Here is a 60,948-nt window from a genome sequence, read left to right on the forward strand (position 1 = left end):
CATGTACTCCAATACATATTATGGCTAAAATGTCATTTTCCCAAAAAGTTTTATTTCAAATTATATTTTTCTTTCATGAGGACATAAAACAATATACTACATGGGTTATATTTAGATTACTGCCCCAGGGGAATGGGTACTTAGGAGAAAACCACAAATCCCTGATAATAAAGAACATGGCCTATGGGAAAGTTGTCCTTGCCCCTTGTCATAATTTACTTACCCAGTTGCCAATTTGAAATCTACATAGTATTAGTGATCTCAATTTTAAAGCAGCTATAACTTTCTTATTGCTTGTCCAATTTCTTTCAAACTTTCACCATTCTGTTTAATTTATTTTTCTCCTTCCCAACACAACATTTATGGCCAAGGCTGGATTCCCCTTTAAGGCAAGGAGGTCCTAATCGCCAAATTCGTAAAAAAAGAAATATTGTTTAATTCAAACAATAAAACAATAGAAATAGTGAGTGACATCATCGACGCTCTCATTTGGATGTTACTGGCTTGTTCATATAACTAATTTGTTAAAAATAAGCGAAACTTTAAAATGTCATAACTATCTTATTTTACATCCGATTTTGATGAAATTTTCAGCATTGTGCTTGTTTGATTTTTCTCTATTGATTCAAATCATCATTTTCTGAGGTGGACTTGACCTTTAAATGTACAAAGGTAACTTTAATATTATGTCTGAATCAATCATGATTTTTTTTTTATTTACATGTACAAGGGGCAAGATTTTGCCCGCTCAGGTCGCTCGCTCACACCTTTTATACAGTTTGCCCTATATGTTCCCCGTCTGCCGCCTTTGAAATGCCTTGGCCTTGGGTTTCCATGCCTTGGCCTCGGCCTTGGAGTCTTGACTACAACTCTTCTTAAAACCAATGAATAGAATTCAAATTAAAGGCACTTAAAGATGAATTGTGAATTTGTAACCCATGGCGGCGCCATATCTTGGATTTTTCAGGTACCCTATGTTACGATATCAGTATGGATATCTCAGCACTCCATACACCTCCCGCAACATGGATACCAAGCCTATTGATCGACCTGCCTAGCTGGCCTGTATAATAAACCTGTATATACGTTCATACCAAAGTCTCCACCAGAGTCCTTTGTATTGGATCATGGTGGCAGCGGAAACCAGTGATCGCTTTTGAAATGACAAGGATCAAGTAACCAGCTACTGTATTGTTGGGAAGTAAACTGCATGTCTTTTTACCGAAATTCGCATGCTACATACTGTAACCTACTAACCCAACGGGCGCCCGCGAGTCGCCGCCCGCTCGCCCCGGCTATCGCATCGCTACTGTGCCGTACCGTACTGTGCATACCCAATGCACTGTCACAGCAAATCACACAGTGTTGTGAGAAGGAGCGAGATGCTAACGGTAACTGTAAACAATCAAATATAGCCTGAATAAGTTATAACTGTGTTCAATCACTGGCACAGAGGTCTGCATCATAAGATCAACATACACTAAAAGTTGATAAAACCTAAATTACTTAATTTTCTGGACTAGAGTGTGAACAATGAATTAATATTTTCCTAATATTAATTGTAAATCTGGAGTGTGAGAAGTGAGTGGGAGTGACCAGCATTTTCACTGCATGAAACACCTAATGACATTCACACAGGGCTGTGAGTGCGTTACAGGTATCATCACCAGTCGACCTGTGAGTCTGTGACTGTAAGGAGCGTTCACACGTGGATATAATCAGACATTAATATCTACACTCATTCATTTAAATACCTAATACGTACAGCGAACATACACAATGAGTAGTGGAAAATATCCAGAAATGAACTGGGAGGCAACAGACCTACCCGAAGAGTTCCAGCTTTTCAGACAAAGAATGGAGCTGATTCTAGCAGACCAAGACATAACTGATCAGAGAAAAGTGGCTATAAAAATCAAGATTGCTGTAGGCAATGAAGGCTTGCGTCGAATCAATGCATCGGGCTATCAGAGACCGATAAAGAAAAACCGCAAGAGCTATGGAGACTACTAGAGGCACAGTTAAAGGTCAATATCAATTTTCGCATACACCGCTTAGAGCTAATGCGGTACAGGCAGAAACCAGATGAAACGATCGATGAATTCGTAACCAGGTGTAGGGACAAAGCCAAAAATTGCGATTTCGAGGAAGCTGAGTTAAATGAGCGAATCATGGAGCTAGTGATTGCGTCAACTCCAAGTCTCGAATTCCAAAGTCATTGCTAGATCAACCGAAAGGTTACAAGGTCGAACAAATTTTGGTAGAAGGTCGTAAATACGAGGCAGTCACTGCGAGCCGACAATGTCTTGAGACACTGCGAGCCGACAATGTCTTGAGACACTAGACCCTAAACAGAATATCGATTCGTTCAAGCGTAACCAGGGACGAAAAGCATGCGGTAACTGCAGACGTTTCCACAAACCTCGTCAGTGCCCTGCGTATGACGATGAGTGCCGTGCCTGTGGCACCAAGGGCCATTGGGCCAAATTCTGTCGTAAATCGAAAAATGATCGTAGTCGTAAACAGAATCGTAGATCAGATGACCGAAGATCCGACACGGTATCTGATGATCGTAAACCAAGACAAAACAAATCACGATCAAAGTCGAAATGTCGAAAGAGTAAACCAATAAGCGAAATGGACATAGCACATGATACTACCACAGATCATGATCATTATCAATCTACAGATAGTCCATTCAACGTAGCACAATTCGACACCATACACACTAGTGGACCACACACAGTTGTAAATCCAGAAGGTACTGTAGCATTTGCTAACATTGACATAATATGCCCACAGAGAGTAGGTCAACATAAGCTTTACCTAAAAGTGGACTCGGGGGCAAGTGCTAACACTATCACAGTACGTACCGCCAAAGCAATTTACGGTCCAAAGTGGGAATCAGTAGTGAAACAAACAACAATAAAACTTATAGCTTACGGAGAGACACAAATTCCATGTAAGGGTACACTAGACATAAAGTGTAGATACAAGAGTACAAAATGGTCAAACATACATTCTATGTAGCAGATGTCAAGGGTCCAGCGATCCTAGGGTTGTTAGGTTGCACTGACCTTGGAATTATCACAATTCACTCAATGGACAACAAAACACCTACAACCAATCCTAAACCTAAACAAACACCTATCACAAGTGTAAGGGATCTCAAACAAGCATATCCGAATCAGTTTGACGCTATTGGTAGTTTCCGAGGGAAGGCAATGCTTCATGTCAAGGATGATGCTAAACCTACCATAGACGCCCGCAAGTGCAGCGTACACTTGAAAGACAAAATCAAGGCGGAACTGGACAATATGGAGCAGCAAGGAGTCATCAGAAAAATTGAGTACCACACCGATTGGTGCAGCTCCATGACCACTGTTGTGAAGAAAGATGGATCCATCAGGATTTGTCTTGACCCAGGAGGTTAAATGATGCCTTGAAGAGATGCCCGCACAAGGTACCAACCTTGGAAGAGGTCCAACCTGTCTTCGCAGGAGCTCAGTACTTCTCTAAGTTAGACGCGAAGGCTGGTTACTGGTCGGTTCACCTAGCAGAGGAGTGCCAGGATCTCACCACATTTCGTACACCATTTGGAAGGTACTGCTTCCAAAGACTACCATTTGGGTTATGTACTAGTCAGGATATCTTCCAGCAGCATATGGATAGGATTGTCCAAAATGTGCCAGGCTGCATATGCATCGCAGATGACATAGCGATCATAGGAAGAACGGAGGAGGAACACGATAGGAATCTCTACTTATGGAGACAGCAAAGCAAGAAGGCTTAGTGTTCAACAGCTCCAAATGTACTATCAAGAAGGAAGCCATCAACTTCTTTGGTTCCAAGTACACTAGATCAGGTATCTACCCAGATCCGAGCAAGGTAGAAGCTATCACATCAATGCCATCACCCAAGGACAAAGAAGATGTTCAGAGATGCCTAGGATTATTCACATACCTAGCAGCATACATTCCTAACTTCTCAGAGAAGTCAGCGCCACTTCGAGAACTTCTACACAAGGAAGTACCATTCATCTGGGACGATGATCATGAACATTCCTTGAACAGCCTGAAAAGTGCAGTATCATCAGGTGCATGTCTACAATTCTATGACCCAAAGAAAGAGACAACTCTTGAGGTAGATGCATCGATGAAAGGGCTAGGAGCATGCCTGCTCCAGCAAGGCAAACCAGTTGCATTTGCATCCAAAAGTCTTTCCACTGCACAATCCAACTATTCCAACATAGAGAGGGAAACCTTAGCCCTAGTGTTTTGTATCAACCGCTTCCATACATATCTGTTCGGGAAGGAATTCACCGTCATAACAGATCACAGACCATTGAAAATGATATGGAAGAAACCTCTTAGAAGTGCACCACCACGTCTACAGAGATTGCTTATCAAAGTCCAAGGATACCGATTTCAAGTCAAGTATCGACCAGGAAAAGACATGATTCTTTCTGATACCTTGAGCCGACTTCCTAATCCCAAGGAAGCACGCGATGTTCCGCTAGATGTCAGAGTGGAATCCATCTGCTCTGAAGCCGAAGATTCGCACCAGATTGACTTGATATACTTCGGACAACACAAGAAAACAGAGCTTCAGAGAGAAACGGCTAATGATCCTGTTCTCAGATCACTATGGCAAATAGTCACTCAGGGATGGCCTGAGACCATCCAAGAATTGCCGACATCCCTTCGTCAATTTTGGTCTTACAGAGATGAAATTGGAGTATCACACGGAGTACTCTTCAAGGGAAGTCAAGTCATCATACCGAAGACACTAAGGAATGACATCCTGAGACAGCTTCATCTAGGACACATGGGAATCGAAAGCACGAGACGACTTGCTCGTGAGACAGTGTTCTGGCCAAACATCAACAAGGACATTGATCAGTTGATAAAGCAGTGTGAAACATGCCCAGAAACACCAAGCAAGACAGCAGAAAGAGCCACTGCATCCCCATGATGTACCACCAGCACCATGGACTAGACTGGGTACCGACTTGTTCATGCACAATAGACAAAGAGTATCTACTCGTTACTGATTACTATTCCAAGTATCCGATCATTGCTAAGCTAACCGATACATCTAGTGCAGCTATAGCAAGACAGATGACGGGAATCTTCAGTCTGTTCGGTCCACCAGAAGAGATTGTGTCCGACAACGGTCCACAATTTGTCGGGAAACCATTCCAAGACATGTGCAAGAAGTGGAATATCAAGCACATCACTTCTTCACCACACTATCCAAGATCCAACGGATTAGCTGAGAGAATGGTCCGTACAATCAAGAATCTGTTGACAAAGTGTTCTCAACTAGCCAAGACAGTCAACTAGCCATGATGCACCTGAGAGCAACACAGTTGACAATAACTTGAGATCACCAGCAGAGATGTTGTTTGGAAGACCCATCCGAACCACATTGCCAAGTCACTATCTTTCGAGAGCTTCTGCTGCCACCGAGTTTCTCTTGAATAGGCAAGGCAAAATGAAGGAAGTGCATGATCGACATGCAAGTTCTGATCTGCCACCACTGCATGTAGGACAGCCTGTGAGAGTTCTGCATCCAAGAGACAACACTTGGATACCAGCCAAAGTATCCAAAATCTGTGAAGAACCTCGATCCTACGAAGTTTCAACGCCGAATGGAGGAATCTTGAGGAGAAATAGATCTCACTTGAGGGAAGTTCCATCCACCAACCCAACTCCAAAGCGTGTGAGGTTCGACGAAGACCACTCCACAGAAACTCAACCGGAGGAAGACAACGTCCAACGAACACCAATGTCCAACTCTAATCAATCTCAACAGACACACTCACAAACCACGAGGTCTGGACGCACTATTCGCAAACCAGAGAGATTCATGTTTGAAGATTGAACATTATGAACACTCTAAACTCTCAAACAAAGAAGAGACAGAGAAGAAAGAAGACAACACTGAAGACATTAGTGTAGTTTTAAGTTTATTATATGCATGTATAATCATTGTACATTATTTTTGGTATGTCAAGATAGTGTTCACGAAATTATCAAAAAGACACTATAACCAAAACTTATTGTTTGGAAATATTGATTTCAGGATCAATCCGGTTATCCAAATTATTTTCAGTTTTGCACAAGATTGAAGTTGTGTAAAATTGAAGATGCATACAGTTGATCACAAATTGATATTCTCACAAACCAAACAATTTCTATATTATTATATGATAAATCATAACTAAGCCAAATTACCAAAATTTGCAGACCACCAAAATATTGTTTGAAAACAATATCATTGAAATTTGAAATTCTCAATCTTATCAGAAGAAGGGGGATGTTACGATATCAGTATGGATATCTAAGCACTCCATACACCTCCCGCAACATGGATACCATGCCTGTTGATTGACCTGCCTAGCTGGCCTGTATAATAAACCTGTATATACGTTCATACCAAAGTCTCCACCAGAGTCCTTTGTATTGGTTTCCTTTCTATTCACTCTAACTTGTATCGACAAATTCATTTAGCACCCGGACCATGGAATATGAACCAAAATAGGATTGTAGGTGGATGATCACCCCCCCCCCCCCCGGTGTACAGGGTCATCAAAAGTCTGCATTACAATATGGAATTTTAATGCATCCGGTAAAAGAAAAAAAAAACATGCGTCCAGTGAATTCACTATACTGGATGCATGAAATTATCATGCATCGGTAAATCATAAATGTTTGTGGTTTATTTGATAATATTTCTCCATTATTAACCCTAAAAAGACTGGGGGGCTGATTCAGCCCCCCCCTCGACATTTTTCGCGATAAATCCGCTGCGCAAAATTTGTTGACCGCAACTTTTGAGACCAAATTGTGACCCCGGGTACGCGGTTTTAAAATTACGCAACATTTTGTAAGTGCATGCAGACCCAAAATTACTCAAACAACATGAATTTGTGTACAAATCCAATGCAAATAGTGTTCTTAGCCAAAATTCATAAATGTTTCATTATTTTTCCTTTTACTGCTTAAAATCAATTAATTTTATCTTGTTTATGGTCAAAATAAAGTCCCCGACAATTTCCATTGAAAAAACAATAAAAAACAAAAAGTCGAAAAACAAAGAAATACATAAGAAATTTAGAAAACAATAGAATACATAAGAAAATAAATTTGATTTTGAATTTTTTTTAAAATCAATTTGATCAGATGCCTATCTAGAGTATGTGAAACAAAAATTAGCATTTCAGGGGCATTATTTTATTAATTAGAGCAAACTTATGATTTTACGCATAAGTTAGCATAATTAATGAGACATGAGATTTTTGGCCGAATTTTATGTTATAGTTTTGTAGATAATGCCATGGGTAATGCGTGTGCCAATTTTCGTCACGATCGCGCGATCAACGGCCGAGATCATAAGGGGGGGCTGAATGGGCTGAATCCCCCCCCCAGTCTTTTTAGGCGTCGAAATAGCCCAGTCTATTTAGGGTTAAACCGACATGACCGATGGTGCATGATTTTCTTTCGTGGGTCAGTGGAACTGTGCGCGCGGTAACTTTGGTATTACGGTTTAAGCGCACTCGGCTACGCCTCGTGGGTTACCCATGCCAAAGTTACCTTGCGCACACTATTCTACCGACCCATTCTAACTCAAGTACCGATTGATCAGTTAGTATTTGGGTCCATTATGTGCAAACAAGATACTTTCACGACATATTTTCTCAATATTTTCTTCCATTTGTCATCTTACCTAAAGTGATCAATGTTAGCAAGGAAAAACGACTCCGCGGTCGGAACGCCATTCTGTGGACAGAAATAAAAAAAGTTCAAAAGTCGTATCAAACTGTAAATCATCTACAAATTAAGAGAGGTGTCCTTTCAAGATGATTTTAGACTCGTGGTCAGATGGAGTGCAGAAAACCATCAGTCTCGGGGTGTGCAGCTGAAATATCAAAACCGCACACACACCACCCAGAAACACACCCATACATACCACACACGTATAGGCCTATATATATTTATATATATAATATATTATATATATATATATATATATATTATATATATATATATGTGTGTGTGTGTGTGTGTGTGAGGGTGCGAGTGTACGTGTGTGTAAAGCTTTACATGTACAACAGCTTTTTGGCAAATCTTTTTTTATTTAACCTTATCTAGGCCGGGGTATTTTGGGAGTTCATATGGCCGGCCCCCCCCCCCCCCCCAAGATCTCTGCCGTCGACCGCGTGATCGTGCTAAAAATTGGTACGCGGGTTGCCTTTGACATAATCTACAAGATCGTATAGTAATTTATTTAATGCGAATTGTGATTATGCTAATTTATGCGAAATAATACTTTTCCTCTAACTCCCTAAATAAAGCTCCAAATGTACTAATTCTTGGTAGAGAAACTTTTTGTGGTGTTCTTAGCAAGTGTACATAAAAAATTGCGATATCAAATAATTTTCTTATGTATTATAATTGTTTTTTGCAATTTCCTATGTATTCTCTGTTTTTTGACCTTTTGTTTTTCATTGTTTTTTCAATGAAATTTGTTGGGGACTCTTCCGTGATCATAAAAAGCATAAAATAAATACATTTAGATCAGCAAAACTAAAAATAATCATGCATTTATGAATTTTGGTTGATAACACAATTTGCATTGACTCTGTACACGAAATCAAGTTTTTGAACGATTTTTGGTCTGACATGCACTACATAATGTTGCGTAATTTCGGAACCACGTACCCGGATGACGAAAAATGGTCTCAAAAGTTGCGCAAGACTTGAAAATAAAAGTCAGCGAGCGGCGAGGTCAAAAAATTTCGCGCGGTGAAAATATGGCGCGATTTGTTGAGGGGGGGCGAGGCCCCCCGGCCTAGATAGGGTTAAATATTGTAAAGAAACGGATGAAGAGAACAATAGTAGGCGTAGCTTAAATCAAGGTTCCCCAGAGCTATCTACCCTTTGGAAAAATTGGTGATGCCGAAAAATATCTCTGCCGGGAATCGAATCCGGGCTCCCAGCTTTGAACACCGGTGCCTAAACCACTAGACCACAGAGACGGGTTAGTGTCTAGGGTGAGCCCGATCCGACTGACCGTCAGATAGACAGATTTTCGACACTGTACCAATTATATTTTCCTTTGTCGGGTGGAGGTGAGTTTTGAACAATGACAAGCCGCCATGCCTCAGCTGGATCAAAGCTATTGCTTTGATACAGTACACGTATGAGAGAAGAAATACAAAAAAATGTGTGAAGCTTTACATGTGCAACAGCTTTTTGGCAACTCTTTTTTTATTTAAATATTGTAAAGAAATGGATGAAGAGAACAATGGTATGCGTAGCTTAAATCAAGGTTCCCCAGAGCTATCTACCTTTTGGAAAAATGGTGATGCCGAAAAAATGTCTCTGCCGGGAATCGAGCCCTGGCCCCCAGCTTTGAACGCCAGTGCCTTATCCACTAGACCACAGAGATGGGTTAGTGGCTAGGGTGAGCTCGATCCGATTGACCGTCAGATAGACAAAAAGAGTTGCCAAAAAGCTTTTGTACATGTAAAGCTTTACACATTTTTATTTCTTCTCTCAAAAGTATACTGTATCAAAGCAATAGCTTTGATCCAGCTGAGGCATGGCGGCTTGTCATTGTTCAAAACTCACCTCCAACCGACAAAGGAAAATATAACATGTATAATTGGTATAGTGTCGAAAATCTGTCTATCTGACGGCCAATCGGATCGGGCTCACCGTAGCCACTACCCGCCTCTGTGATATATTGGTTAAGGCACCGGCATTCAAAGCTGGGGGCCGGGTTCGATTCCCGCAGAGACATTTTTTCGGCATCAACAATTTTCCAAACGGTAGATAGCTCTGGTTAAGCTACGCCTCTACCATTGTTCTCTTCATACATTTCATTACAATATATATATATATATATATATATATATTTATACATGTATTTCATGTGAAATTTATAATTATATACATCCAAGTTTAATTTTGGCTAAAAATCAATCCCATTATACAGTGCAGGATTTTCTTCCAAAAGAGACACCTATGTATTTTACAAGCAAATAAAACAAGAAAGAAATGTCCTCAATTAAAAATGAGGCACATAAAATTGGCAGGCCAAAAAAAAGGTCATCTCTCAAGATATTAGAGCGTCCTATACCTGATGCCAACTGCATGCCCCCCCCCCCCCCCCCTTTGATGATGTATTACTTTTCGCACAGCGAAGTCGAACATGTCGAATTAATAAAACACAATTCCTTTGAAAATGCAAGTCAAACCAAAATTGTCTTTCTCAAATGCCGGTTAACCGAAACGGTAGTTTCGTCCGTGATTCTTTTTTTTCTATTTTTCTATTCCTCTACAGTGTAAAACATCGGACGAAACTTTTGTACTGATTCACCGACCCTCGATTCTCCTCAAAGGAATGGCTGAGTTAATTCATTTCGCGTCCAGTCACCCCGCAACGCCGCACATAATGAGCTGTTTTGGCACAATTTATCGTACGGTCTCGCGACAATCTCGTTGCATTTTTGTTTAAAATTACTCTGAAGAAGAAGACTGTAGTCTGTGCAATTCGTCGTCCCCTTTATTATTTTCATTTCTATTTTAGGCCTAGCCAATGACCAAGCCCTAACATTAGGTCCAATTGTTAGAAGGCGATGTTGTTTTAATACCTCGACATTATTTTTAGCGCAGTCGTTTTGTATTGTCCTGGGACTGGGTCATCTCCCTGGATTATGCACGGTAATTTAGCAACTTCCAGCAGTCTTTTTTTTTTTTGCTGTCCATGATACAGATGAGAACTTGTAGCACACCGTCTACTTGATCGCCGACGTTCATTACATAATTTCCACTTTTCGCTGTGCAACGCGGACGGACTTTTCGACGGTATATTGATTTTGGAAAAAAAATTGGGCCCGTCGCAAAAACACTGTCCTGCAATGCAAGTTTGGGACATGTGATTTTGTTTCTTACGTTTCGCATCCATCCGCGACGGAAACAGTCAATCTGCGTTTCGTGTGAAAAATTCTGATTGCTATGGTAACAGCGATATATCCAACTAAGGACGAGCTTCCAGAGCCCCATTAGGTTCCTCCCAGAGCTCGAGGGGCCGCCCGGGGGGGGGGGCACTTCCATTGACGAGTGGGCTCTATATCAAAATACTGAAAAAGGGATATATTTCGTTAGGAAAGCTACGTATTTTGCTTCCCTTGTTTAGGGTGGTTTTCGAAAGCCCATGGTCACGCCTGGTATCCACTCGTGAATGGAAGTGGTTCCCATCACAGGAATTTAAATCTAATTCCCTTTTTTCGCGGTAAAGAAAGAAAATAATGCCCGTCACATTGTGTGCTAGATTGCTTATCGTTTGTGTATAGGAGGAGAGAGCAAAAGAACAAAACTCCGCAAATTCGGATGGTTTTCAGACGGATATAGTCCAGTCAATCTAGCCAGAATAGGGGGTGACCCGCCACTAATTGCAACACTTGATTTTCCACTGCAATGCTTTCCAGGAAGGTCCCCTGAACAACATACTAAAAGTCCCAAAAAATCCAAGGTGTGGAAATTTATGAAATTTGCATATTATGCAAATTAGCCATAAAAAGTGAGAAAAATAAGGAAAATAGTCCAAAAATTACAAATTAAGTGTCCAAAACAATTTAATTTGAGCGAAAAGTAATGATATATAACTGTATTCAATGTTTTTATTCAAAAGCGCCAGCGAATCTAACTATTTGCATATTATGCAAATAAGCATCCTTATATGGAAACAAATGTTAAGATATTGTGATTGTTCTCATATAGACTGCTTGAAAACATTTCATTTATGTAGACATTTTTGCTACTATCACTAAGCATGGGAATTCATCACAATGCCTGAAAATTAATTTGCATATTATGCAAATTAGCCATTAAAAATAGAAAATAAGGAAAATAACACAAATATTATAAATTAAATGAATTCAATGTCAAAAGCAAGCAATTTGAACAAAATTTCACGATGAATAAATAAGTACAATGTTTTTATTTTAAAAAGCTAGCCAATCTGCCTCATTTGCATATTATGGCAATAAGTATCCATATATGGAAAATGTCAAGAAATTTTGATTTTCTACATTAACTGTTGTTCAAATCAATATGCTGCTATCACTAAGCATGCATATTTATCATTATATAATTTGTATTTAAGGTATAATACTGGAAATGTGTTCTTCACGTCCTAAAGCCATGTTGTTAGTTGACAAGATGATAGGATTGGCAAGAATAAAGCACAGTATTTGAAATTGGTGAGTAGTTTGTTAGAGCTGACGTCCGTTTCTTATATGGATGGGAACGACAGAAGGAAGGCCAAGAAAAGCAAACTTATGGCAGGTGAGATCTGATGAGCAGTCTCATTAAGAAGTGTAGCAGAGATTCCATCTGGCCTAGTAGCTTCATGCAGGTTGTTTCTTTAACAATTTCTTCAGTAGTTTGGGCTCCACCGCTTGACTAAAAAATATGTTTCCTGGCCATGTCTGGGTCAGAACAGGGTTCCAGGACTTGCAGAGCAGCGTCATCATCATCATGATCAGTTATATCTCCAGCTTTCTTTCCTTTTGTTCTCGTTAATGTGGCCATTAAAACCCTTTTTCTCCTATACTTATAATTTTATCTTTTTGTTCCCATTATTCATTATTATCACCAAAGGAACACTAGGAGATACGTCTGAAAGAAGTCAAAGGCCAGAGTGGTTTGTGGTATCTAAGTTTATTCTAAGAAAACCAGCAACAGAAACAGCCTCGGTGGGAAACACAAATCATAAAGATACGTTGAAAATACATATTGATGAAAAATCAAATGTACTGCATTAATTCCAATTTCCAAATCGTTTCAATTGTTTACATATACAGGTTATACAAATATAATACAATATGTGTTATAAGTTACAAAATGCCACATATTATTCTTTACACATGAGGGTTGAGAAAATTTATATACATTTGAAATATAACCATGATCAAATTATAGTATAAATATAACAATTAAAAATGTTCCCTGGAGACATTGCATAATAACAAGACATCTTTTATTGCAATGAATAAAATTCCGATTAGAATAAACTCACAGCCCACACTTCTCAATTCCTGTATTGCTGTCCCTTATGCCTACAAGCGTTAATAGCCTTGCAAGCCATGTGTTGGGCTCAATAGGAGGGAAAAAAGCAATATATTTAAATGAATATCATGGGCCATATCTCACGGTATTACCGGAAATATGTTAAATAAAACAATTACAAAAGTCTTTACATCAACATCAATCAGTAAATGCTTCACTTGTGTTCATGATAACCTATTAGATAATGCTCTGTGAAGTTATAACAGTTGCATAGTCTGAACTTCAGAGGCACAATTGTCAGTTTACATAATAAAATTTCACAAAAATTCCATGGGCATTGTCACTGCAGCAGTGTGCAGTGAAATTAATATAATTTTTGCTGTATATATATGTTCAATATATGTTACTTAAATTCAAATTCTACTTGCTGTTTCCTTTTACACTCTGGGATTTCTTAATCCTTTTCTACACAAACTCCCATAGGGCTGGTTATGTGCTAAAGCTATAAGGAGAGAAAAGCCAAGTAAACTTAATGTCTTGTGTCAATCCTTATTGTTCTGAATTGTACAGTGCGTCCCAGAATAAACGAAACCGAGATTTAGCGATCATTTATCATAACTTAATCATAAATAGAATAGACAAATGACCTACCAACTTAAAGCTTAGAATCTCCTCTTTCATCTGATATTACTTAGGTTATTTCTTATTCACGCATGAGTGAGCAAAAACAATTTGAAGAAAGGATACCAAAAACTCATTTGGCGGGGGGTATCTGGGTTTCAAAAAGAAAACCACATTTCTGAAAGGTTCATTATCTGCTCTTTAATTTGGTACCAAAATTACAAAAAAATGGTCAAGAAATAAAAAAATTCTGGTCATTTGAAATAAGGCTTGTATTTCCATAATTTCATGAGATAAACGTGTTTTCACCGGTTTCCCACAGAAGCTTTCGCATGGTGAACAAAAGATTTAATGCATGGCTGATCATCAACAAAACAGAGTGTCGAGAGAGTTAGAAAGCCAGCCTGGAGAACCTCTTCATTTTATGAAATTATTGAAATTCAAGCCTTATTTCAAATGACCAGAACTTTGTTATTTCGTGACCATTTTCTGTAATTTAGGTATCAAATTAAAGAGGAGATATTGAACTTTTCATAAATGTGGTTTTCTTTTTGAAACCCAGATACCCCCTGCCAAATGAGTTTTTGATATCCTTTCTTCAAATTGCATTTGCTCACTCATGCGTGAATGAGAAATAATCTAAGTAATATCAGATGAAAGAAGAGATTCTAAGCTTTAAATTGGTAGGTCATTTGTCTATTTTATTTATGTTTAAGTAATGATAAAAGATCGCTAAATCTCGGTTTCGTTTTTTCTGGGACGCACTGTATAGTCGGTAGGTCAAGTTCTTTCTCTGTGAGGTGTTGAGTGCTGGGTGGTACCAGTTTCTTTTAAGTTTCTAATTATTCCGTCTAGAGCAATCTGGCTTGGTCAGAGTGCTTATAAAGATAGGTAGAAAGCCAAAAAGTTCAGTTCGTGATAAGTTTTCAGTAAGTGAACTCCTCTCAGTATATAGAGTATTGTCAACGTTACTTGTCAAAGTTACGTAGTCATATAGTTTGGATCAATGTACAAACCTGCAGTCTGATTAAAGCCTCCAATTGGTAAGTTCTTAAACAATTTCTCAAATTTCTCTTTATATATCAATAACTTGTAAATACTAGAGGCCTACTTATATGCGAATTATATTCTTACAGTCATATACATTTACCCAATAACCTGGAAATCTGTAATTTCATGATTGCAACAATTTATCCTTGGTAGTATAGTGGTTTATAATGTCAAATATTATGTCATTGGTAGTGGGAAGTTTGGTTATTACAGTTATTTTCTTGTTATAGTGGTATAGTCTTATATCATAAGTGAATTTTCTATTCAGTCATAGATTTTGATGTCAGTGTCATTTTTTTAATGCTGTAATGATACACTATAAATTATATGTATATTCTTAGTCTATCAACCATATATCTTTCTTGGTAATTTACTGAATCTCCAGCATGATCATGATTAGAATCTTATTCCTAAGTTCTTCTAGCTACATGTATTTAGTTAGCATCCATTATCAATTGGTTTCTCAGCTTATATTTTCATGTGAACATGTAACTCAAAATATGTTTTCTATTTTTGTTTACAGTATATTATCTTGGGATTCGGATGATGGAATGTTGGAAATAAAGATTTTCTCAATTAAACATCGATTCCACGAATAAATTTCTTTTGGAGTGTTGTATTTGGAAACTCCTCACTGCAAACCAAGAGGCGTAGTGAGGCAGTCACAATAATATACAACCGGCTTGGACAGCAGCAGTTATGGCTACAACAAAGGCGATGTCTGAATCGGCTACAAAACCCAATGCAACGAGTGGACTGGCTAGGAGGAAGGCTATGAGTCTCACTAACAGAAGTACAACCAGTTCCCGTAAGACAATTAAGCAAGAAGCAGCCTTCAGAGCAGAGTTAGCTGCGATGGACCAAGAGGACGCCATCGAGCTCAAAGAGGCTGCCCATCAATTAGAACTTAAAGAGGCGGCCCACCAGCTTGCCCTGAAGAAGGAGCGATTACGCTTGAAGAGACTGCAAAGGGTAGCAGAGTTTGCCAATAAAATGCAAGAAGCAGAGGATGCAGAGGAAGAATATGCAGAATCGTGTGCATCAGAATTAGACAGTATTCCTATGGCTACCGAAGGTGAGAAAATGACCCGATTCTTTACATCACAACAGAGGGAAGAGAGTTATTCCAAAGATGAAAGCGGTTGTTGGGATAAAGTTGCCAACTCATTGGCCCAAATGGCTCAATTTAGCATAAAACAGAGCGAGATATCAGAAAAATTGGCAGTAACGAGCCAGTTACCCAAGCTCGAGGTTCCCATCTTTCGAGGAGACCCTATTGACTATACACGGTGGAGAAATGCCTTTGATGGCATGATAGACGCCAAACCATTGGATTCAGCGACAAAGCTGAATTACCTGAATAATTATGTCGCAGGTGAACCAAAGGAAGTTGTTGAACATTATCTACTGCTTGGCACCAGTGATGCGTATGAGAAAGCCCGGGATCTACTTTCACAGAGGTACGGTAATGCAAGTGTGGTTAGCATGGCTTTTACTTCCAAGCTCAAGTCATGGCCTTGCATAAGTGATCGGGATTCCATTGGACTGAGAGCATTCTCTGATTTTCTGGAGAAGGTGGTAGCGGCAAAGATGACAGTTGCAAGTCTAGGAATCCTTGATTTCCCACAGGAGAACTTCCGCTTGGTTGCTAAACTTCCGCCTTATTTGGAAAGCAAATGGAGAGGCGTCATTGACAAGTGGCAAGGTGCATATGGACAAGAAACTTACCCTCCTTTTGCGAAATTCTCTGAGTTTGTGAAGAAGGCAGCTAGACAGGCAAACATCCCAGAACTAGAAGGTGTTGAAAGAGAGAGAAAAAGTCATCACTCACTCAAAACTCCACGAGGTCACACCCTATCCACCAGTGGTAATGCGGATCGCCAACGTTCTAGACCAGTCAAGCATGGAGTATACACATCTTGTCCATATTGTAATGGGGATCACCATCTTGATGACTGCAGTGAGTTCATGAATATGAGCATTTCGGAAAGGAAGAAGTTCTTCATTTCAAAGACTATCTGCTATGGATGTGCCACAACCGATGATCATCGTATAAAGGATTGCAGTGACCGAAGAGATTGCAAGATTTGTGGTGGTAGACATTTGACCTGTCTTCACTTTGGATCTAAGCTGAAGCACCAACAAGCTGAAGGATTATCCAACTGCACAAATATATGCAACCTGCTGGATCAAGATGGACCAGATCACTGCATGATTGTACCAGTATGGGTTAGGCATTCAGATAACCCTTCCCATGAAGTCCTTCAATATGCAATTCTGGACGACCAATCTAATGTCGGATTTATATCCAATAACTTATGCAATAAACTAAGCATAGATGGACCGGAAACAGACCTGATGCTTACTACAATGCATAACAAATCTAACATCAGAAGCAAGAAGATAAAAGGCGTTGAAGTACTAGATTTTCATAAGAAGCAAATCATCTCCCTTCCTGCATGCTACTCTAGAAGCAGCATTCCCGCAAACCGGTCACAAATACCGAAGACAGAAGTGGTAAGACAGTGGCCCCACCTTAAAAGGGTTGCAGACCAGTTAGTACCGTACAACCAAGAGATAGAGGTGTCACTTCTTATAGGAAACAACTGTCCGAGAGCTATCAGACCCCGGGACGTCATTGCAGGAGGAGAAGATCACCCATATGCTGTAAAGTCTGCTCTTGGATGGGGTGTCATTGGCAGAGTGTGCAAGACCCCAGAAAGTAGAGAACAGGGAGTCTGCCACAAAATCACCAACGAGGGCACTAGAAACCACTCCATGTTCATCCTTCCACGAACAGCCAAAGAAATTATCACACCTGAACGGGTTCTCAAGGCACTGGAGTCAGATTTTCAGAATGAGGATAGTAGGGAGCAGTCTCTTTCTGTTGAAGATCAGCGGTTCCTAAACATCCTGAACACCGGCATAAAGAAGAGAAATGATGGCCACTACGAGATGCCTCTTCCTTTCAAAAAAGATAAGCCATCTCTTCCATACAACCGCCAGCTAGCTGAAAAGAGGTGGAATCAGCTTAATGCCCGATTTAGAAAGAACCCTCGTTTCTTGAAAGACTATCAGGAATTCATGGTTGATGTTATCTCGACTTGTGCAGAACGAGCTCCCGAGTGTTATACACCAGGAAAGGTCAACTATGTTCCACACACAGGAGTTTACCATCCCAAGAAGCCGGAAAAGATACGAGTAGTCTTTGACTGCTCTGCCAAATTTCAAGGAGTCTCCCTCAACGATCACCTTCTGCAGGGTCCAGATCTGACAAATGGGCTTCTTGGTGTTCTGTGCAGATTTAGACAAGAAGAGGTTGCTTTTATGGCAGACATTAAAAGCATGTTTCATCAGTTCCATGTTGCCGAGGAGGATCGTGATATGCTGAGATTTCTATGGTGGGAAGACGGAGATGCTAGCAAGCGTGTCGTGGAATACAGGATGACGGTACATTTGTTTGGCGCAGCCAGCTCTCCAGGTTGTGCCAACTTCGGGCTAAAGAGGGCAGCAGACGATGGCGAAGAATCCCTTGGTAAGGAGGCTGCAGATTTCATCAGAAATGAATTCTATGTTGACGATGGACTTAAGTCGGTGTCTACTCAACAAGAAGCAGTGGGCCTTCTGAAGGCAAGCCAGGCTATCTGTGCCCGAGCGGGATTAAAGTCGCACAAAATCCTGTCTAACAAGAAGGCAGTTCTGAAAGCTTTCCCTGTCGAAGAGTGGTCAAAGGGAATTGCTGACCTCAACCTTGATGTTGATCCACTTCCTCTAGAACGAGCCTTAGGAGTTGTTTGGTGTGTGGAGAACGACACGTTACAGTTTAGAATAGAGCTGCGAGACCAACCTCTCACGCGACGTGGAATTCTCTCCACCATTTGTTCAATATATGACCCTATTGGATTTGTCAGTCCAGTTACACTCTGTGGGAAGCAAATACTTCAAGAGCTATGCAGGCTCAAGATTGACTGGGATGATATCATCCCAGATGAAATCAGATCGCGATGGGTGAAATGGAGAAGTGAAGTTCGGAAGCTGGAGCAGATGCAAGTTCAAAGATGTTACAAGCCGGCCAACTTCGGCAAGGTTGAGTCCGCAGAACTACACCACTTCTCTGACGCAAGCTATGATGGATACGGACAATGTTCTTACCTCCGCCTGGTAAATGAGAAGGGTGACAGCTCCTGCTCCTTGGTTATTGCTAAATCAAGAGTAACTCCTCTCAGACCATTCACCATCCCTAGGCTCGAGCTAACTGCAGCAACCATCTCAGCTAAGATGAGCTCCTTTCTCCGCAAGGAATTGGCATATCCTTGTATACAAGAGTACTTCTGGACCGACAGCAAGGTAGTTCTTGGCTACATAAGTAACGAAGCAAGGAGGTTCCATGTATTCGTCGCCAACAGGGTGCAACTAATACGGGACAATACCAATCCAAATGCATGGTTCTATATCGATACCAAGATGAATCCCGCCGATGATGCTTCACGTGGAATGACAGCCGGAGAGCTTGTTCAAAATGACCGCTGGTTAACTGGTCCAGACTTTCTTCGAGGAAATGGATCATTCAGCCCCCCAGAGCATGAAGATAAGCCTCCCTTGAGTACCACTGACCCAGAATTGAAGAAGGTTACCACTCTTGCAACAAGGTCTGAAGAAGTGCACTATATTCAGTCAAGCCGTCTGCAACACATATCAAGCTGGCAGCGAGCAGTAAGAGTAATCGCTCTGTGTCGTAAGTTCATCAACCGAATCAACAAGAGAGGTTGCACATCCAACAAAGGACTTCATGTGAACCGCCCTATACAGAGGGTGAACTTTACAGTTGATGAACTACAAGCATCTGAAAGAGTGATCATTCAGAACTTGCAGAAGGAGTACTTGCAGGATGAATGGAGGCTCCTCAAATCCCATCGTCTAGATAGGCTAAACAACAGAGTCAACTCAGAGAAAGTGAAGGTTCTGAAACAGTCGAGTAACCTTCAGAAACTTGATCCATTCCTCGACGACCAAGACATAATGCGAGTAGGAGGGAGAATCAGCAGAGCTGACGTTTCCATCGAAACAAAGCACCCGGTTATCTTACCAAGGCACTCCCATTTGTCTGTACTCCTGATTCGTCATCATCATGAAAAGGTTAACCACATGGGCAGAGGGATGACACACAATCAACTTAGGCAATCTGGATACTGGGTGATCGGAGGATCTTCAGCCGTATCGAATATCATCTCCAGGTGCGTCACCTGCCGAAAGCTCAGAGGAAGTCTGCAACAACAAAAGATGGCAGAATTGCCGAAAGATCGACTTGACCCAGCTCCTCCATTCACATATTGTGGCGTGGATTATTTCGGTCCTTTCAACATTCGAGAACGGAGAAGCGACCTGAAGAGATATGGTGTTATATTTACATGTATGTCATCAAGAGCAGTGCATCTAGAGTCTGCCAATAGCCTGAGTAGCAGTTGTTTCATTAACTGTCTGAGACGTTTCTTGAGTCGCAGAGGCCCTGTTCGACAAATTCGCTCTGATCAAGGCACAACGTTCATTGGCGCAAGAAATGAACTTCGTGGGGCCTTTCAAGAGATGAACCAAGAGAGAGTCCAGGAGTACCTAGGTGAAAATGGAGTTGATTGGATTCCATTTAAGCTAAATACGCCACATTCCTCACACATGGGAGGAGTATGGGAACGCCAGATCTCTACTGTGCGAAGGGCCTTGGAACCACTGCTGATGTCTAGTGGAAACCAACTGGATGACGAGTCTTTTAGGACATTTCTGACAGAAGTAGAATCTATTGTAAACAGTCGACCTCTTACTACTTCAAATCTCTGCTCCTCTGATGCTCCTGAACCATTAACTCCAAATCATCTTCTTACAATGAAGCCTAAAGTCATATTACCTCCTCCTGGAAAATTCCAACGAGCAGACTCTTACTCTCGAAGATGGTGGCGTCGAGTTCAATATTTATCCAACGAATTTTGGCTGAGATGGAGAAAGGAGTTCCTTCCAACGCTCCAAACCAGAGAGAAATGGGTCAAGCCACGGAAAAATGTTGAAGTAGGCGATATCGTCATCCTGAAGGAAGGTGATGATAACCGATGCAATTGGCCGCTAGGACGGGTGGTCGAGACTATTCCAAGCAATGATGGCTGCATCCGGAAGGTTAAGCTTCTCATGGCAGATGGCACGCTAGATAACAACGGGAAACGACTCGGAAAACCAACACATCTAGAAAGACCAATTCATAAGCTGGTAGTCCTCGTGCACGCAAAAGAATCAGCTACAGATGACTCGAAAGAAATCTAGGACCGGGAATTCCCCCTCAAGGAGCCAAACACTGGTATCAAATGGAGGGAGAGTACTTAATTATCTGTTATCATGTATTTTGTTCTCTATTCTATTTTTTTGCTCCTTCTTTGCTTTTCTTTCATTATTCTGTCTATATTTTCATTCTTCGAACTTTCCCAAAGTGCTCTTGAGTTATGAACTATTAATTTTACTTATGTCGGATTCCTGAATATTGAATTATTCCTATGCTACATTTCGCTTTTATTTTGATTTCTTCCTTCTATTATCCTCATACAATGCTATCTTTCTTTTTAACTATTTTGATGTGATTGATTTTTTGTTTGCATCTGACAGCAAACTTTTTTAGCGTCATGATAAAGACGAACGTAATTATTTCTTTATTGAGTAATCCTGTTATTTCCTTTTGAAATATTGTTTGGTGGTTACATTTTATGTATGCATTTTATTATTACATAATGAGATCGGAATATTATGATTCACCTTTGTTTTGAATATGCTTGGTTCAGTGAACGATTCAAAATATCCAGATTTAAGTGATACCTGGTTAGGTAACTGATAGCAATCAGTTAAAGGAGCCATGTCACTGCAGCAGTGTGCAGTGAAATTAATATAATTTTTGCTATATATATATGTTCAATATATGTTACTTAAATTCAAATTCTACTTGCTGTTTCCTTTTACACTTTGGGATTTCTTAATCCTTTTCTACACAAACTCCCATAGGGCTGGTTATGTGCTAAAGCTATAGGGAGAGAAAAGCCAAGTAAACTTAATGTCTTGTGTCAATCCTTATTGTTCTGAATTGTATAGTCGGTAGGTCAAGTTCTTTGTCTGTGGGGTGTTGAGTGCTGGGTGGTACCAGTTTCTTTTAAATTTCTAATTAGTCCGTCTAGAGCAATCTGGCTTGGTCAGAGTGCTTATAAAGATAGGTAGAAAGCCAAAAAGTTCAGTTCGTGATAAGTTTTCAGTAAGTGAACTCCTCTCAGTATATAGAGTATTGTCAACGTTACTTGTCAAAGTTACGTAGTCATATAGTTTGGATCAATGTACAAACCTGCAGTCTGATTAAAGCCTCCAATTGGTAAGTTCTTAAACAATTTCTCAAATTTCTCTTTATATATCAATAACTTGTAAATACTAGAGGCCTACTTGTATGCGAATTATATTCTTACAGTCATATACATTTACCCAATAACCTGGAAATCTGTAATTTCATGATTGCAACAATTTATCCTTGGTAGTATAGTGGTTTATAATGTCAAATATTATGTCATTGGTAGTGGGAAGTTTGGTTTTTACAGTTATTTTCTTGTTATAGTAGTATAGTCTTATCTCATAAGTGAATTTTCTATTTAGTCATAGATTTTGATGTCGGTGTCATTTTTTTATGCTGTAATGATACACTATAAATTATATGTATATTCTTAGTCTATCAACCATATATCTTTCTTGGTAATTTACTGAATCTCCAGCATGATCATGATTAGAATCTTATTCCTAAGTTCTTCTAGCTACATGTATTTAGTTAGCATCCATTATCAATTGGTTTCTCAGCTTATTTTCATGTGAACATGTAACTCAAAAAATGTTTTCTATTTTTGTTTACAGTATAATTATCTTGGGATTCGGATGATGGAATGTTGGAAATAAAGATTTTCTCAATTAAACATCGATTCCACGAATAAATTTCTTTTGGAGTGTTGTATTTTGAAACTCCTCACTGCAAACCAAGAGGCGTAGTGAGGCAGTCACAGGCATCAATAATTATTGAGCAATAATAGAAGACATAATCATACAAAGTTAACAAATAACCCATTAATATTCAGTGGCGTAGCTAGGATTGTTTTCCCGGGGGGCACTGGGGGTCCCTTGCTTTTTCAGGGGGGGCACCGGCCATTTTTCCGTTGTGTGTGTGTATGTGTCCACAAGGGCGGATCCGACTTTCACCAATAGGGACGGGGCCCGAAATTATCTTCACCTATATCAGTCACCTCTTAGTTTTATTCTTATAAAACAACATAAACATAAAATAATCTCATAAGCCTTATAAAAATGCGAGCGCGAAGCGCGAGCGATTTTTTTTTTACTTGAATGTATTTTTTCCTGAAATTTAATTTTCTGGGCAATGTTATGTGTGATCCTGAACAAGATTCATATGTAGCCCCAAGCGCGAACAGAATTTTTTTATCAACTGTTCTAGCATTATCGAAAAGGGACCTGTTAAGGACTGCTTACAGTTACCCGCGAAGACGGTATAAATTTCAATAGTGCGAGCGCGAAGCGCGAGCAAATTTTTTGGAATTCCGACCTAAAAAAAAATGGTCATTCTAAGCACTTTTTGTATTACTTAATGGGATAGGTATGTAACTAAACAATTGATGCGAGCGCGAGAGGAAGAAAATTGAGATTTTAGACCTAAAAGTGGGACACTACGTACAACACTGTTAATATCATAAAAACAACCATCAACTCACTTTATTGACAAGACACTGGTGAGACAACCTGCTCCGTCAAATTTAATTTGCTTCTGTTCTTTTCCAGTTAAAATTTTGCCCTGACTGGCTTCAGAATTAAGCCTCCTATTGGGGGGTATATTATTGAAACTCCTAACTGACTCTCTATTGGTCAATTACACTGGCCAGTCCAGTCAAGTAGAGAGGCATTTTGAATGCATCCATGTAGGAATTATGAAGAAAAGCCATTGTTAACTAAGTCAGTATACAAGTCTGTCTGCACAATCAATAAGCTGCACAGTGCGTATCAAAAAAAGTCTACATTTAGAAAAAAATCCTGTAAAATTATACATTTGTCATATCCTGAACATTTTTACACATTTTTAACATTATTACAGATCCATTTAAGCAAATGTCGATATAACTGTCGAAAAATATTTCCACTTGAATGAGCACCACTTACTTTTGATAAGTTAGTGAAAAATGATTTGCGCAGAACTTTAAAATATACATGCGAATAAATGTAGACCTTAAAATTGAAGAACACGTGGAACTTAGCCAGAATATATATTGAACATTCTATTTTACATTAATATGTCTTATTTATTGAAGGAAACCTTCAAAAACAAGCTTTGCTTCTCAGAAGGTTTATATTTCATTTCATAACGTTATATTTTATTTGGCTTTACTTTGTAACCTTGTTGAAATTTTGGAATGAAATAAATTCGTTATCAATCAATCAATCAAATAAAAGGAGTGTTGAAATTTCAATTGTGGTGGCGAAATTGTTACAAAATGCTAGAATGTATCGGTTAGGGACTAAAAGTGCAAGTGAAATGTACGAGAAATGTCTCTCAGGGTAAGTTCGATTTCGCCCTTTCTCCTCGACGCAGCGTAGAAACGAGCATTTCTGCGCAAACAGATTTCTGCAAGCTTTACAAAAATCTACAGTGCTCACTCAAGTGTAACATTCTGTCAAAAATTTTACTTTCATTGGATAGATGAGAGCCAAATCCAAGATTATATATGAAAGAATTACCCACATATTGTATATTTTTTAATTCCCATGGGTTTTTTCAAAGTGTAAACTTTTTTTGATACGCACTGTATAGCCAATTTCACATCACGAAAGTTCCTTTATTATATCAGCTCCACAACTATGGAACAAACTTCCCCTCGACATTAAAAATTCTACAATTTTACATAACTTCAAACTAAACTTTAAAACCTATATACTGTATTCTTGTAGCTTTATACAGCATCTGGGGGGGGGGGGCTCTTGCAGCACAGCAAAACAGTTTTGTGCTATATGAATGCATACACTTTTTATTTTAATGGCATCCAATCTTGGAATGCTCTTCCTAAGTAAGTAAAAGCAGTTAAAATATTTTCTCAATTTAAGAGTGCATTAAAGAAACAACTAAAACTGGAAGCTACTCGAGAGCAATATTACCATTAAAAATCACACATTTTGTACAGTTGGTTTCTACTATTGTAGATAATGTATACATTAGGGTATGTTAAAATATAATCTTGTTTCACATATTGAGATTGTTGTTTGCTTCAGATATTTGCATATTTGACTGATGGATATGTATGTATTTTTTTTTACCATATTCTAATTTTGTTACAATCTGTTAATGTACTATACTAACTATACATGTAGGACCCCATTTGAAATAAGCCTTTCGGCTTTCATGAGCCATCTGAGCCATTCTGTCAAGGTATTCTTCAATTTCATTGTAATCTCTTGTGATATTCTTGACGAATAAAATCAATCAATCATTCTATTATTATCATTATTACTATTATCATCATCATCATCATTATTATCATCATCATCACCATCATCATCATCAAATTAAGACTATTGCATCTTACAGGTTACCCGGATCATGTTTCTTCTTACGACACCGTCTAGACATCCGGTGCCGAAAGGGAGGCATCCTTTGTGACACTCTGATACTCCTAAAACTCGGAAAGGAAAGAGCATAAGAATCAAAATGTTGAGGAATCTTTTCCCGTGGAAATGATTTCCGCATGATCTCGCATTCATCAGTTTTGTTTGGCGAAATAAATGTGATGAACTTTGATATCGGGAACGTACCTAATTAACACGTACTCTAAATTGAGCCATATTCATTTCATTTTGATTTTCATTCGTTTATTGATAAGCACAATTATTCTAGAGGAACTGACCACTATAACAATTCGGAAAGCTTTATAGTGTCCATCGTGAATAATATAAGAAGTCAACTTCGATCATTTTCGACTTTTAACTGATTCATCTCCACAAACGAATTTGTCTATAATCGCGTTAACTGACACATGGTTATCTAAGGAATCCAATAGTTTATCATGTTTATACTCACTTCCTGGTTATACATTTGTAGGAAATAATAGAGATAATAGAAGAGGAAGAGATGTAGGTCTCTACATCTATCAAAAGTTAGAATATTTCATACATAGTGATCTAAACTGTATGAATGAATTTACTGAATCTATCGTTATTGAAATTCAAATCCAAAAATTTAGAAACATTATTATCGCGGTATTTTATAGACCTCCCAACTCCAATACACATAACTGTTTGTAGAATACTTTCAAGATTTTCGACAAATCCAGTTGTTATCAATAAAGATTGTTATATAGCAGGAGATTTCAATATAGATATAGAATTTTTGGACATTATGATATCCTCATCTTTTTTACCGTTGAATAAAAAAACCAACCCGGGTTACTAACCAATCTGCAACCCGTATTGATAATATTTTTTTTTAATAATTAAAATGATTTTTAAATCTGATATCTCAGACCATTTTACGATATTTTCAAGAGTTCCGCTTAGGTTAACCAAAAATTATTCCTAGCAGCAAAAGTTCCGACAAGTAACGCCAAATAATATAGCGAGGTTGAAAGGAGGTCTAGAAGACACTGACTAGTCTGAGGTGTTCAGTTCGCAAGATACCAATACTGCATATAATATATTCATTAAAATTTTTACCACACACTTATACACGTACCATAAGTCAATGACTGTTATAATTATAAAAAGAGTCCAAGACTTCTTTGGATATCGAAATCAATATAACGGTCTATAAATCGTAAAAACAATTTTTACTATGCCGACAAAATAAATCGTTCAGAGAAGTCGCATCGCTACTACACTGTGTATAAAAATACCATCAACAAAATTTGCGCAGCGAAAAACGAATACCATTAACACAAAAGAAATTTACCGATATTATTCACCGACCAAATCCTAATTCCTTTTTCTAGCACTAGTACATACTGATGAAATAATAGATAAGTGAATAACTTGAAAAAGAAAGAGTTGTGGGCATGATGGTATTGATAATATTTTATCAAAGAATGTCATAGAATGTATTTGTTGATCCATTAGTACACAAATTTAATCTTTCCTTAATTAATGGCGTCGTGCCAGACAATAATGTATGTAACTATAGACGATATCTTTATTGCCTACTCTATGAATGGTTCTAGAAAGGCTAATATATGCAAGATTATTAGATTTTTTAAATAAATATGTTATTTCTGACTTTCAAGCATAGTTTATCTCACATGTCTCATGCTACTCTTTCATTTGTTGAAAAAAATCACAAAAGCTATTGATAACTTTGAACATAACAGTAAGTGTTTTTCTGGACCTCTCCAAGGCCTTTGACGCTATAAATCATGAAATACTTCTATACAAACTTGAAAATTATGGAGTACTTGGAGTGGTTCTGGAATTGCCTAACAAACCGTAAACAGTTTAACATATAATGAACGAAGTTCTTCTCTACTAAAGGTCACTTGGGGTGTTCCTCAAGGCAGCATACTGGGCCCACTTTCATTTTCGATCTATATAAATGACATCCACAACTTTTCGACAATGTTAACTTATATTCCTTTTGCAGATGATTCAAATGTACTTTATTCTCATCCTAATCCCGATATTTTAGTCAATATATTGAACATTGAACTGGAGAAGCTAGTTCAATGGATACGATCTCATAAATTGTCCATCAATGTACAAAGAACGAAATTAAACGGTATCAAATTGGACAATACTGACCTTGAAGTGGTTGCTTTAACACAATTTTTAGGTCTTATAGTAGACAACAATTTTTCTTGGAAAACACACATTGATATGTGCAGTAAAAATTCGTAATCTTGGTGTTATTATTAAGGTCAAGTTTTTTCTTCTAACTTCCTCCCTAAAAATGCTTTATTCAACATTAATTTTACCCTATCTTAACTACAGGATAATTGTCTGGGGAAATACACATACATCATATCTAGAAAGAATATTACTTTTACAGAAAAGGGCATTGCGTGTTATTTTTAATATGTCTTGGAAATCCCATACAGACCATTGTTTATTGACAATAAAATTTTAAAAGTAACAACATTATATCAATATAACTTGGGTCAATTCATGTATCAATTAAACAATAATACGCTACCATCAATCTGTGATTTTTCATTAAAAAAAACAAAGCTATCCATATAACCTAGACGTCAATCCGATGAATTTAATTTACCTCTATCCCGGACAATTCTTGCAAAATCAATCTTTATTTTCGAAGGCCCTCGACTTTGGGGCACTCTTAATAATACTATCAAAGATTCCCCAAGCCTTAATTATTTTAAATTTCAGTAAAAAAAGTTTCTTCAAGATACTCGTTAGTTTATTTAACTCCTTATCACTCATACATTATATTTTTCCGTATATACTCAGCATTACGAACCGTGACATATTTTTCGTTTTCCTCTTGATCCGTAATATTGTGCCGGGGAAAGAATCTGGAGACTATTAATCTCGCTTGTTTGTCATTTTCTATTTCTTTCTTTCTTTTTGAAACTATACATTCAAATGGATTTATGCTCAAATTTCTACCACGTTGTATTTGTGTTTTGTTTATATTGTTCACACAAATATGCAATCGGAGGCTGCATTCTACAAGCTTCGCTCTTTAGCAGATTCTTCCGTTTTCGACCTGATACATGGATGTCTTGATTATTATACATAATAAGATTCCTTGTTTTATTGATTATAATTATATCAAGATGTATGTAACAAAACTGTGATTGTTGGAAATGGAAAAGAAATTAAATGAAACTGAGAAAATTTTACAGCTCTCGATAGCTGTGTCTTACAGTGGTCTCACAACTCTTACAATTATTCATTCATTCAATTCTTATTTCTTTATTCATTTTTCATTTCTTTGATTATTTCCTAAACATGCTTTATGGAGGATAGTCCTCAACGGTGTGCTGTGTTATTGGGGCCTTGTATAACATTAATCAAGACGAAAAGACAAAATGCAAGAAAATATACCGGTATTAAGGAAAATTATCTTTAACAAACAACATTTTTTGAGGTATAACCGATTTAGGAATTAATAACACAAATATATATATATATACATACATATATATATATATATATATATATATATATATATATAAAGAGAGAGATAAAGTTGATATTCTTCTGCTCGGAGTCAGTCAAATAGAATAAACCCAAGATGAAATATAAACTCCCTAGCGAAGTTTTTTTTACGGAGTTTTTATTATTCTTGAGTTTATGTATACATATATATATTTATTTATATATATTCTCCACATTTTTGTCAATGCTCATTATATTAGTAATGCACTACATAACTACAGATAAGTTAGAATGAGAAATACATACAAGTATATGTAATAGCGCAAAAGGTGAAGGAAATGAAAGGAGGGGGGCAGGAAGGAAGCGAGAAACAGAGAGCCAAGCGGAAAGAAATTATTAAGACAGTGTAATGTAATTTACAACCAACATTACGCACAATCGGGGGTATCCTTTAAAAAACTGTACAAAATATAGTAAAATTCAACGCGCTAAAATGCTAAAATATGATCAATGTTTTTTAAAGAAGATTATTAAAGAATGTCCCCACTTTCCTTTATCTTGTTATCAAATAAAAATCATTATTGTTATTGTTACTTTTTTATATGTCTTAACATGTAATGAATTAAGTTCCAGCAATAAATATCTTAAGCATTAAATCAGTAGTTTTTTCATACTCCAGGTACAATATTTTAGTGAATATAATTTCATACGATAAATAACAACAGTATACATGGGGATATAATATCTGCTTATACCATGTTTTGTTATCTGATGACACTGTTTACATGAAATTAATTTTAGCTATACCACACTTTTTTATGATTGTATACATAAGTTCAATCTTCTTTTCATCTTTTTCTCTAAGTTTATTGGATCTTTACACTTCCACTATATCAATAATCTGGTCTACATTCCAGTATAGGCCTGTACAGTACGTCCCACAAAAAAAAACGAAACCGAGATTTAGCGATGATTTATCATAACTTAATCATAAATACAATAGACAAATGACCTACTAACGTAAAGCTTAGGATCTCCTCTTTCATATGATAATGCTAAGATTATTCCCAATCACGCATGAGTGAGCAAAAACGATTCAAAGAAAGGATGCCAAAAACTCATTTGGCGGGGGTATCTGAATTTCAAAAAGAAAGTCACATGACTAAAATGTTCAATATCTGCTCTTTTATTTGATACCTTAATCACAGAAAATGGTCAAGAAGTTATGATCCCTCGAAATAATGCTTGTATATCCATAATTTAATTGAATAAACGTGTTTTCACCTGTTTCCCACAAAAACTATCGCACGGTAACAAAAGACTTAATGCATGGCTGATTGTCAACAAAACAGAGTGTCGAGTGAGTTTGAACGCTGCCTATCATCTCTTCAGTTTATGAACTTATTGAAAAATCAAGCTTTGATTCAAATAACCAGAACTTTCTTATTTCTTGACTATTTTCTGTAATTGAGGTTCAAATCGTCGCACGCACCACGAACCGTCCTCTCTGCGCACTTCGATGCGAAAGTTACTTTTGCAGTAAACGCATTTAAAGATTTTTTTTAAACCAGCAATAAGTGCACCTACAAGGAGAGCAAATTATTTACCAGTGTTTTCGTTAAAAAGTTCAGGTTCCAAAGTTTCATCCCGTATCTTTATATTTTCTTGAAGTTAATTACTTACGCCACAGTTGGCAACGTAACAGAGAGGACAGTTCGTGGAATAGATACAGTGCGCTTAACTTTCGCATCGGAGTGCGCAGAGAGGACGGTTCGTGGTAAGTGCGACAAAATTAAAGAGCAGATATTGAACTTTTTTCAAATATTTTTTTTTTTCTTTATACCCAGATACAACCCGCCAAATGACTTTTCTGTATCCCCTTTTCATATTGTTTTCGCTCACTCTTGCGTGAATGACAAAAAATAATCTAAGTAATTATAGATGAAAGAGGAGATTCTAAGCTTTACAATGGTAGGTCATTTGTCTATTGTATTTGTGATTAAATCATGATAAATCATCGATAAATCTCGGTTTTGTTTTTTGTGGGACGTACTGTATAGAATCTGATTATGCATCTGATTACTTAAATATCTGTGTGACTTTTATTCATCTGTAATCGAAAAGGTTCCATAATTATATGCATGTGGGTTTCAACACTTAGTTCTACTAATACTACAAAACTTGGAAAGATTGGATGTATCTTATACAGTATAAACAGGTGCGAGTGTTGAAGTGGATGTGATTGGATGTGTGCCCGTGATGGAAAGAAAGAAAGAATGAAAGAAAGAAAATATGCGTGTGCGAATGTTGAAGTGTGCTTGGATGTGCACGTGATGGAAAGAAAGACAAAGAATAAAAGAAAGAGAGAAATTAGGGAAAAAAGAAAGAATTAAAGAAAGAAAAGAAAAAATATATTAATAATTTATCCATCCATGTATGTTATTTTTTAATGTACAGCAGACCAGGATATCATAACGGTGATTATACTATTTACTACATGTTCTGTAGGTATGCTGATTTCACAGCATAATTTGATTCAAATGTAACCATTTGATATTCATCGTCCTCATTTAGAACCTCAGGGTTTTCGTAGATATCTTCTCCTGCTTGCTGTCCAGAACGTTGGTTGTATCGGGTATAATCCCCTGCTGTTTGCTCACTCTGCTTTGGCTGGGGTTCGTTGGCTGATGACTCAGGGGCCACATTGGCTTCATCAGGTCTGAAACCGAATGAAAAAAACCCAAAAATAGAAGTCTAAGAATATCGAAACAAAATTTTACCATGAAAAGAAAATAATTGTGAAACCAAAACGTTATAATATAAGAAATACGTTCATTTTTGTATTTTGAAAATTAGTTAGATAATAACATTAAAATAATCCAAATACAATGTTTTGAAGTTTTGAGCAGATCAAAAGTTAAACAAAGTTCCTTTTTGAACAAGAGAGAATTCCGTTTTATCGATTCTACATAAGAATTGCCACTGTCGCTCAGTTATGTACGGAATATCATGGATCCGTGGAGCGTTGTGGCCCAGTGGATTAGTCTCCGGACTCTGGAACAGAGGGTCGTGGGTTAAAATCCCAACCATGGCGTAATTTCCTTCAGCAAGAAAATGATCCACAATGTGCTGCACTCAACCCAGGTGGGGTAAATGGGTACCTGGCAGGAATTTATTACTTGAAACACAGCGCGCGTAACAGCTGCACTGCTAAAGCCAGGGTAATTATGCTGCATATACTGTAGAGCGCTTAGATACTTCTGACAAAGTAAGTATTAAGCGCTATATAGGCAAGTATAATTATTATCCTACTAGATCCATGGGAAGGAGAATATAAAGGACGGAATTGATACAGGTGCCAGAGATGGCTAAATATTTGGATCAATAATCCCTGTTAAAACATGACAGCATGATCCCCATGTAGTTTTATGATTTCCAAATGCATGTGCATGCAATTTTGATGTAATTTGCATGAATTAAAACTTAAAGTTGAGTCCCAGTCAGCAGTTTCATCGAATCCCATAAAAAAATAATGCTCTATGCGAAAGTGACAGATATGAAAAGACGTTGTCCTGAATTTGTGTTTGAGAACAGTTGCATTTTATTTGCATAAAATTCTCACTTTCAATTATCAACAATTCAACATTCATATATTTCATTGACATTGATTATCTAACTATAAATTGCCTGCATGCAAGAGTTGGGCTTTACCATTTCTCTGCGTTGAGATAAGGCGAATTTTGTGTTTCCTGTTTACAATTTTGCATATATTAGCACTTTAAATAAGGTCCCATTCATCACATTTTTACGTATATTGTATTAAAGCTCCATATGAAGGAGGAAACACAAGGAAGACAAAAGGATTTTAGATATAGAATTCTGTTACAATTTTGTGCCTTTCTTGCATGTACATGTAAATGTAATTTTTACTTAATTTTGACTTAATTTAAAGTTTACACTTTAATAGATTCTCAGTAACCAGTAACCAGTTTCATGGGATGCTGTATTATATCTAACATTTTTTCAAGCATCTGATCACTTGAATGGCTTTGCGACCGTTTTATTTTGTAATTGAAAATTTTACATAATTATATATTATAGGTTCAAAATTATATTCTTGTAAAATAATGAGAGAATGGTGGGAATATCTGACTAGGTTATACAGTGCGTATCAAAAAAAAGTTTACACTTTGAAAAAGTCATGGGAATTAACAAATATACAACATGTGGGTAATTTTTTCACATATAATTATGGGTTTGGGTCTCATCTATCCAATGACAGTAAAAATTTTGACGGAATGTTATACTTGATTGAGCACTGTCCATTTTTGTAAAGCTGGCAGAAATCTGTTTGCGCAGAAATGCTTGTTTTCACGCTGTGTCAAGGGGAAAGGGCGAAATCAAACTTAGCCTGCGAAGCATTTCTCATAAATTTCCCTAGCACTTTTAGCCAATTGACATTAAACAGATACATTCAAGAATTTTGTAACAATTTTGCCGCCCAAATTTGAAATTTCAACATTTAATAAGCACAACCTTTACCCTTTTTGTGCCAGCTGGATCTGAGGACATAACTGAATCTGAACAAAAGTTTATATCAGACATCTCCAGCATTTTTCACTAAGTTTTTATCATTTAAAGTTGGTTTACATTTGATTTTTCATTTAATACTTGTTTCTCCACACTTTTCCCAAACTTGGCAATGATCAACAAAATGAAAATCAAGCCTAAGCCATTTCATGTAAATCACAGCTCAGTGCAAAGCAAATATCGTCACGATGGACTCGGTGTGTGGGGGAGTGGGGTGGGGCGCAATGCACTCTTCGAAGTGTTTGGGCAAGGAAACAAGTTTAAAAAGGTAAAAGATATCTTCGAATCAATTTTACTAACTAATTTCCACGTTTTCTTCATGAATAAGGTCTACTTTTATTCGCATAACTATTTCAAAGTTCTGCGCAAATGATTTTTCACCAACTTTTCAAAAGTAAGTGGTGCTCACTCAAGCGGAAATATTTTTCGACAGTTATATCGTCATTTGCTTAAATGGATCTGTACCAATGCTAAAATGTGGAAAAATCGTCAGGATATTACAAATATATAATTTTACAGGATTTTTTCTAAGTGTAAACTTTTTTTTGATACGCACTGTAGAGGGTTGGAGGGTTGAAACACTTGCAAACAGAGAAAAGTAAAAAGAAGAAGAGATACACAGCATGAAGGAAAGAAAGGAAGAAAGAAACAATAATAAAAGATAGAAAGAAAGAAAGAAAGTAAGAAAGGAAAAAAGAAAGGGGAAAAAGAAAAAAAAAATAATGTATGCATCCCTTTCTTTTATTTCTATATAGGGCGGACCAGCGTCCTGTAACACGAAGGTTACCGATTAATTGTATGCTTGACTTTTACGATTGATTGTACATTGTAGTCAATGTGATCAATCGTAGAAAAGAGTTCTACGATTGATTGCTTAGATTTGTGTCATGGGGCCCCTTGATATCATATCTATGTTTATGGTTGTTCAATATTCTTACCCCATATTCTGTAGGTATGCTGATTTCACAGCATAGTTCGATTCAAATGTAACGTTCTGATATTCATCATCCTCATGTAGAGCCTCGGTGTTTTCATAGATATCTTCTGCTGCTGCTTGTTGTCCAGAAAATTGGTTGTATCGGGTATAATCCTCTGTAGTTCGCTCATTCAGCTTTGTCTGGGATTCATCGGCTGATGACTCAGGGGCCACATTGGTTTCATTAGATCTGTAACTGAATGAAAAATTAATGTATTTTGAAACAAAATACAGTTTATGAATTAAATCATATCATGCCTACAGTTACAAATTACAATAATCCAAATACAAAATTTGGGAATTAAGGTGATCAAGAGTTAAAGAAAGTTCCAATTTAAACAACATGAACAAGGGAGAATAACATAATCGAATTCCATTTTTATTCTGAACAAAGGGAATAGCGCATTTTCGCTCAGTCATCATGGTCATGTAAGAATTATCATGGATCCTCAGGTTTATTTCCAATTCGTCTAATGCCAATTCGTCCAACTGCCAACTCGTCTACTATCATTTGGTCTACCATCAGTTCATCCACTATTGGTCTAATTGCAAATTCGTCCACTCACTATTTCGTCTATTAACCAGTTGGTCCAATAGCCATTTGGTCCATATACCATTTGGTCTACTTGGACTAGGTGTTAGTTGTGCAAAATGAATGAAAAGGAAATAAATTTTAGACCAACTGGTTATGGGACGAAATGGTCATTGACAAAATGGTAATTAGACGAAGCGGTGATTGGAATAAGTGGTTATTGGACCAAATGGTTGTTAGACGAAATGTTGATGGACTGAATGGCATAAGAATAAATGAAAGTAGACCATGTGACAGTGTGATAAGTGGACGAGTTGGCAGTAGCCGAATCGGCAATCTACCGATCCTAATAGATCCATGAGAATTTAAAGGACACGTATGATAAAGATGGCGGAGATCATACATCCACCATTATTGAGTAACCATTGCTAAAGAGTTTTGGCAGCTTCAAACTTTCCGCACTTGTGCCACATCACGGACGGGGATTGGACCAAAATCCGTCGCAGATTCAACAGGAGAAAAGGCAACCTTTTACACTCACATACTTGCACACGCCTATTTGAATCTACCTTAAAAAATTAATCAGTATTGTGCCAGAATGTTTCTTCCTTTTCTTTCCCAAACTTTGTGTTCTTAAATGGGCACATAATTACGGACGCGATAGACACGTTGATATATTACCTTTTACGTCTGTAGATGACGAGTCCAATGATTATCATGATGAGGAGAAGGATGCAAGAGACTGGTGTGACTATTGCACTATAATTCATTCCACTCTGGGCATCTTCTAAAATGGCTAATGATGAAAAAATAAAGATCACGACATTGTTTTGTTATTAAGATGTAAAAGAAAAAAAATCACCTATATAGTAATTGTTAAAATCTAATTTACTCACATTTGAGATGTCTGAGCTGAATTGGTTTCATTGCAGGTCCATTGACGTAGTAAAATTTCTGTAATATAAAAGAGAGAGAAAATATTTTATTCATGTGATAAAGATTTTTAGGTTCTGGGGAGAAGAAAGGCAAAAGTGACGTCAAAACGTAACCAAGCACCCATCCACGCGCACAGTTCCTTTATCACACAAAGGCACGCACCCGCACATCACACTCGCACACAACCATCATAATCGTAAGAAAACGATGATGTCCGCGAAAAAGGATTACCCCTTTAATACACAATTATGAACTTACATACGTAAACTTCAAGGCCAATGTCAAATACTATACTTCTTTCAAAACATTAAAAGAAATACATAAAACTTCAGCAGAGATGAGGTCGAGGAGAAAAGAATGAGAATACTAACCCCGCCTTTGCCGGTTGGTGAGTAAACTCGAAGAAAACAGGTGTAATATCCACCTGGATTAAGCGGACCATTTGTAGCTCTGAGAATAGTACTATTCACAATACGTGCATCTCGTTTTGTTCTTTCATCATCTTCACTATGTCCATCCGCCATGTTGCATTCTGATTGTCTCTCTATCACCGATCCGATCGTGATGACGTTATCGATCGGGAGGCTGAACATAGTTAAAATTAAAAATACTAAAAATTACTTTGATGCCATCAACATGATTAAGTTTGAAGGTAAGATGTGCTGTCCGCCTTCTTTTTTTTTAGTATATAACAGTGCATCCCGATTATTTTTTCTTTTCTTTCATTTCTTTTTTTTTCGAAATCTTGAAACACCGTCTACGGAAATTGTTAAGAAGATACGAGTGCCTAAAAAGGGCCCAAAAATATAACTATGTCATGTAATCTCAATCAGTGATATGACACGACAACGCTTTTGCGTTAAATAAGAAAGAAAAATACATACTGATTGTAATATTATACGTTAATTACCCAGTCATATTTGATGGTTGAAAATCTTATTAGGATCACGATACAAAGATCTAGCCCATTTGGGTAAAAGGATGTGCGGGTTTTAACGATGTACAACATGGTCCATGTAGTGACCCACCATATTTTAGCTGTTTATTCTGCACAAAACTTTTTCGAAACAAGACTGTGTTTATACTTTGTTTCGAATTTCTTTTGATCTTGTTCGTTCTGACTACGTTTCTTCATTTACGTGTATGCAGACATTCTTCGTTTCTTGTTTCAAACATTTCTCGCACTGAAATGTATCATATACAGGAAGTTTCATCTTAAGCGCACCACATCCATGACATCATAATCACATACCAATACTTTATAGTTCGCTGAACATTATATAAACCAATCAGAGCTCATCCTCAATATTTAACCATTCAGTTTTCAGCATAACTCTACGTCATTAATTAAATCAGCCAATGAACATCATTTCAGAATTTGGCCTCCACTCCACCTAGGTTAGCCCTTTTGACATGATCGATTAATCAGACCCTTGCTCCAAAAGCACTATAGTATAGAAATTATTTTCATTTGTTTATGTAATGAGTTAGTCATTTTTTCTTCATATTAACTGGAATATTTTCTCCACTTCTTGAGATTTCTACTACTGGATTTATCTATACTTGCAATTGGATATTACTTATTGTTGGATTAACATTTCTTGGATTAGATGCATCTTTTATTGTTTTCACCATGGTTGTTCAATATCTGAACTTAACTTTCGCGGTTTTGCAGTTAGAAAAGAGTCGCGACTCACGGGTTTCTCCAAACTCTAGCGGTAGTTTATCGCCAGTTACCGTTCACCATTATTCAGTGGGCTTAATCAATTTAAGCCAAGCACTGCTACAATTGGTCTTCCCCTACCTTACATTTGGAGGTTTGGGTACATTCCTTCGGCTGAGTATAAGATTATTCTATTTTCCTGTAAATTGCTATATTGTTCATGTAGCTGAAAAGCTATATTCTACAGGGGCGGATCCAGCTTTCGCCAATAGAGGGGGCCGAAAATATTTTCATCAAAATTTTTCTCGATTAGCCGCTATAATCTGATTTTTTGTTGGTTTTTCAGGGGGTAGTCCTAACTAAAGACTGAAGTTTTAAATATATGTTAGTTTTTATTGTTATAAACAAGATAAGGTATCTCATGTGGTCTTAATATATAATGCGAGCGCGAAGCGCGAGCTAAAATTCTTTGATATTGTATGTCCTTAGAACTGAAGATTCTGAGCAATTTCTATAATCATGAAAAACAGATAAGTATCCAACTAAACAATGCGAGCGCGAAGCGCAAGCCGAAATTTGATTATAGTATTGTGAAAAGGGACTCAATTAGGACTGTTTTTAGTGATTAATGAAGAGGATATCAGCAATAAATAATGAGAGTGCGAAGCTCGAGCTCAAAATTTTTGATATTCCGACCTGAAAACTGGACTGTCTAAGCGCGTTTTTATTTAAATAAAGAACAAGCTGTGTGTCTCAAGCAATTAAATGCGAGCGCGAGCATATGAGCTTAATTTTTTTGATATACTGACATGATAAAAGAGCATTTTGACAAATTTTGGAAAGAATTTCCAAAGAAGATAGGTATCTCACAAATCAAACAATGCGAGCGCGCAGCGCGAGCTGAGAATTTTTATATAACAATTTGTTTAAATCAAACAAAATAATGAAAGCTTGATGTGCGAATATTGTGTGCAAATTGATTTCAGAAGTGGATATAATAGGAAGTGTCATTTAATCCTCTTGAATGGGATTCATTACACAGGCAATGCGAGCGCGAAGCGCGAGCGAAATTTTTCATATTAAGTTTATTTTACAATTGTTTCCCTAACCTTTTTCTTGTTTCCTTTCGGGGTTGGGCCGGCCGTTACGAGACTGTAAGTTAAACATCATATGTATAAACCTCTTTCTGACTTTTCTTTCTTTTTTTCCTAGTTTCTATCTAGATAAATTGTACATTTTTTCTGCAGGTTGTCAAAAATTGGGGGTCTGGGGCCGGCTCGGCCCCCTCCTGGATCCGCGCCTGTTCTAAGTGAATAATAAACCACCATATGAAATATGTATTCAGGTTTTATCTCTCTGCACACACTCATACACACACAAATATCTAAAGATAAATGAGAAGAATTTTTTTTAATTCGCCAATTGGACCAACTTCAAATGTGGAAATGATTCATTTTTTTCAAATGTTGAGTCTCATAATCCTTCCCCTCATTTCTTGAAGCGCAAATATTCAGATTTTCTGATAAAGAGAGCATACATGGATCTCAATTTACAATCAATGACGTTTAAGAGACCATTTGCAAATATTCCTGTACTTACGATTTGAGCACCATCACTCTGAAGGGAATTCCTATCTGGTTATTGGTGATCTTGTAATCACTGACATCATAGTAAGCATCGTCATCGGAATCAATGTTTCCCGAAGAATTGTGCAGTTGGACAACGATGAATTCATAGCAGCTGTGAATAAATTTGCCATAAAAGAAGAACAAATGCAAAAAGTCTAACAAATATGATGTCCACATCTACTTGCAAATAAAAGACGATGTGATTAAAACATTTCATGTTTGGTAACGTTCTTTTTTTACGATAAACTGGTTTTATGTATTAAACTGAGTACTCGAATTTCCTCATTTTATTCCCATTTAACGTCGTTTTTAGGATGCCACATTCAACTGGGCTTGATTGATTTTGAATCTCCTAGTCTTTAAAATGCCTATGCATGATTAACAAATAACATCATGTGACCATTGCAAACAATTTAGAAAATTCTGAATGAATCCTACCTGATCTGTCCAGTTGATGTTGTATATGACACGTTGACTTGAAAGCTGTAACTGTCAATTCCACCAACAGTCTCGTATAGAACAGAAGGTCTATCAGGAACTGCAACGAGATATCGTCACTTCAATTGTAAGCGTGTAGGTATATATAGAATCCAACAATTGGGACATAATTATGTATATGTCATATAAATAAACAAATTTTGTAGTGGTGTAAAAATGCACACATTTATAATGAATATAAGAAAGTACATGTACAACAGCTTTTGCAACGCTTTTTTATTATTCAATTACGCATGCAAGACACCCGAGACGTAGGTTGGCACCACTTTATTGTTGCAAAAGCCTTTATCAGGTAGGTGTGTTTTTGATTCACAGAGGACAAGTAGGGGTCCACAGTGCCTGATTAAGGCATGTGACGAAAGCTCGTAAGAAATAATGTGGTGATGAGCTCCTTCAGGAGTCTTACATTCTTATCTTTTCTCCATACAAGTATTCCCAAAACATCGAATCACTATGTTTGAAAGTTGTAGCTTCCCAGTTCCCACTTACCATTAGATAATTGTAGTTATATATAGTAAGTATAATTTGTCTTTTACAAATCACTGACTCAACAAATTTTGCATCCCTTTTCCAGCTGTTATGGTAATCATTAATTATTTGATGTTAATTGTGGAAATTCAACATTTTCAAATGTAGTGGTATTCCAAACACCTACAGATCAGGCTTCAATTGACCATCGAAATACACAAAAACGCCACATCGGGACATGACCTGGAGCCACTCGAATCAACAGCCAAACCAAATTTAAAAACAACTTTATCCTCACAGATAAATTTTACTATTGTTTTTTTTTTCTTTCATTTCATTTTACTTTTTTTTCAACACGGTAAACGAAGTTCAGCCAATGGCTGTTCTTCTGAACGGCCGTGCATACATATTAAAATCACATTACATATATATGCAATTAAGATACATAATACAAAATAAATATAAAATTAAAATATCAATATTACAAAGAAAAAACAAACAAACAGAACAAACATGTTAGAACAAACATTTCTTAGCATAATATAATGTAGTACTAACATACATGTACTGTATAGACAAGGCTGCGGGAAGCGGGTGTACTTTTTTTTTCTTGTCAAATTGACATCAGCACCCCCAGCCAAAAAAATCGTTCCCAGGGCCCTGTGTATAGACATACCAGCGTTGAGAGTGGTCTCGGGTGGAAAGTCAATCCAGTCATGGATTCCGAAGTTGTTGGAGCAGTTGATCCTGATGGAGTACTTGGTTCCTGGAAGAAGTCCTGAAAGGCTTACAGGTGGCTCGGTGTTGATAAGGACAGATCGGGCTATGGTGTCTCCTGTAATAAATGCAGTGCACCTATCAAAGAGACCAACCCCATCCTCTGTTATCACCCAGGATACGACGAGTGCAGTGGCCTCTACGATGACGAAATGAGGGTTGATCAAAACTAAGGAGAGGGCAGACACACGGGGACCAGAGAAATCAATAAAATGTAAAGATTTGCCCACCAGGGTAAAAGAACCTACGAATGTATATGTGGTTATTACTATCATATAAATAATGGAAACATCAATGCATAAAACATTTTGGACTTACTAATTTGACAGATTCGAGAAATCTATGTCTATAACGGGCTTTTTTAATAATTTTCCCCACAAAATATTGAACTTGAATTTTTTTTGTACACCGTGCAAAATGCAAAATGCATGCAGTCTGCTTTCAGGACATGATGGACAGAAACCGATGAACCGGCTGACAGTTAACTTCATTGATTTTGCATTTACGGTTGCATATGAACCAGCCTATACAACTGCCAACTGGTCTAGGTAAAAATACTGTTAAATGAGAAGTCCCCGAAGAAAACGGACTGGACCATCCTGAGAAAATTTCTATCACAAGCAAAATGAAAGTTACTATCCAAGAAAGCATCAATACTGTTAAGTAGATCCAAAACCCTAAAAAAAAAAACGCTAATCACGCAATATCAACGGTAGGTAATGTTGATTTTTGGAAATTAGGCCACAAAGTCAACTAAATTAAATCTACGTCAAATAGGTTTCAAAAACAACATACACGTACAACTAAATAAACATACAAGGTAAAAAGATTAATTGCCTTTCAAGATTATGCTTGACGTTCAACAATGCCAAAATAAATTCAAATTACTCCATTCATTTACTCATACCAAAACATATATTTACATTTAAAGCATGTTTCCAATTCAAAACACTTTTTATTATATACACATTAGAGAAAACATCTCGATGTTAAGGCTTGGTCCCACTGCACTTACGGATGCAGAGCGGATGTAAAACGGAAAAGGATCTTGCCATCCGTTGGAAAACATTATGTATCCGTAGGTCTCACTACACTTACGAACGCAGAGAGATGTAAAATGGAAAAGAATCTTGCTATCTGTGAGTTTTCAATAACATCGTTGAAATTGCTAGTTGTAACAATTCTAGAAAGCCTTGTAATGACCACCGAAAAGCAAGTCATGCAAGCGTTAGCAATCAGTTCGTGCATTTCACAATCCTTGTGCGCAAGTTCCCCCTTTGTAAATCGGGCCACGTCGAGGTTCTCTTTTGGGAGATAGGTCTACGTTTGGTCCATTTTGCTTGGGCTGAATATGGCGTATGCAGTAAAATTGCTACTTAAAAAAAATCCGCTGGCGAAAATATTGAACATTCTAAAACTTAAACTTTGTGATATATTTTGGCATAATATCATACTTCAGAAAAATTTCTTTGAAATAGAAGAAATCCGCCTCCGCCCCTCCCGTTTGGTTGTGGAACTTTCTTTAGTCATTCGGAAAGACAAAACTGAAAAACACATGCTTATTTATAATAGTGTTAGTCCCATATAACAGACCAGTAATAGACCCCTGACAGACTTTGTGAAATTAAATTCTACCCCTTCAGGCCGAGTCTCCGTCAGTTGTACGATCAAGGTCCTCCTGATTTCCTGAATTATCCGTCTTTTTAATAAATGGTGGAGGTGCCTTGGCCGAGTGGTGTTAGGCGCCTGGCTATAATTGAAAAGTCCGGCGTTCGATTCCCGGCCGCGGCACCTATGCCCGTGAGTAAGGTATTTAATCTACAATGCTCTTTTACCCTGCTTTTAAATAAATGAAAATGCTATATTCATTACTTGTTACTAGGTGTAGGCTACACCTGTTTTTTATGTATAATTGTGTATATCTTCGGATAGAAAAGGTATGACTTCATATTTTTCATTCAACAAGTTGAGAAAAAAAATATATTTCTATACCTTGGAGGTGACCTGTATTCGTAGTACTCTCTGATTCCGAAATATCATTCAATGTTCTATCGCTTGATCCTGCTTGGTATATGTATGATTCATCTTTACCTATAGCATATACGACTGCACGAAACCTGGGGTAGATCGTCTGTCCGTCGTCAGTGATGACACGATCACTTTCTACGGAGTATCTGCCATCTGTAACGACACACCATCTTGAGCACATTTCAGTTCCGTTGAGTATCTTTAGAGAATATTCCTCTATCCATTCTCTCTGCAACATCAATAATAATAATGTTAACAATGATAATGATGATAATGACGATAATAATGTTGATAATTACGATAACAATATAGTACTGATATTAACAATAATAATGGTAAATATAACAATAATACAAATAATGTTAATTATTATTTTTAAAACATCAATCGATTGGTATATCAAAAGGTTTCCACTCGTTAGGTTCGACATTCGACTCATCCTTATTCTTTAAATCGTAGTACATTTGTTTCTCAATCTAAGATATCCATAGATAAATATTAAATATCCCGTGTCGTCCAGAAAAATATAAGTGATATTGTTGGTCAACCTTATATTAATTGCAATAAAAAAATAAACTGTAATGTATTTCCATGACCTCCCCAAAATGACATACGAATTGTCCAAAAATGTCCAAGTGGTCGAAAGATGGAAAGATGTCTAATTTGCCTCAATCCAAAATGGCTGTTATCGAGAGAATTTTCATTATTAATAGCAGTACAAAGATTGTTCTGTCCATAACACTTTCGAAAATTATGATTAAACATGAAACTTTCACCATAGTATCTTATCATGTGCTTCAATTTTTAATTAGGATGTAGGTCAGATTGGACCTCAGCTGATCTCGAGATCAATGACCTTATAGTCAACGACCACAAAATATAAAGATATCGATGTTTTGCATCATTAGCTCATGATGATAATAGTTATAACACGAAAAGTTAATTGGTATTGACTTTTAAGGTATCCTGATAATCTAGAGAGAATTTTGTGTATTATAAACTTTTGACCTTTGAGCCTGGATAGTTGGCAAAGGAATTATTAGATTTAGAGGTTAGCAGAGGTCAAATCTGACTTACATCGCAACTTTAAAATGGAATAACAATATATAACACTGGCGAATGTTTAATGCTTTAAAGTATTATGATCATACCAGTGTTTGTACTTCTACCATTAATAAGAAAAATTTCTCAAGATGGCAGCCATTTTTTATGTCTTTTTGGTGACTTCATGGAAATGCATTGTGCTGAAATAAATCGTATAGCAATTTTCAAACGAGAGGCCTGTTATCATAAACCTGTAATGCTAAGTGTCAATACTGTAAGATATCTAGATCAATGACATTTCTCAGCTGTCCAGGGTCAAAGGTGAGAACTCATAATACACAAAATTCTCTCTAGAATGTCAGGATACGTTAAGCATGTTAAGAGTCAACATCAAATGACATTTTTTGCATTTTAATCTTATTTATCATGAACTAATGATGCAAAACATCGATTTTGTGATATTTCGAGGTCTTTGACAATTACGTCATTGACCTCTAAAGGTTAGTTGAGGTCAAATCTGACCTAAATCCTACTTTTAAAATAAAGCTTAAGGTAAGATATAACATTGGTGAAAGTTTAAATGTTTTAATCATATTTAAGTCCTGCAACAATTAATATGAGCGCGAAGCGCGAGATGGAAAATGAGATTTAGACCTAAAAATGAGACACTTGTTCATGTTTTTGTAAATCATGACAAGGATGGGTAATTGGGTATTTTTCTACATTAATAATGGGAGCGCGAAAGAGGATAATTCAAGCGTGTTTTAAACAAGCTGTGTATTTAATGCGTGCGGGTGTTTTAGACTTAGACCTACAATCTGGGCATTCTAAATGCATTTCTCTTATTTTGAAAATCAATAATACTGGTGCGATCTGAAGAAGGGTCAGTTTAAGGATTATTTCAAGCACTGGGTAGGTAAACGAGCGCGAAGCGCAAGCTTAATTTTTTGTAGATATTATTTTTGACCTCCGATCGGGACATTTTAAGGAAATTTTGTCATAACAAATAATGACTACCTTCCTATTCCTCTTCCTAAACTTTAGATTAACTCGTTGATATTCTACTCTGAAAAAGAACAATTTACTGATTAGGAATTTATGGATATGTTATTATCTTATTTATATATCCAATAAGCCTTATGAGAGCGTGGAATTTGTTGATAATTAGACCTGAAAACTTTAAGCACTTTTTTTAATCAAAACTGTCAGGAAAAGGGGAATTTTAGGTATTTATTTAAAATCAACTTATACATAACCCACCTGGATCCGCATATAAAAAAGTGTTTGCCATTTTCTTGTTTATTCGTTTGCAAAAAAATGTTTGTATATATTGAAACTCTTGCGTAAATGTACCTTTAAAAAATTCCAATAATCGATGGAATAATTTCCAGCGCGAAGCGCGCGGAAAATGATAATTTTTTATTGTGCTATAAATATTTAATAAAAACAAATTTTATACTATATTTGGTTAATTTGCTAATTTCTGTATGTCACTTTATTGTTTTACTTTCTTTTTGCACTTACGGAAGTTATTGGGGGGGGGGGGAAGCATAGGCGGCGAAAACGTGTCCCCCCCCTTCTTAAATTTGTTGTTGATAATCCTTTTTTTCCTTGTCAGTTTAGTTTCCTGAGTCTACCCTAAAAGTTTGGGTTGATAACCTTTTTTTTTTGCTTGTCAAATAATTTTGGTGGTCCCCCAAAAATTTTTGGCTTCCGCCGCCAATGGGGGCAGAACGCTATGCTTGCCCCCTAATATTTTCGTTGGTGGAACCCCCCCCCCCCCTCCCCGGATCAAAGCCTCTGCTAATGTTTGGGCAATATCATGATTTTCTTAGGTAATTTGGATATTTTGGCGGCCTTATTGGATTTTGCCAATTTTCTGAAAATGTTCAAAGTTACACGAGTGGCATCATTTAGACTCGGAATCAGCACCCTGATGCACCCACAAATGTAATAACGCCCACAAATGTAGTAACATTTTACCCACAAATGTAATAATTTTTGATCGCCCACAAATGTAGTAACGACTTTACCCACAAATGTAATAAATTTGAAGGGATTTTTGGCGAATCCGTTCTAAACTAAAATCCTATAGTAATGCGTTCATATAGCACAAAAGTGCAAAGCCTTTTTTTTCAGACCGGGTTAATAAAATATCAAAGTACAAGTCCCAAGTCTTTTTTCCAGACCCGGTTGTTTCAAAAACTACAATATAAATCCAAAGTCTTTTTTCCAGACCCGGTTGTTTAAAAAATATAATAAAAGTCCAAAGTCTTTTTTTCCAGACCCGGTTGTTTCAAAAATTGTGATATAAGTCCAAAGTCTTTTTTCCAGACCCGGTTGTTTCAAGAATTTTAATAAGTCCAAAGTCTTTTTCCAGACCCAGTTATTTCAAACTAAGATACGATAATGATATTCCTGTGGAAAAAATGGGAACCGAGCTTAGTCTTTTCTCCAGACCCAGTTAATCAAAACTGGTGGAATTAATGTCTTTGTTGTTGTTTCAACTTATACGGTGTATATTGTGAATATGTGCACTAAGAGTAACTTGAGAATCAAGCGTAGTCTTTTCTCCAGACCCGGTTACCTGTTATTTAAACATTATGAATAACAGTTTAAAAACAGTTGAAAGACCCCATAAACATAATGCTGGATATAGCGTAGTCTTTCAGCCCGACCATTTTTTTTCTTTAAAAAATGGTAATAGTAAGAATTAAGAAAAATCAAAGTCTAAGACCAAACAAACCTTCAACCTAAGAACCTGTTTTAAAAGAGGTTTAGAGTGTTGTCTTTATTCCAGACCTAAAACAGTTACGAAAAAAATCTTCTAACATAAGACCTTATATTCTTCTTCTGGAATAACACGAGTTTTAAAACGTACTCTTTCCACCAGACCCGGCTATTAAAAAAAAGTAACTGAAAAACTTCAAATCTAAGACCAAATTTCCAAAGTTTCACCCAGTAAAAATATGTCTTTTTTTAAATACTACTACTACCCCTACAAAACATTGTAATAACGCGTGGGTAAAGCAGACATCCTTTCTCCAGACTTGGTTACTATTTGAAAAATAAAATAGTTTTTACAAATATTCTAAAACGAATACCCAATAATCTAATTACTGTGGAACAACATGAAGACCGATTGTCGAAGATCGACTTTCCTCCAGACACAATTATTTCAGGAATAAAAAATCAATAAAACTCAACCCCCAACAAAGAATCTAAGAACCAACAATCCTCCAAATTAAGACCATGCATGTAGAAAAGTACATGTTTAGAGAGTTGTCTTTATTCCAGACCCGGTGATTTAAAAATGATTTAAACAATCCTAAAAACAAAAGACTCATATTCTTATTCTTGTGGAATAACACGAGTATTATGCTTAGTCTTTCGTCTGGACCCGGTTATTTAAAAGATAAAATAATTTTGAAAAAAAAAATGACAGCTGAGACAATCTTCAAAATTAAACCCACTTAAAATGCTTGGGCTTAGAGTGTTGTCTTTACCCCTCACCGACGTATATTATAACTTTTGAAACGACCGGGTCTGAAAAAAAGACTTTGGACTTGCATTATAATTTTTTAATTAACCGGGTCTGGAAAAAAGACTTTCGACGTATATTATAATTTTGAAACAACCGGTCTGGTAAAAAGACTTTGGACGTATATTATAATTTTGAAAAACCGGGTCTAGAAAAAGACTTGGACTTGTACTGTAATATTTCATTAACCGGGTCTGGAAAAAAGAATGAACTTTTATGCCATATGAACGCATTACTATAGGATATTAGTTTAGAACGAATTCGCCAAAAATCACTTCAAATTTATTACATTTGTTGGTAAAGTCATTATTACATTTGTGGGTAAAGTGCATTATTACATTTGTGGGTAAAGTGTTATTACATTTGTGGGCGTTATTACATTTGTGGGTAAAGTGTTATTACATTTGTGGTCGATCAAAAATTATTACATTTGTGGGTAAAGTGTTATTACATTTGTGGGCGTTATTACATTTGTGGGTAAAGTGTTGTTACATTTGTCATGTTTGTGGGCGTTATTACATTTGTGGGCGATTATTACATTTGTGGGTGTAACACACCCTCCAATTGGCAACAAAACATTAAAAAATAGTTTTTATGAAAAAACAAGGCTATGCATCTTCTAGCCTGGACTATATTAGGAATGTAGGCCTATATTTGTAGTTCTGTCCTTTATTACGTTCCAATATAATAAAAATTTAATTGATTTTAAAACTTACTGACAATGGTCGATAGTTTTGGAAAACCGAGATGTTCTTCAAGTATTTACACTCGGAGGTGATTTCAAGATAGACGGTATTAATGTTTGTCGACGTTGACAATCTGTTGGCTTGTTCTACAGGAAAGACTGTGCTTTTTACATATTGTTCGATCGGAATGACTCTAATCATTGAAGGGTCAGAATTAGTCATGCTGTCTGAGGTTTTCCCTTTGACATACTGAATGACAGAAATTGGCTTGTCTGCAGAAACGAAGGTCATGTTTTGGGAAGGAATGTTAACTGTTATGAAATCACCCATGTTCATTTCCACAGTAGTTCCGTTGTAAAAGTATACCGTTGTGCTATCCCGGCCTGCTACTATCTGAAATATATATCCAGAACGTCTAACTGGGAACGGGCTTAACGCATAGAGTGCTCCCCATGCTTCCAGTGGTGCTAATTGTTCTGACAGATGGTCACAATACTTGATGTCTTCGGGAACATTGACACAATCAGCGCCAACTGTTACTGTAACAGAGGTGTTCGCGACGACACGAGAACCCGTTATATTTGTATATTTCGGACGAAGCTGTAAGGATTCGAATGGACGAAGAATGTATATCAAAATGTCGCCGTTGTAATACATGGCATTCTTAAACTGTACAGTAGAGTTCAGGAAGATTTCAACCCTTGCTATCTTATCTAAAGCAGATACTGTGACCGTTCCCCGAGGAATTCGATCGCTTCTCGTTTTTGCAAACAGTGCTAAGAAGTATTCCTTACCCAAATACTTCATGGGTACTACAGAAAACATATCTGACGTACCACTTGCAAGGTTATATGAAATAACTTTTATATCTTGATCAGATGTTAAAACAACTGTAGAGTCGAGGACATCGGTTGTTGTTTGTTCGATCAGAGAGTATGGTAGAGGATAGTTGTATGAACCAGATCTTGGTGACAAGGCAATATGGTCTTCAAATAACTTTCTGGGGAAAAGTACATTGATATTAGTTTCGTTATCTTCCAAAGCCTGGATAACAACACCAATATCTATACTTTTATCTTGTTTGTTGGGCATCGGAGCAAAGATGAACTGTCTATTACCCTTTGCAGGTAGAGTGCAGAAAGCCAACATACCTGTGAAACAATATAAAAGATAATAATAAGTAAGTGTTTGGTACCGCAAAATCGGAAACATGATAAAATAGCCTAAAAACGGACATACTAAAGCTTTTCGACATGCACTCCGCATGAATGACTAGGGCACGAGAGCGAAACAATAATTAGTCAACTATTTAATGTTTGCAGATGACATTGTAATGGTATCAAAATTAAGGAGTGGAATGCAGACATTTGCCACTTTTCGCAAAACCTCAGGGACGGAAGCGTTAGGGTCCCCTAACACAAAAGTCAACGATTAATCATACACTTGATTTATAAGATTGATTGTACATTATAGTCAATAGAATCAAACGAAGAAAACTGCTTTACAATCATTGCTAAGCTTTGTGTTAAAGGTCCTTATAGATCTGTTTTTCGTGTGCAACTCTTTCATGCGACACTGGCACCATACATGCATGTACATTACGACTAATGGTCATCATCGTATGCCCCCTGAGCCGGCGGCGAGCCTCTACTATGACAGCTGGCTGGAGATATTCGAAAAGCAGGGCCCACAATAGATTATGACATGGATAGGAAAGTGGTTATTCAAACAAATCGAGGGCATATTGAGTGAGGAAAAACATACTGAATTAAGGCTTACATATAGATCATTACCGTCCATTGAATCGATATCGCATTTAATGTGAATTATTGGTGGATCACTGGCAATTGATTCCATGGTAAGATCACCTCTTCAGTTGAAACCTTTTCGCATGCGTTGATATGTACACAGCATATGCAAAACGTCTGAACTTGCGGGGTTTTTTCTTTTGTTTAATCCATTTACACAAACGAAATGCCTCTAGCACACAGTGTAATGGGCATTATGTTTTACTTTCCCCAGAAATGGGGATTAGATTCAAATTCCCGGGGGGGGGGGGACCACTTCCATTGATGAGTCGATACCAGGCACGACCATGGGGTTTCGAAAAGCACCCTAAACAAGGGAAGCAAGTCTTTCCAGATTATGAAAAAATGTATCTCTTAACAAGTATTTGGCTTGTTAAACCCTACAAGTATTGGAAATATATCCCCTTTTCAGTATTTTAAACATCGTTTTTGACACCCATAACGTTACATAAGCCTATACGTAACGTACTAGCTCTCTGTGTCCTTTTTTACACGTGGTCGCGCCTGGTTTCCACTCATCAATGGAAGTCCCCCCCCCCACCAGGCGGCCTCTCGAGCTCTGGGAAAAACCAAATGTGGCCCTGGAAAGTCGTCCTACATCGGTTATATCGCTGTTACCAAAGTAGCAACCAGAATTTTTGACACGAAACGCGTATTGAATGTATCCGTTGCAGATGCGAAACGAAAAAAAAAACTCATGTCACAGAATTTGCATTGCAGGACAGAGTATCACGGCCATGACGACGGGCCCAAAAAGTCTTTTCCAAAATCAACTACCGTCGCAAATAAGCGCTCGCGTTCTCCAACGAAAGGTCGGAAATGTTAGATAGACTTGGTATTTACGGTGATAAATGGCTGTCGAATGTCGAACATGAATGGAACAATTTTTAAAGATCAGGCTTTCGAGGTAAAATGGACAAAGCATTGAAGTTGTTGCATGGCTTTCGAGGTAAAATGGACAAAGCATTGAAGTTGTTAAACATGCAACATATTTAGGTTTGGTTTTCAATAACTGGGGTTCATTTAATACACAAGGGTTAATCTGGCAGATGAAGTCAAAAGAGTATTATTCAAATTATTTTAATCCTTCGGTTACAATCTTCCAAATATAAAAACCGAATCACGAATGTTTGACTCTTTAATAAAGTCAATATAGTCGTATATGGTTCGGAGGTATGGCGCTTTAACCGTAAACTTTGAAAGTTAGCGGAGCTTGTATAAATTGTACTTCAAAGTTGTATTTGAGAAATAAATTCAGAGTTTCCAATTTCAATGGTTGAGAAATGTCTAAGGAATTTCCATAAGGAACAGCCACTTAGCAATACTTGCTGAAGTTGGAATGTTTCCATTCATAACACAAATTAGCGAAACTTGGGAAAATATTATGCCCGAATGACATGATGAGAATTAAAGATGAAGATTCTTTGCTACATCACTCCTTTGAAGAAAACAAAAAGATAATTGAGAATAATTGCGAATGCTGGCTAGGAAATCCGCAAACCGTCTTAAGGGATTTAAACATATATTTGGATGTGAATACGGATTGTTTAGAACTAGGTGATATAGTCGATAGTGATAGAGAGAAGAAGAAAATATATTTTCCATCGTCAGTTCTTATTGGATTTACGTAATGATCGAGCAAAAGATAAATTGAGAACTCATAAACTTTTTAAACAGAATATACAAATCGAGAAATATCCAACTGTTAATAAGAAAATACGGGAAAAATCTGTCGATTTAGAATAAGTTCCAATAATTTACCCATTGACACTGGAAGACATAGACGCCCAGATAGAATACCCTCATATTTAAGAATGTGCAATATTTGTAATTCAGGAAGAGTTGGGGTTGAGTATCACACGATAATAGAATGTAATGTACACACAGCTGAAAGGATGGTATATTGGTAACCCGACACATGCTCCGGCGACGATTGTTCCGGTGACAAATGCTCCCAAAAATGCGACATTTGCTCCGCGACATTGGCTCCTCGACATTTGCTCCGCCGACATTTGCTCCGCCGACATTTGCTCCGCTGATATTTGCTCCGCCGACTGTTGCTCCGCCGACAATTGCTCCGCCGACAGTTACTCCGCCGACAGTTACTCCGCCGACAGTTGTTCCACCGACAACTGCTCCGCATTCAGCGACAAATGCTCCGGCGACAAATTCTACCCGAACGACACATGCTCCGGCGACAATTGCTCCGCCTATATTTGCTCTGCATGTAGGGACAAATGCTCCGCTGATAATACCTCCGCCGAAAATGCCATCCACCGAAAAATTATTTTTTTTTTGGTAAAACTAACAACGCTTCTTCTCCAAAGCTGTATGGTCATTATCATTATTCTATATGTTTTTAACAATCCTAATTGAATTGCTCAACAGAAAGAAATAGTTTGGCTCAAATTAAATTTCCCATCAGCGCTTTTATCTCGATTATATCTCCCTTTATTTCCTTGAAAACCACCTTCTCCCCCGTCCCTCTCCCCTCCTGTTTTATTTTTTTTTTCTCTCTCTCTGCATTCCTAGTAACTTCTGTTTCTATTCCTATTACAACCTCTCCCTTCTTCTCCTATCTCTTTCTTCTCGCTGTAATGCTATTTTGGTCTGTCTTTTACTGTTTATTATTCTAACTTTTTCCTACCCCCTCTAATGGAATTGAAAACTAATGAAGTTTTACAATCTTGTTAGAAAGGTGTTTCCTGTCACTTTACTCCATTTCTTTTATTATTTTTCCCTTCAATTACGTGCAGTGTGAAATAACTCTCCTCTTAAAGGACATGTTCACCACAAGAAAAAGTTGATTTGAATAAAAAGAGAAAAATAAACAAGCGTAACACTGAAAATTTCATCGAAATGGATGTAAAATAAAAAATGTTATGATATTTTTAGATTTCGCTTAATTTCACAAAATAGTTATATGTACATCCTGGTCGGTATGCAAACGATAGAACTGATGACATCACTACTCACTATTTCTTTTGTATTTTATTTTAGAAATATACAATATCCAAATTTTCTCCTCATTTTCCTGTGAAAAATGTTTTATTTCTCCCTGAACATGTGGAATTATCATTGTTTAACATTTCTTTTAAGGGGTAGTCCTAATAGTCACATCTTAGCTTTATTCTTATAAATGAACATAGATATATGATATCATAATTCTTATTTGAATAATGCAATCGCGTGCGCGAACATTTTGTTTTACTTTATGTGTTTTGTCCTAAAAATTTGAACATACTGGACAATGTAATCATGAAAGTTATGTATGCAACTGGATAAATCTACGAATGCGAAGCGTGAGCAGAAATTGTTAATACACGCTTTGAACTGATCAGAAAGGTACTATTAAGGTTTGACTGCAGTTAGCCTTGAAGTAGTTACATATTTTAACAATCATATAATGCGAGCGCGGAGCGCGTGCTGATTTTTTTTTGGACATTTCTAAAAATTGAAATTCTTAGCACTTTTGTGATTTCAACAGGATAGGTATTCAACTAAAAACTGATGCCAGCGCGAAGCGCGAACAGAAAATTTCGTATTGAGACATAAAACGAGATACTCTATTCACGTTTTGTATAATAAGAATTATGTAAAGGAAATTGGGTCATTAAGATCTTAGTAAGATCTCGCAAACGAGCGCAAAGCGCGAATATTTTTTTTTTTTATGTACGTTTGAACTGCTTGCAGTTAGCCATGAAGACTCTATATATTTCAGCGATCAAATAATGCGAGTGCGAAGCGCGAGATGAACATTTTTACCTTCCTACATAGAGAATGAAAAAATTCAATCAATTTCTTTAATCGTGAATAGGATAGCTAATATAACTTAACGATTGATGCAAGCGCGAGCGACAAAATTCGAAATTTAGTCCTCAGAACGGGACACTCTATTCATGTTTTGTAAATCATAAATAGGGTGAGTAATAGGGGATCTTCCTATATTAATAATGCAAGAACGGAGCACGAAACAGAAATATTATGATATTGTAATCTGAAAACTGGATAATGATTTAAATAGAGAACAAGTTGCGTATCTGATGAAACATGCTCGCGTGTGTTTTTTATATATAGACCTAGAAACTACGCATTCTAAATATTTCTTTTATCATAAAAATCAATAAAAAAAAGGGTGTATTTCAGCTCTAGTTTAAGCAATTTGTAGGAAAATTGTGAGGTGAATATGTATCATACTTAAAAAACAGCTAATATTTTTCATATTATTACTTAAGGTTTTGACATGAGACCGGGAAATGATTAGGACAAGTCATCACATGATCTTCCTATTCCTCTTGCTAAGTGCGAGATGAAACAAAAGGGACAATTTAATCACAAAAATTATTTATCTTATTTATTAAGCTAATATGCCCAAGTAGGACATGAAATCATGGCCTGAAAACTGGACATTTCAAGAACTTTGGTAATTATGAATAAGATGCATGAGTAAATACATTTTAACAATTAATGCAAGCGCGAATCGCGAGCCCAAACTGTCATGAAATGAGGATTTTAAGAAGTTTGTTGTGTAATCAATATTGAGACATACATTATTTGCCAATCAAAATGCGAGCGTGCAGCACTAGCTGATACGTTTTGACAATCAGATCTGCAAAGGGATATTTTGAAAACTTTATGGAATACACGAAATAATAAAGGTAACTGATAGGTTAACATTTGCATGCGTGCAGCACGAGCAGAAAATATTAATGTTCAGATCGTAAAACTAACATATTTAGAAATCACTTTAAAACAATCAATTTGTAAATCAAACAAAACAATGAAAGTTCGATTTCCGCGGCGAAATATCTTTTGCATATTGACTTCCAAACTAGATATTTAAGCTCCATATTGAACAAGATATGTAAATCAACTAACAGGCAATGCGAGCACGTGAAATATGAAAGATTCTTTTTATTTTCCAAGTATTTCACTTGTCTTCCTCTTTTTTTCTCTCTTTTCCCTGTTCCCCCTTTTTTTTGCTCCGCCAATCAGGGGACCCGGGCCCCTCGCCCCCCCCCCCTGGATCCGCCTATGATATCAAGTGGCACAAGAACTTAAATGGTAAAACCAAACAATACAAAAAAGTATGTAACGCAAAAAATGAGGCTCGGTAGAGCAATCGTGAGCAGGGCAATTGTTATTTGAGAAGCATTTGTCGCAGGTATTTTATTTAGGTCTTAAGTGACATGCCGATAAACTGTAGATGGAGCAATTGTGGACGGAAGCAATTATTGGGGAGCATTTGCCCCTACATGCGGAGCAAGGTCTCACAGGCCTAATTCATTCCCCATAGACTCATGTGTTAAATTGGCACTTTAAAAATTCATAAAAATAAGGATGAAATTCGGGGGTCGAATGTTTACTACCAGTGGATAGGATTTATATCTGGCAATCCATATCTGACCAGAAAAGGGTCCCTCGACCGGCTCATTTTTAAAAATAAATTGGCGTGTTTGAAGACACCGTCGGGGGAGCAGATTCATCAACTCAAACAGCAAAATAGCCGTAATCCTTCCACCAGTCAAAATATAGTCCAAAATTGGTGATATATTTCTTCCCAATTAGGGAAAAGGAAGTTCAGTAATTACCAAATATAGAATCAGTGTTAGATGGACAATTCATATGCATACACTTTGTCAATCAGCCATATCAAAATAAAAAAATAGCAATGGTTGGCTCGAATGAATATCTCGGGCCTACCACTAGTGATTAGGCCCGTGAGACCTGTAATGTATGGCACATGAAGGTTTATTTTTAATTTACCTTCCTGGCTTTTCTTTAACATCTGTACACTCACTTTATCACAAAGAAATGCATGAAATATACAGATGTGTTATGTAATGACCATTTCTAATGTTACTTCTAATGTCTAGTGCCCTATGGATTTACATACATCCTACATGCCTATATGTAGCTCAACAATGGATGCAATGTTAGGGTCCAAATCCTATATGCAAATTGTAGATATGAATAGTGTGCATATCTGGATTCAAGATCTGCCCACAATATAAATACCATATTCACATTGAGTTAATTAGATAACAATAAAAAGAAATGAGAATCAACATACAAGCATACTATACATTCACATCTTCCTATGACAAGGGCCCAAGCCAGGGTGTAAGAGAAAGAGGCAGGGGGTTAGATGGCTTGTATTCTAAATGGATGGGGCTAGTCTGGCTAAGTAGAAGTCAGTAAAAGTTGAACAAGATAGCAGTAGAATCATTCTCAGCCCCCCCCCCCCCTAGCTTTTCTCCCCCCCCCCTCCCTCTTGAATCCATCACTCTTCAGCCAAATTCTAAAGTTTTCTCTTCTCATTCCCTTCCCCATGAACCAATTTCACAAGCGCAATTGATGCAAGGCCTATCTAATGTGTACTTTATCTCGTGATGGGTGAAATACACGATTTACAGCAGCGCTCGCCTGTATACGAAAACACACGACAACATGCAAGCAACCCAGTGCACAACATGCACACACACAGCCTACACAGCCTAGCCTAGGCCTAGGTACACAAACACAGAGTTAGTTACTAATAACAACTTGTTACATTGTACCTGTAGTACCCCCTATGTAGCCTTGTATAGCCATGAAGTTCAGTTTTTGGACCTCTTGATGATTGAAACATGTCTACTAGAAAAACAATCAGCTACTGAAGAGTTGGGCAGGTATTTCATCCACTAAGGAATTCCCCATGTAATAGGCTATGGTCAAGGTTTACCTATAGGTCTCACAGGCCTAATTCATTCCCCATAGACTCATGTGTTAAATTGGCACTTTAAAAAATTCATAAAAAAATAAGGATGAAATTCGGGGGTCGAATGTTTACTACCAGTGGATAGGATTATATCTGGCAATCCATATCTGACCAGAAAAGGGTCCCTCGACCGGCTCATTTTAAAAACTAATTGGCGTGTTTGAAGACACCGTCGGGGGGAGCAGATTCATCAACTCAAACAGCAAAATAACCGTAATCCTTCCAGCAGTGAAAATATAGTCCAAAATTGGTGATATTTCTTCCCAATTAGGGAAAAGGAAGTTCAGTGATTACCAAATATAGAATCAGTGTTAGATGGACAATCATATGCATACACTTTGTCAATCAGCCATATCAAAATAAAAAAAATAGCAATGGGTTGGCTCGAATGAATATCTCGGCCTACCACTAGTGATTAGGGCCGTGAGACCCAAATGTCGGTGGAGCAACTGTCCCTACATGCGGACCAAATATTGGCGGAGCAATAGTCGCCGGAGCATGTGTCGTTCGGGTAGCATTTGTCGCCGGAGCATTTGTCGCTAAATGTGGAGCAATTGTCGGTGGAGCAAATGTCGGCGGAGTAACTGTCGGCGGAGCAAATGCCGGCGGAGCAAATGTCGGCGGAGCAAATGTCGAGGAGCAAATGTCGCGGAGCAAATGTCGCATTTTGGGGAGCATTTGTCATCGGAGCAATCGTCGCCGGAGCATGTGTCATGGATTCGGTATATTAATTACAAAATAAATGAAATGTATCAACAGTTTTAAAAACTTAGCGATGAAGACAAATTTATATTCCTCATGAAACTTGATAATGAAAATATAATCGATAATTTCTCTAAGTTCATCAAAGCGATTATAAATAAAAAGAGGCGAGTTTTAACATCAACTACATTTTTCTTTTTTCATTCAAGCTATCTAAAATCCAAAGTACATCAAAGATTATATCTTTAATTAGTTACTTCCTGATCTATATTCCATAAAAAAGATAACTTATGTATCATGTTTCATTTTATTACATTACGCTATGCCTTCTTTATGTTAGATTTCAATTAGTCATTTCCTTTGTATGTAGATGAATTTCTTCATAACAATTGGAAATCTATGGAGTTTTTTTTATGTATTAATGATTTATACTATGTACAGTTATGAGTATCTTTATTATGTTATCATTGTATATATTGTAAAAAAAACGTTCATGCCTAATGAATGTTTGTTAATAAATTCAAATTCAATATAAACCAAAAAGAGACATCTCAAAATGATAATAATACCTCTTTATAACATTAGGACCATTTTTCATCTTATCTATGTTTGGCCAGCCTACTCACAATGCATCGTCCATTGAGTAAAATACGATTTTGTAGTATTCGAATAGTTCTTTCTGAGTTTTCACACACACATTTGACATTTAGACCATTCGGGTGAACAAAATTGATTTTACCAATTGTTATAAACAGTTGTAAAATTAGGGTAACGGATACGACATATGGAAGAAATTCAATGTCATGTAGTACGCCCACAAGGCCACAAACAAATACATTTTCTCTACAATTTGTACGATTACTTGTGCATGTACCTGAACGATAAACATTCACAATTGTACAGTTCGGATAAGTTAAGTGTGATTCTTTGATACTGTCTGGGATGTTAAGACGGTCACGTTGAATTGCCCGTATCAGATATATTCTCTACTTTTTTCAGGAGAAGTTTATATAAATATATATATATATATATATATATTATATATATATGTGTAAAGTTATACATGTACAACAGCTTTTGGCAACTCTTTTTTATTTAAATATTGTAAGAAATGGATGAAAGAGAACAATGGTAGGCGTAGCTTAAATCAAGGTTCCCCAGAGCTATCTACCCTTTGGAAAAATTGGTGATGCCGAAAAAATGTCTCTGCCGGGTTAAGGCACCGGCGTTCAAAGCTGGGGGCCCGGGTTCGATTCCCGGCAAGACATTTTTTCGGCATCACCAATTTTTCCAAAGGGTAGATAGCTCTGGGGAACCTTGATTTAAGCTACGCCTACCATTATATATATATATATATATATATATTATAACATGTAGTTATTGTTGGTCAACCGTGCTATGCTTTTGATATAGTTACGTTGGTATGTTGCGAAGAACAATAGAATGTCCATCATTGACGTCGCTGTGCAAAGCAGATTTTCTTTGTTTTAAACATCATTCACATCATATCTAGAAAAATGTTGTTGGTCACGAGATATTTTTTTACCTCGTCACTAATATAAGATTTAAAAAATATATAATATTATATGTTTATTCATCAGCGAAAGCCAACGCAAGAAACATTTAGATTTAGCTTTAAGAAAAGTAATAAATTCATCATTAGTTTGAAAACGTGCATGTTCAAAATAGAAACCTTGATTAGACAATGACAAGACCAATATATAGTTTTGAGACGGTAAAATCCGTAGATATTCAGTACAATTAAAAATAAGGGCAACATACTGTGTATGGTAATGTGTGTTGGTAAACAATTGCCCAGAATACAAACACACACATATACATGTGTGTGTGTGTGTGCGTGTGTGTATTCTGGGCAATTATTTACCTATTGAGCAAATTTATTACCCGATTTTGAGTTTTCAATTCCCAATTTGGGAAGATTTTAACCAATAGCTGTCATGGTTGTGTGGAGAGTATGTTGCCCAGGGCTAGTTAAAATATGAGGATTTTTTGCTCAACTATTTTCAGAGTATATTTTGGCCCATTATCTGTAAACAAGGTATGTGCATCGATCCAGCGAAAATATTTGCACCTCTTTGAGATTTTACTGTGTTGGGTAATGTGTGTTGGTAAATAATTGCCCAGAATACAAACACACATATACATGTGTGTGTATTCTGGGCAATTATTTACCAATTGAGCAAATTTTATAACCCAATTTTGTTTTCAATTCCCAAGTTGGGAAGATTTTAACCAATAGTTGTCATGGTTGTGTGGAGAGTATGTTGCCCAGGGCTAGTTAAAAGATGAGCATTTTTTTGCTCAACTATTTTCAGAGTATATTTTGGCCCATTATCTGTAATCATTTCATTCCCAATATCATCTTACCTAAAGAAACCAATATGAGAGAGTACGAACGAATCCGGAATGCCATTCTGTTAACAGAAATATAAATTACAAAATGATGAGAATCATATCGGATTCATAAAATTTAGGGAGTGGTCCTTTCAAGGTGGTTTCAGACACGTCGTTATAAACTGACACATGAGATTCTTAAACCTTTACAATATCTTATTTTCAGTTCTACAATAAACAATCTTTCATGCTAATTGTAATGATGAAACCCGTCTCTATTAAGAGGAGGAAGAAGGAAAAAATAGAAAAAACAGAAAAGGGAGAGAGGAAAGAAGAAAATGAAGACGAAGAAGAAGAAGTAGAAGAAGAAGAAGTAGAGGAGGAAGAAGAAGGAGGAGGAGAAAAGACGAAGAGGAAGGTGTGACAGTTGCTAAATTCTAGTTAAAAAACAAAAGTACAACACGAACAATTTACCAATCTGCTACTCATTATTTAGAAGAACAAGAATAAAGAGAAAGAGCAAAAAGAGAGCAAATAAGAGCCGGTATCGACGACGATGACGAAGAATAAAAGACGAAAAAATATCAATGTTCGAACTTTAATATACGGAATGGAAGCAGACACATACCTGCCACAAAGAAATCGAATGAGGATGTAGAACTCTCGAAGTTGGAGAAGATTTAAAATCAACAGTCCTTGAGCCTAGACCATTCGCAAATGGCTCTCAAACTTAAGTACACTCAAATATAGTATTTTTTAAAATTGGCATTTGATAAGTCACGCCCATAATTCTTGAAATTGCACACGGCCTGCCATGCTGCTTAGGATTTCATGTACCTACAGATTATGATGCACTCTGTGAATGGATTATGGATAACTTTCATACCTATATAAAAAAAAAGTCACTGAAAGCAACAAAATGTGAATATGGAGCATAAGCCGTGTAAAAGAACAACTTTTCGTCAAAGATAAGATGTAAAATGGACACCGGAAGAATGATTCATGGTATTAACCTATATTATGTTAGAGATCGTTTTCTATTA

General features: G+C 37.0%; 3 protein-coding genes and 1 long non-coding RNA gene across 5 annotated transcripts; 1 reads left to right on the plus strand and 3 right to left on the minus strand.

Annotated features, from left to right (window-relative positions):
* Window positions 1–14,555: 14,555 nt before the first annotated feature.
* LOC121423748 lies at window positions 14,556–22,163 on the plus strand. Its single transcript, XM_041619231.1, has 2 exons — window positions 14,556–14,746; window positions 15,277–22,163. The coding sequence occupies exon 2, from the start codon at window positions 15,453–15,455 to the stop codon at window positions 21,057–21,059; it is 5,607 nt and encodes a 1,868-aa protein (XP_041475165.1). The 5' UTR covers window positions 14,556–14,746; window positions 15,277–15,452; the 3' UTR covers window positions 21,060–22,163.
* Window positions 22,164–30,930: 8,767 nt separating this feature from the next.
* On the minus strand, window positions 30,931–35,948 carry LOC121424317. 2 transcript variants are annotated; one of them, XM_041619952.1, is made up of 4 exons: window positions 35,908–35,948; window positions 35,693–35,807; window positions 34,442–34,669; window positions 30,931–31,632 (listed from the first exon to the last, which is right to left on the minus strand). In XM_041619952.1, exons 1-4 carry the CDS (start codon window positions 35,936–35,938, stop codon window positions 31,407–31,409), a joined length of 600 nt encoding a protein of 199 aa, XP_041475886.1. In that variant the 5' UTR covers window positions 35,939–35,948; the 3' UTR covers window positions 30,931–31,406. The 2 variants fall into 2 exon arrangements, with proteins under 2 accessions (XP_041475886.1, XP_041475885.1); XM_041619951.1 differs by having other exon boundaries at window positions 34,442–34,675.
* Window positions 35,949–36,246: 298 nt separating this feature from the next.
* On the minus strand, window positions 36,247–49,087 carry LOC121423487. The gene is made up of 6 exons (XM_041618836.1): window positions 48,311–49,087; window positions 42,974–43,238; window positions 40,881–41,150; window positions 39,677–39,776; window positions 39,210–39,350; window positions 36,247–36,532 (listed from the first exon to the last, which is right to left on the minus strand). Exons 1-6 carry the CDS (start codon window positions 49,085–49,087, stop codon window positions 36,247–36,249), a joined length of 1,839 nt encoding a protein of 612 aa, XP_041474770.1.
* Window positions 49,088–49,115: 28 nt separating this feature from the next.
* On the minus strand, window positions 49,116–60,726 carry LOC121423484. The gene is made up of 3 exons (XR_005971293.1): window positions 60,534–60,726; window positions 59,939–59,985; window positions 49,116–49,431 (listed from the first exon to the last, which is right to left on the minus strand). It is a non-coding gene; the product is annotated as an uncharacterized LOC121423484 (long non-coding RNA).
* Between the last annotated feature and the right edge of the window lie 222 nt (window positions 60,727–60,948).

The sequence above is a fragment of the Lytechinus variegatus genome, chromosome 11, assembly GCF_018143015.1.
Source record: "Lytechinus variegatus isolate NC3 chromosome 11, Lvar_3.0, whole genome shotgun sequence".
Taxonomy (NCBI): Eukaryota; Metazoa; Echinodermata; class Echinoidea; order Temnopleuroida; family Toxopneustidae; genus Lytechinus; species Lytechinus variegatus.

Excerpts from the sequence above, each read along its gene's own strand:
- LOC121423748 (XM_041619231.1), top strand. The coding sequence starts at position 15,453 with ATGGCTACAACAAAGGCGATGTCTGAATCGGCTACAAAACCCAATGCA.
- LOC121423487 (XM_041618836.1), bottom strand. The coding sequence starts at position 49,087 with ATGAAGTATTTGGGTAAGGAATACTTCTTAGCACTGTTTGCAAAAACG. Across the intron at positions 43,239-48,310 it reads AAAACTATCGACCATTGTCA|AGAGAATGGATAGAGGAATA; the intron begins GTAAGTTTTAAA and ends TTGATGTTGCAG. Across the intron at positions 39,777-40,880 it reads CGAGACCACTCTCAACGCTG|TTCCTGATAGACCTTCTGTT; the intron begins GTATGTCTATAC and ends ATCTCGTTGCAG.
- LOC121424317 (XM_041619951.1), bottom strand. The coding sequence starts at position 35,938 with ATGAAACCAATTCAGCTCAGACATCTCAAAT. Across the intron at positions 34,676-35,692 it reads GTCATCTACAGACGTAAAAG|TTACAGATCTAATGAAACCA; the intron begins GTAATATATCAA and ends TTTTTCATTCAG. Across the intron at positions 31,633-34,441 it reads GCATACCTACAGAATATGGG|ACCTGATGAAGCCAATGTGG; the intron begins GTAAGAATATTG and ends ATTCGGTTTCAG.